At 41.1% G+C, this 72,089-nt stretch overlaps 1 protein-coding gene across 1 annotated transcript; it reads left to right on the top strand.

The window, feature by feature from the left end:
• The first annotated feature begins 30,534 nt into the window (after positions 1–30,534).
• Positions 30,535–59,143, top strand: LOC141141552 (T-box transcription factor T-like). Its single transcript, XM_073629146.1, has 8 exons — positions 30,535–30,740; positions 37,125–37,389; positions 38,006–38,140; positions 41,692–41,753; positions 41,966–42,031; positions 43,529–43,698; positions 44,590–44,722; positions 58,879–59,143. The coding sequence occupies exons 1-8, from the start codon at positions 30,535–30,537 to the stop codon at positions 59,141–59,143; spliced, it is 1,302 nt and encodes a 433-aa protein (XP_073485247.1).
• The last annotated feature ends 12,946 nt before the right edge of the window (positions 59,144–72,089 follow it).

Below are 72,089 nucleotides of genomic sequence, written 5' to 3'. Positions count from 1 at the left end.
AACATAAAAATCCATATATTGAAATGAAATAGCCAACTTTGGTAAAATAACAGTAAGTGCTTAGTCATAAAAAAACTCAAGCACCATCACAATTTTATACAATAATAAAGCCCCCCCCCCGGAAACCAGGGGTGACTTACCACAAACAAGTGCTCGCGATGGGGGGTGCATTATATAAAGGGCTGCTGCTTGACTCACAGACACCTGTAGCAGGTACATAGCCCTTTATATAATGCACCCCCTACTTTCCAGAATTTTACCCCACACCTGATTGGACACCTTTACCTGTGTATTCAGGTATGGGGAACATTCTTAATGGGCAAGTACATGAAAATTACTGTACTAGTTTAAACTACATTTTTTTTTTAAACTTATTCTAATGCTGTGTACACACGACTGGACTTTCGACGGACTGAATCACAACGGACTTTTCAACAGACTTTCGGCGGACTTTTCGACGGACGTCCGTCGAATCGGACTTGTCTACACACAATCACACCAAAGTCCGACGGATTCGACCATGATGACATACGACCGGACTAGAATAAGGAAGTTCATAGCCAGTAGCCAATAGCTGCCCTAGCGTCGGTTTTCGTTTGTCAGACTAGCATACAGACGAACGGATTTTTCAACCAGACTCGAGTCCGTCGGAAAGATTTGAAACATTTTCTAAATCTAAAGTCCGTCACATTTTCGACAGAAAAGGTCCGCTGCAGGTCCAATGAAGCCCACACATGGCCGAATTGTCCGATGGATTTGTTCCGTCTGACAAGTTTGTTCGAAAAGTTTGCCCGTGTGTACATGGCATTAGAGCAGGTGGCCACGTGCCCATGCAAGCACGACCAAATACTGGTCGCACTTACACAGTTGTTTATGACACTAAGCAAAGCTAATGCATAGGTTTTCATCTACATTGCCCCATGAATACTTATCACACATTGATCCAAAAATAGGTTAGCGCGTTAACTTCAATTCATTAATACATCAATATAACCACTGTGTAGCTGAAATAAAGTGCAAAGATGCAAAATTAATGTGCCACAACTTCAATTTCAAATAATGTCACTGTACTTAACTAAAATAAATGTACTATTCAGCAAATATTCCAAATATAGAGTGCAAAGTTGTCCATGTTGAAATTCATAAGAGACTCATTATTTATGTCTTGAAAGTTGTCAGTTAGTGATACTATTCCACCACTGTGTTGACATAAAAATCACAAAGTGCTAGACATGTGCATGATGAAAAAATGTGTTTTGTTTCATTTTGTTAGATTAGTTAATCTAGTTATTTAGTTTCCTTAAATTCGGTTGAATCAAATGGGATTCGTATACGGAATTGTTGTATGTCTTTTTTAGAATTTCCAGATTTTTTTCCATTCAAAACGTTCAAATCAATACATTTTGAATCGGCCGAATCGAAAAAAATAAATTTTTTGATCCGAATGTGGCAAAGTGAACAAACAAAAGAAAAATCTTCTTAAAATGATTACAATGACTGTTTAAATCACCTAAAACAGCATTATTTTGAAATGGTAATAACACACACAGCTTTTGATTTCAGAAACATGTTTACAGTTCTAATTTGACTGGAATTCAATGTGTGAATTTCAACTAGAATTTTGGAAATTTGGACAAATTCCGTTATTCTGAGCATTTGGTAAACTTTGTTTATACTGTAATTTGGGTATTCGGATATATCCGAATCTCTGAATAATGAAAAATCTGTTTGAATATTGATTCGGAACGAAACAAACTGCACATGTCTACAAAGTGTTAGTGCTATCCTCCAGCTGTGCACACTAGCCACTCACCTCACAGTTATGAACCCTTCATTACCTGTTCCCCCCAGGGGATGTCAAGAAATCAGTGTAGCGTACTATCCCTCCATGTCTCCTGTGTCTACTTATTGACTTCCCGAAGTCTCAGATGTGCATAGAGGATGATGGCATAGAGTATGGGAACAGAACACACAGAATCTAGTGTTCTCCGTTTCACACAATTTAATCAGTAAACTAAAAAGGTAACACACTCACATAAAAGGCACTTGAGCAGTGCTGGCTTATATACACATGATATACACATGTATTGGCTTTACCACCCTTAAATGAGATGGCCACGAGATGACGTCACGTTTCAGGCTCCACCCCCCTCCTATATGCGTTACGTCCCAGGGTGTGGACTTCCTCAGTAGGGGTGCAACATATATATGATATTATTCTTAGAAATATTAGTATAAATTCAAATTTTGTCCAATTTTTAAACACTCACCCAGCCCTCTTTTGCAGCAGTTTTATGAGTGTGGTGTAAAAATGTTGCGGTGTCAGCGGCAATTTGTGCATCTGATTTTTTATTATGGTTAGGTTGCGCTGATTGAGATACATTTTTTTGAGTGGTTACTTATCACACATGCCTTACAATATTGTAGCCTGTCAAATCAAATATTGTCTCACTCACACAATGAAAATCTTACAGCCTAAAGAGAATTCTTCAAAACATGTTCAGATGTACAAGGTTATGCTCTCACCTACTGTATTTAAAAGCACACTTGCATAGTTAGTCACAGCCAAGTGCAAGAGTGATTTTGCTCTATCTACCCACTGTAAATTACCCACCCACAAAGTGTCCTAACTATTTTATTGTAAGTTACAAGAATTAGAGAGTGCAAAGACAGGATGAATGAATGTGTTCCTCATAAACTGAGTGATTTGTTCACCTGTACTCTTAACAATTTTCAAACTAGAAGCCTGCCGAGAATGGCACCAAACTGCGATAAGACATTTCTACTTACAGTCAGCCTTTCATCTAGCCTAGTAACTTATGGAACTGTAGACCACATGTCTTGTGTTTGTTCTGCCTGTGTGAATGTAAATACAGTAAATATTAGTCTTTCCTTATGTAATTTGGGCCCTCTTCAGTGTGAACAGATTGCTCCCACTGATGTGAGAAAAAAAGGCAATACACAGTTAGCATGCAGTATATATTTATATATATATATATATATATATATATATATATATATATATATATATATATATATTATAATTGTTGGTTTCTGAATGAACTCTAGCCCATTCTTTAAGGCTGAACTCTAGGCAGCTTTTAAAAGACAGACACACATTACTGCAGCTTTGTTTTGATATATCAGTGGAATGAACAAACTTTACTGCGGCACTCTGCAATGTGACATGTATGTGAATTTCCGGTAATTATGAATAGCACCACAATACACGCACCCAATTCACTGCAGCTCATGATATGGGCTGTGGTATGCTGTTGTAGAAGAAAACTCTTATCAGTGTATCTACATTTTAGAACAGATGAGTAGGGGTCAGTCCCTTAAGAACTGCCTTGTATGTAATAATTCAGTGATTCAGTCAAAGCAGGTGGCAATTTTATTTTGGCAGCTAAATCTAAGGAACACAGAATACAAATTTTTCTTGCGCATGATCTTTTTGTCTGCTGAATTAACTCCAATGGTCCATTCATTTAAGATATAAAGGATTCAAAGCATAGAGACAGGAACATGAGCCCATAACTACTTTTCCTTTACTATCCAGTCACAGGTGAGATGGGTCCATGACATCCTAGGCTCTGAGGAAGAGGGTTGAATGATGCGGGTCATCATTCAACCTAGAAGGCCAAGAAAAATTCCTGGCAGAAAAGAATACTGTGGGAGTCAGCAGTGATTGTAGGTAAGTATTTCGGTAAAGACTGTTTTTTTTTAATTGATCTTTTAATGGACTTTTGCTGTTAATTTAGAGAAAGGTTAAAAAAAAAAAAACCCTTTTAAAGCATGTACCAATTGGCTCCAACAAGAACAGCATTCCTTCCTTATTCACAAAGAAGATATATGATATTATTTGTTAGATTCAAATGTTGTTCAATTTTTAAACACTCACCCAGCCCTCTTTTGTAGCAGTCTGCTGAATTGGACAATTACTATAAAAGACAATTCTAAAATTCCACAGCTCTTACATAAAAAACCTTTACCATTTGCAGAGGTTAAAGAGGAAGTAAACTTCTATCTTTAAGTTTTACCTATAAGTAAGCCTATTATAAGGCTTGCTTATAGGTAGTGTAAATAACTAGTAAACATGCACCATTTAGGAGATATTTACTGTACATGCAGCCAGTGAAACTTACCTCAAAATAAAGCCTTCCAGCGATGCGATGTCATAGCTGGAGACAGCGTCCATCTTCACTCAGCCTTCCTTCCAGGTTTGCAGACTCCGGCTCTGTAACTGGCAGGAGTGGCAATGACATCAGTTACACACATGCGTGCGGGAGCCGCCGGTCACGGCACAGGGCTCTGAAGAAACAGCACGGGTGGCCATTCCCTCAGAGCACATGCGCCAGTGATCTTGGTGTTTTGAATGCTTTCAAGGCATAGGAGAAATTTAAAGAGTACCTGTCATGTGCCTATTGCTGTCACAAAGGATGTTTACATTCCTTGTGACAGCAAAAAAAGTGATAAAATAAAAAAATGTAGAGCAACAATGTAAATAAAATAAATAAATAAATAAATAAATAAATAAAAATTAAGGTCCCCTGTTCCCCCATGCTAGCGCGCAAAAGCGAACATGTGCGTCATTAGTGCACACACGCAAACAAGCCATGAACGTCAGATCATGAGCAGTAATTCTAGCACCAGACCTCCTCTGTAAATCTAAACTGGCAACCTGTAAAGACTTTTAAAGCGTCGCCTATGGCACGGGTGTGCGCAATTTTAAAGCATGACATGCTTGGTATCTATTTACTCAGTGTAACATCATCTTTTATACTTTACAAAAAAATGGGTTATATATTGTGTTTTTTTGCATTAAAATTAAAAAAGTGTATTTTTCCCAAAATTTGCTGTTGAAAAACCGCTGTGCAAATACCGTGTGACATAAAAAATTGCAAAACCCACTAATTTATTCTCCAGGGGCCTCTCCTTTAAAAAATATCCAATGTTTGGAAGTTCTAAGTAATTTTCTAGCAAAAAGAAAAAAAACCTGATTGTTACATGTAAACAAAAAGAGGCAGACAAGGCCTGGTCTTCAAGTGGTTAAAACACTGCTATTTTATAAAGCAAGTTAAAAGAAGCATTTTAGGCATGTTTGTGAATTAATAGAACCTTTGGAACCTTTGGAAGAAGATAATGGCTGTGCAAGTACGCTGTAAGAAGCAGCTTTGTGAATTGAGTCTAATGCACTATTTTATGATACTCTCAAATGGCTCCTTTTTCTGCTCTTCTTAAAAGACACCTAGTGAAGCTGGATACACATTATACAATTTTTGCTGTTCAATTTCCTTTAGATTTCCCTTTAACTATGTAGTGCAGGGGCCTGCTTGACTGCATACAATTTGAAAGTGTTAACCTCATAGTATATGGTTTTGGTACATCTAAAGGAAAGTTGTACAATCCCCAGCCTGAAGCTAGCATTAATTTAAGAAGTGACAACCTATGTGATGATCTAGTATATGACTTTTACATTGATTTTATCAAAATGGTTATTTGAATATGAATGACAGTAGTATAAATAAGCAAGGCGAAACATGCCTGTAGCTAAAACAAAATGTATTGAACTTTACAGCATATTATATTTATTCATCAATCTAGTAGACTAATCAACTTTCAAACATATCAAGCAAAAATGTTATCTATTTTACTATAGAAATATAAAAACAAAAGATTATGGCCCACAGAAGAAAACACACTACTATTTTGTGTCCTGATTTCACTTATGTGGCTTTTCAAATTAGCAGTGCTTAGTTAAACATGATCCGCACAAGACTGTAATACAACTGCTGTGTGTATAGTTCATTTCTTTATATATGCACATCAGTAAGACCTGATGTCCGCTGTTGGCAAGACACACTTCCATTGACCCTCTAAGTAAGTTGAAGTAATCAGAAGATTGTTTGCTGTCTTCAGCTACAGACAATACAGCTGTATTTACACCGTAGTAAGAAATCATAGAGAAGGGATAATTCTCATGTCTGCAGTCCAAAAGTTGCACAACAACATGACAGATACGAGGTCTTTCGTCTAAGGTGGATCACCTGGATTATATATACTGTATACGGAAACAGATTATTTTGGGACACTTAATGTGAAGCTTTGTATCTGTGAAATTGATTAAGGTGGTAAAGTGAAATAAGTGAAATAAGCCCCCTATTTGGATATGCCTCTCTTATTATCCTTATTCTTATTTTTTTTTGTTTTGTTTTAAGGGAGTCCAATTGAGTTTTAGAAAAAAATAATGATGATATTAGTATTTATATAAGACGAGGAGCAAAGTTATATTGGCATGTAGAGAAATACATATTATAATTATTATTATTATACAGGATTTATATATCGCCAGCAGTTTGCGCAGCGCTTTACAACATGTCTATCAGTGAAATCCAGTGCCAGTGCCAGCCATCAGTGCCCATCAATGCCCATCAGTGCCGCCTTTCAGTGGCCATCAGTGCCGCCTATCAGTGCCCATCAGTGCCGTCTATCGGTGCCACCCATAAGTACCCATCAGTGCAGCCTCTCAGTGCCCATCAGTGTCGCCTATCAGTGCCCATCAGTGCCACCTATGAGTGCCCATCAGTGCCACCTATCAATGCTCATCAGTGCCGCATATCAGTGCCACCTATCAGTGCTGCCTATGAGTGCCCATCAGTGCCACCTATCAGTGCCCATCGTCAGTGCCCATCAGTGCCACCTCATCGGTGCCATCTCATTTGTGCCACCTTATCAGTGCCCATCAGTGCAGCTTATCAGTGCCCATCAGTGGAGGACTTATATACAAAATTTTATAACAAAAACAAAGAAAAACTTATTTTTTTTCAAAATTTTCTGTCTTTTTTAATTTTTTTAGCAAGAAAAAAAGAAAGCTCTATTTGTGGGAACAAAATGATAAAAATTTAATTTGGGTACAGTGTAGCATGACTGCGCAATTGTCATTTAAAAAGTGACAGCACTGAAAGTTGAAAATTGTCCCGAAGGTGCGAAAGTGCCCTATGTTGAAGTGGTTAATAATAATAATAAGCCCTCATGCAATGGACCTTAAAATAACGTTATAAAAACGCCAGTAGCTTTGCAGTGAGTTTTTCAACGTTTTTTTAAAGTTTTTGCAATAGCTTTTTTTGCGTTTATTAGCGTTTTTTAGCATTTTTTAATGTTCCACGTTATTTTTTTTCAATAGATCAAAAGCGTTAAAAAACACTGGTGAGCTGCGTTTTTGAGCATTTATCAGCGTTTTTGACGTTAGAGCGGTTTTACAGCTGAAAAACTCCTCTCAGAACGCTCTAGACAAAAACTGCTGATAACAGCTTATGTGTGCATGGACACATAGGATAACATGATGGGGAGTTTATTGAATGTAGAAAAAAATGTCTGAAGCCAAAAACAGCTGCTGTAAAAACATTCAAAAATGTCCAGTGTGCATGAGGCTTATGCCTCATACCTTGTTAAAGGGGGCTTCCAGATTCCGATAAGCCCCCGCCCACAGACCCCGACAACCACCAGGCAAGGGTTGTCGGGAAGAGGCCCTTGTCCTCATCAACATGGGGACAAGGTGTTTTGGGGTGGGGTCTAGTATCGTCTTGGGGGGGAACCTCACGCAAAAAAAATTTTTACATTTTGGTGGGGTTCCCCTTCAAGATTCTCAGCACACAAGTGGCACCGCAAGTCGGATCATTTTGATCTGACTTCTGGTGCAACTTCTATTCAAATCAATAGGCTCCCATAGGGAACCATTGATTTTGAATAGAGGCAGAGAAACGCCGGACGAGGCTTAATGCTGTGTATACAGCATTAAGCCTTGTTAAACCGCATTTAATACCTTTTACCTGCATCTGGCATTTTTACAGCTCTAGCGCGGGAGCCTCAGAACGCGCTGGTCCTGGGTTTTTTTTTGGAGCTTAAAACGCCAATGCCTGTTACAACTCAAAAATGCCATGGTGTGTATGAGGCCATTGAATAACATGGAGTGGCGTTTTAGGTGTTGCAGCTCAAAAGCGCATCTGTAAAAACGTCCGGGTGTATAATGCCTTAGTGTTATTTAAAAGATAACCTGTGTGGTAATCTTTGTAAACAGAATCACACTGACAGTGTCATTGTAGCCCTTGAAGTGGTAAAATACAATTACTTACAGAGCAGGCTAAATAAAGCGTGTTATGCATCTTTGTGAGTTAAAATGTAGGAGATATAAGGTATCGAGGAATTTATAACTTAACAAGAGAAAAAACATTGTGAATTAAGCCTTACTAGAATAATTACTTCATAATTAAAACCAGGTATACATTATTTATACTCACTGCAAAGGTCAATAGAGAGGGGGAAATTACTGGTCCTGTATGGAACACAAACATGCCAATATGGAAAACAAGTAAAACTTAAAAATAACCACTTTGATAAAAGACTGAGTCGAGTCTGGCTGTTATCAGAGAAAATAATAATGACAGCACAGACAACCGATTAAATTCAGTACTTCCTTATTGAGTGGCATGTTGTTTCTTATAAAATTACCAGTTATTTGTAGATTTGAAGAGCAAAATAATTTTATATGTGAGTGTCATCTTTCCCAAATTTTATAGATTTTCAAATTCAACATTTATGGGACTTTTGCAGGTACCATAATAAGTCCAATAATTGTTAAACCACATACTAAGGTTGGTCATTGAACTGTATATCCGCATTTATTTTTACATAGTATGTATTTTAAGTAGGAATGAGCCGAACTGCCCTGGGTTCTGTTCCAGCAGGATTTGGCGAACTTCAAAGAAGTTCTGATGCTGATCTCAAACCCCGCTGAAGTCAATGGAATATGAATCTGCCAAATCAAAATGCCCATTTTCCCTTCTGGGTTCTATTAAAACAAAAAACAGCACAAAGACCTCTCTAAATATTGTCTTTGCCATAGCACATCCTACAAGAAGAATGAATAAAACATTTGTGTAGAGTCGTGACATCACCATGCATGCCTGAACCAGGATACTTTCGGCTTTGAAACCAGGACCGGTATTTTTTATTCAAACGCTTGTTTATGTCATTAATCTTGTGAGTGGCTAGCTTCTTTTTTATTTCATAAATTTGTATACAGTTTTACACTATGCGGGTGATCCCAGTTTTGTTCTTTTATATGTCATGATGGAGCACCCTATGTTGTTGATTGGGAGACTGCAGTGACCATTGATAATGAAGAGGAGAGAAAGGTTCCCATCACAGATGACACATTAGTTGATACAGCTTTTTTGATTCTACTTAACCAAAGGGTCCACATGTTCTGGTCCAGAGTCCATTTTGTCTTAAGGCGGTGGTACACCTTGGTGAGCCACACTCTAAATTGGAATATTCTTGCCATCCTGGATAAAATTGGGATTCTGACACTCTTTTTATTTGATTTCCACACATCCGTCTTTATCTTCACATTATTGGACTTATTTTGGGACTTGTCACATAAGTTAATTTTGGTTCACTTTTCATTATTTTGAGAGAAAACGGACGTCGCCCCTGGGACTTTAAATGAGATATTCATGGTGATCAAAGGGTAAACAAGTATGAAAGTCAAAAAATGGTTTATTGAGAATAACAACATCATATAATGGCAGGCATGAGTATGGGTGGACAAATTCATAAAAACAGCAAACATTGCAATTGTAGTCCCAGAAAACATAGCCATAATAAAATAGTAATAGTAGTACATGTGATACAGATATGCCTGGTACATCTCTAACCCGACGCGTTTCACGAGCTTTCCTCGCTTCATCAGGGGCTGATGTGCATATCTGCTGTCTATAAAAAAACTTTTCATTATTTCCACCATGATTTATTGCATAATTTTTTAGCGTGGCAAAGATTTTATTGCTTTGTTTATAATCCATTTTGATTGTTTTTTGCCAGCTGCTTCTTTCGTGATCTTCCAGCGTGATATCTGTTTGTTTACAGTCTATGGACTGTGTGATCTTCTGTAAAATATCAGTCTGTAAAACATGGATGCTAAGTGTTGAGACCATGATTAACTTAAAGTATTCAGATTTTTAAATATTAAAATATATTCTTTCTAAAAATTGTGGATATGAATTGAATTACCAGGCCTAATGTGTTGGTTTAAGGATTAATGGTCTTATGTGATGGAAATAAAGTGAAAAGCTTATATGATATAGCCCTTGTATTTTATATGTTTCATGACTGAAAGGTACCTAAAAATGTCCCATTAATTTTGTATTTTGAGTATCTTTCCTTACGGGAAACATATATTCAGAGAGTACAGGGATTGCCATTGCTGACTTTGTTGTCTGAAGAATCTAGTTGCCTGGCTGTCATACTGATCCAATCACTACAGTGTGTTCTGAGGTACTGAACTGGAAGAGGTTTTGAGATCCAGAGTTCTGAATCAATTTTGGATTTCTAATTGCTTGCTAGCTCCAGATCAGTTACTCAGAAAGTACTAAAACGAGGCATTGTGTGGGTGTCTCCAGTGCAGACCCACAAAAAAAAACACGTGTCCCATGTCAATAAGGGCCCAAGCAGTGGAACAATATATCTCTTAATATCACACAATAATCAAATATCAGTAACCAAATGGATAATGTGCTTCCTATGCCAAACTCATCTTTCTCTACTTCCTCCTCCTTGCCTCTATTTATGTTCCTCACTGTCTAGCTCTAACACAACCCTTTCCACTGCCAATGCTTAGAAAACGGAAAATTGTCTCATACTTATCGTAATTTTCGATTTCTGGTGCATATTCATGGCAGCATACTAGTGATAGGCTCCGCCCTCAGGACAGTGAATATCATAAAAGAAAAGGTTAGTGACTCCCCCATCATTCTCCATAATATAGAATCCCGAGGGAGGGTGCGTATGCTGCCATGAATATGCACCAGAAAAGGAAAATTAGGGTAAGTATGAGACGATTTTCAGTTTTCCTGGTGCATCTATGGCAGCATACTAGTGATAAATAACTAGCTGAGATTGGTGGGTAATGCTTAGAAAAGAGATTTATTTGGACAAAACAAAAGCAGATTCAATTATCCTTTTGCCGAAATCTACAGAGGTTAGAATTCCTGGGTCTATCCTATAGAATGCCTCATGAATGTGTGCTGTGAAGACCACGTCGCTGCTTTGCAAATCGTATCCAGCCAGACATTCGCCCTTGCTGCCCAAGATGATGTGACCACCCTGGTTGAATGGGCCCTGACCAAGGAAGGAGGATCCAGTCCTTTGGTCCTGTACGCTTTTTGGATTAACGTCACTATCGATGATGTGATCATCCTGGCTGAGTCTTCCTTGCCCTTGTTCTTGCCTCCTGGGAGTACAAATAGGTTTAAAGATCTTCGAATGGAGCAAGTGAGGTTGAGATAACATTTGAGCACATGAGCCACATCTAATTCATGTAGTGGATTTGAGGCAGAATCTGGAAAAAACAGTAAAGCCCATGGGGCAGTACAGTGGTGTAGTGGTTAGCACTTTCACCTAGCAGCAAAAAGGGTTGCTGGTTCAAAACCCAACCACATCATCTGCCTGAAGTTTGCACATTCTTCCTGTGCCTGCGTGGTTTTCCACCGGGCACTCCAGTTTCCTCCCACACCCCAAAAGACATGCAGGTAGGTTAATCATATTCTGTCTAAATTTGCCCTAGCATATGCATAAATATGAGTTAGGGACCTTAGGTTGGGACTGATGTGAATGTACAATGTATATGTAAAGCGCTGCATAAATTCACAACGCTATATAAGTACCTAAAGTAAAATAGATGGAACCGCCGGGGAAGCCAGTAGAAACCCTTGATACAAAACCACATATGGTATGTAATTCCACTTTATCAGGGTGGAAGACGATATGTTCCTCTTCTGCCCCCTGGGCTTGTAGCCTCGAGACCCTTCGGCCTGACGTTATTACTATTACGAAGGCTAGTTTCAGAGTTGAATTCCACAAAGAGGCTTCAGATGGAGCAAAGAACTGTTCTGATAATACTTCCAACACAAGGGGCAGATCCCACTTGGGAAAAGATTGCTTGATTGGGGGGCGTATTTTCCTTACTGCTTTGAAGAATTGTACTATAAGAGGGTCTTCCGCCAATCTTTTGTGTGTGGTTGCCAGGACCGCTGCAACCTGGATTTTAAGAGTGCCCTGGATTTTAAGAGGTCCCTAGGCCTAAGTCGAGGCCTGCTTGGAGAAAGTCCAAAAGCAAAAAGGTAGATGGAAAAGAAGGGTCCGCCCCCCTGCCCACAGAAAAGGCTTTGAACTTGTCCCAAACCTTTGCGTACATGTTATTTGTTGATGGTTTTCTGGCTTTCGTGAGTGTGGAAATTACTCTTGATGAGCAACCTAATGCCTTGAACCTCCGCCTTTCAGTATCCAGACCTGCAGATTCAACCTGAGAGGATTGTTATGCGTGAGGTTCCCCTAAGTGAGTAAGTGACTCATGATCGGAATCTTAACTGGCCGTTGAATGGATAGATGCATGGCTAATGGGAACCACGGGCGCCTTGGCCAATATGGAAGGACTGTGACTACCATTATTGGTTCCACTAGTAATCTCATCAGGAATCTTGTAATGAGAGGGCGAGGCGGGAATGCATAGGCCAGGGTGCATCTCTATGGGCTCAGTAGTGCATCCACTGCTTCTGCTTGGGGATGAGGGAGACATGAGATGAACCTGGGTAATTTGGTGTTGGTGGCCGAGGCAAAGAGGTCTAGCTCTGGCAGTCCCCAGAGATCCTTCATCCAGTTGAAGACCAGGGGAAGGAGAGACCATTAGTTGGCATCCTGGAAGTTCCGCGAAAAGGTGATTGGCCTCTTGATTCAACCGACCAAGTAGATAAACCGCCCTCAGGTCCAACAAGTTTTTCTCTGCCCATAACATGATGGGTTCTGCTTCCCTCAATAAGGCCCAACTGTGTGTTCCCCCTTGGCGTTGGATGTACGATATTGCCGCCCGATTGTCCATACGTTATAGTACTGACTTGTTCTTGATCTGTGCTGTCATGACTATTAGTGCCAAGAATGCTGCTCGAATCTCCAGAATGTTTGATACAATCCCACTGGTGGGAAAAAACCATCTCGCTTGTACTGATGTCTGACTGCAATGTGCTCCCCAGCCCATCATACTGGCATCTGTTGTAATTATGATCTTTGAGGTGTAATCCAACTGGCATAGTTTTGATAACACATTCAGTTTGGACCACCACTGGAGACTTCTCTGCATATGGCCTGTGAGAAATATCATTTGCAACATAGACTGTTTCCTCCACTGAGACAGGAAGCCTAGCTGAAAGTGCCTCAGGTGCCAGTGCGCCCATGGCACCACTGGGATGCAGGCTGCCATAGTTCCTATCAAGCTCAGACATCTAGAAGCTGAAAGATTATGGGTTGACCTGAGTGATCTCATCTTCCGGGTAATTGATGTTATTTTGTGGCGGAGTAAGGCAACTGTTCTTTGCGCCATATTGGAAAGTGCTCCGAGATAGACCATCTTCTGAGTGGGCGTAAGCTAGCTCTTCTTGTTGTTCATTAACCATCCGAAGTCCGAGAAGGTCGATATGAGGATCTGCCTGTGAGACAACAGCTGGGCTGGGTTCTTTGCTAGTAGAACAAAGTCGTCTAAATAGTGGAAGACTCCGAGACCTTTTTCTCTTAAGGGGGCAATTATCGAGATAGTACCTTTGAAAACACTCTCGGGGAGGTGAAGAGCCTGAAAGGCAGGCTCCGGAACTGAAGGTGCAGTTGTCCCACTGCAAAAAACTTAGATATTTCTGAAAAGCTGGAAGAATTGGAATATGTAAGTATGTGTCCTTGAGATGTATGGATTTCATCCAATCTCCTGGTTGAATGGCCTGTATGATCGTCTGGAGTGATTCCATCTTGAAGGAATCCAGATGTATGTACCGGTTTAGTCTTTTCAGGTCTACTACTGGTCTCCAGCCCCCTACTTTTTTGGGGACGAGGAAGAGAGTGGAGTAAAAACAGGAAAACCTTTCTATCGGGGCAACTGGGATCACGGCCTTCTGAGCCTGCAGGGAGACCAGGAAATTGCGCAGAGCTTCTGCCTTTAGAAGAGAATTTGGTATTCTGGTTGCAGCGAAGAAGTCTTGAGGAGGCTGGTCTGTGAAGGTTCAGAAGTGGCTGAAGCACACTGTGGAGACCACCCAGGGGTCCATGCATCAGCGTTGCCAAATCTTGTAGAATATTTGGAGTCTGGCGCTGACCTGGAGCTCCTGGTATAGCTCAGAGTCAAAAGGACTTAGAGGCTTCCTGAGGGTTAGGAAGGACCTGTTTGACTTCAAAAAGGATGCTCCTCCAATTTTTCTTGGGATCCCTATCTTGTCTGACCTGTCTGAAACCTCTGTTTCTTGAAGGTTGGGCCCTAGACGTAAAGATTCTAGATCTCCTCATTCTTCTATCTTGTGGCAGAAGTCCCGTCTTTCCGCCTGTTACGCGTGTAATGGCCTTTTCAAGTTTCTCCCTTCGAATGGGATCCTACACCAATTCTGCTTGGATGCAGTGTCCGCTGCCCATGGTTTCAGCCACAGAGCTTGTTTAGCCACTACTGTATGAAGCATAGCTCTGGCTGCACATCTTATAATGTCGATGGAGGCTTCTCCGATGAAATCTGCGGAAAGTTTGAGCTCTTCTAAGGCGTTTACTATGTCCTCCTTGGGGACCTCTTGTTGGATTACCATTTCCGCATTGTCTGGCCTCACTTGGATTGCATTAGACACTGATGTCAAGGCAATTGCAGGTCTACATGCTTCTCCCCGCTGTCTGATAAGCCTTCTTTAGATAGGTGTCTATACGCCTATCTAATGGATCCTTAAAGGAGGTGGAATTGTCCATGGGTAAAGTTACATTTTTAGCCAGTCGTACCACAGCAGCATCCACAACCGGAAGGTGATCAATCAACCCTGCATCCTCTTTTGCCAAGGGTTATAATTTACTTAGCTGATTCACAGGAAACCTCTTCTTTGTCTTCTTCCACTCCTCCTGAATAAGATCTTTCACTTCTTCCATCAGAGGAAAGAAAGACAAGCATTTTCCTAAAAATGCAAAATAGCTTCTGGTTATTTTATGGGGTTCCTCAGGCTCCTCCCAACTGATTGCCTGTTTAACCACCTGTACGTAGGGTTGTACTAAGGAGAAACTGAAGCCGGTTGTGTCTGCTTCATCAGAAGAATCCCCTGAAGGATCTTGATCCACTGGGGTCTTTGTGTATGGATCTACTGCTGGTAAGGTAGCTTCGCTCGTAGATGGCCCTGGGAGTACATGCTCTCATTCATTTTCCTTATGTTGAGGAACTTGCTGTGATGGCAGAGAAGCCATTAGCTCAGGGAAAGAACCCTTAACCACCTTCTTTAGCAGATTGGACACTTGCTGGCCTTCTTATTCCCTGTGTGAGGCATAGTCTCTAAAACAATTTTGGCAGACTAGCTTGTCAGCTATTGGGGTTGCACCGCATACCCAGCACTTTCTGGACCCTTTGTGACCAGCTGAATGGGATGAGCGATGGCCTCCTGAGGACCTATGTCCGCCAGATGAATGGTGTCTGAACGAGTGGCCATGACGGTCTAGGCTGGTGCCTCTAGGATCATGCCTGGAAGTCTTTTTGGACGTTCCTGAGCGTACAGGACTATGGAAAAATAAAAAGTCCCAGTGTAAAAGCACTTTTTTTCTTTTCCTTTTTTTGGAAAAACGAAAGCCCTTACCTTAGGAGGGTCTTGGTCAGGTGGTGAACGACTCATGACTAGTGGCGCAGCGAGCAGCTGGATCGATAGGGGAGAGAGGAAGCAAGAGGAAACAAAAAAAGAAGATAAAGTTACATTTTTAGCACCCTATCCTGAAGCCCCCCCCACCCCCAACCCTCTTTATATATCTCCCCAGAGATTTTCCCTTTCTCCCTATCTTTTTTTTTTTTTCAAAATCTCAGTATCAGGACCTACCACAGAGAGGCAGGATCTAGTACTAACAGAAGCTTAATTTACAACCTTCTGGAAGATAGAAGGCTGCCCAATGATCCTGCTGCCGAAACTTTATTACAGGAGTGGGCAACCTGATTAGTTGAGTACTGCCCACTGTCAAGGCCAGGCTTTTGCCCCTTTCCAAGAGGGCTGCTGCGGCCTCTCTGCGCATCAGTCTGAGCTCTCCACTCGACACAACATGCTGCATTCCTGCAACTTCTGGGATGCCGGCGCATATCAGATTGCAAGGGGAAAAGCTACAAAAGCCGGCGTCATACACGGCTCCTAGAGAACGCAAAGTGCACCATGAATGCTGCTGCTGACAAGGAAAGAGTGGAGCAGGGGGAACTTCCAGAAAGGCACACAACGTGTACACCACAGATTAAAGTATAACAGAGCCTTTGGAAATCAGGAAGAGATTGTCAGGGCTGGGCTCTGCCCTTCCTTCTCTGAGCTGGCTGCTCAGCTGTTGGCTAATTGCCAGCTCCCATCTCTCTCCACAGTTACCCAGCTGTTGTTTATCCTGCTTGTCAGTCCTGCCTACTTAAGCTGTCCAGTCCAGAGGAGCTCTGCCTTCACCTTGGTCACATCACAAGAAACTATCTCCTGCGTTCCTGTTTAAAGACTGGTTTTGCTGACATCCCTTCAGGCTACAGATCCTGCTTGCTGTTCCACTACTTTGATCCCTGACTCCTGGCTTGGCTGACGATCCTTTCCGGTTACTGAACTTTGGCTATGTTTTGACTACGTTTGTTCTTTTTACTTTTATTATTAAACAAGTGTGATTTAACTGTACTTCTGTCCCGGTCTGTCTAGGCGAAGACAGTCAATCCACTTGTTGGTAATATTTTTTCCAGATTAAATGAGCAAGATCACCACATGGATCCAACTAACCATTCCACTTAAATAATTAATTCATTCATTTTTTCTAATTAATTATTTTTTCGATTTTACCTATCTTTTTTTTTTTTTTACACTTGTACCTGTGGAATACTTTGAGGCCTCCATTTGCATATATGGTATGCATGGAGATTGGTGCCTCTTAATTGGCTAATTGATCATCTATTTGAATAAATATTCTTTCATTCCTCCCATACATTATGGGCGTATTACTTAGTTTGTTTTGGGTTCTCACTGCGGGTGTGGCTTGCTCCCCAACTGATCGTCTGACTTGGCGGGGGGGTGACTTCTAGTGTGACTTCTCGTAAGTCACATCGTTGGATTACTGCCCCGTGTTTGGTTCCCGTGATGGTGTAGGTGCTTTGGGACCCCTTGGGGAAAGAGAAAAAGTAGCTTTTAAAGGGATCTCCATGTAGGAGGACTTTTTTCCTTGCTGGACATACATTGTTGGGTAACTATATCACATGTATGCACTGTATATTGATTTTATTGTGCGTAAGTAATTTTTTACATGTGTACCTATATCATAAATCTTTTAACAGACTGACCCTCTGAAGAAGACCCTTGGTATGTGGGTTGAAACGCGCCAGTTCACTTTCCTGTTGTCGACACTTTTTGTTTAATGTTGCTATGGAAATATGTCTGTATACTGTATGTTTGGCCCATTAAGTTTGAAAGTACTTCCTACTGGAGCTCATTTTTTAACTTTCATGTCATGCTATTTTTGTAAAAATAATTATATCTACTTTTTTTTACACATCATTGACTTAATCCTTTCACTTTGCTGCCTAAAAACCCCACCTTGGGGAAATTCCTCTCTTTTCGCCATAGCGTTACAAAAGTTCCTGAGTCGCACGGCTCACCTGGAATCTACCACTGTGGCTGCTCCGGTACAACCTGAGTTGCAGGCCATCCCTGCTGCTGCGCCAGTCTCTGTGCAGGCACCCGCCTCGAGTATTACCTCTATAAGAGGTATATCTGGTTCTGCTCTGTTCCCCAGCGATTTGGAGGCGATCCAGTTCAATGCAGGGGGTTTCTCAACCAGGTTGAGATATACTTTGAGATGCTGCCCCAGGCGTTTCCTATAGACAGAAGCAAAGTAGGTTTCGTGATATCTTTGCTTTCTGAGAGAGCCTTGGCCTGGGCAAACCCTCTATGGGAGATGGAAAATCCTGTTGTCTTGAGTTACACTGAGTTTGTGGCCTCCTTTAAAAAGTATTTGATGTTCCCGCATGCTCCACTTCTGCTGCCAAGTGACTCATGTTCATAAAACGGAGTACGAGAACTGTTGCCGACTACGCCATTGAATTCTGTACTCTGACAGCAGAGGTTGCTTGGAACTATGAGGCCCTTGTGCTTTTTCTCATGGTCTCTCAGATTCCATCAAAGATGAGATAGCAGCCTGAGATATAACCACTGAGCTGGAGAAGTTGATCACATTTGCTATCCTCATTGACTCCAGACTCAGAGAAAGACTCTCTTTTAAGGAGCGCTTGCGGAAGCCTCCTGTATGCTTGCCTCCGAGCTTTGCAGTCCCACCCGTGCCTCCCTCACCTCCCATGCCTCCTGGTACCGAGTCGGTCAGTGAAGTTGAACCCATGCACTTAGGCTTCACACGTCTCTCTGCGGATGAGAGAACCTTTAGGAGGAGGGAGAGATTGTACCTTTATTGTGGCCAGGCAGGTCACTTTTTAAAGTCTTGTCCTACCCATCCAGGGAACGGACAGACCTTAGGTGGCATTGTTTCGTCCCCAGTTATCCAGAAGGATAAGCCCCTGGTTTCGGTCACACTTTCTTGGGCTGAGTCGTCCATCAAGATACAGGCTCTAATCGACTCTGGGGCTGCAGGCCTGTTCATTGATGCTACCTTTGTATCAAAGCACTCGATTCCACTGCAGCTGCGTGACACTCCACTTGCAATTGAGGCTCTTGACGGGAGACCTCTACAGCCTGCCCATGTGACTCATAAGACGTTCCGTTGTCCATGGCCGTAGGGGCTCTTCACCATGAGATAATCCAATTCCAAGTTATTTCCTCACCTAAGTTTAGCTGGTTATTGGTTATCCTTGGTTACAGAGGCACAACCCTTCTTTTGATTGGCTCCATGCTGAGGTTCTCTCCTGGTCACCACTATGCAGTGAGACATGCTTCCAGAAGGTAGCCAAGGTCCTGTGCACCTCTTTACTCTCCTCCCTGCCGGGGGAGTACCGCGATTTTTGCGATGTCTTTGACAAAGGTCAAGCCGGTAGTTTGCCTCCGCACCGGCCGTATGATTGTGCAATTGACCTTCAACCTGGTGCCATACCCCCTCGTGGCCGTGTTTACTCTTTGTCGGTCTTGGAGGATAAGGCCATGGAGGAGTATGTTGCACACACACTTTCTCAAGGTTTCATATGCAAATCCTCGTCTCCTGCTGGTGCTGGTTTCTTTTTTGTGAAGAAGAAGAGCGGTGAACTGAGACCTTGTATTGATTATAGGGGTCTCAATCATTTCACGATTAAGAATACCTATTTGATTCCGTTGATTACGGAGTTGTTTGATCGCCTCACAAAGCTTGATTTGAGAGGGGCATACAATCTTGTGAGGATTAAGGAGGGCAATGAGTGGAAAACTACATTTAATACCAGAACAGGTCATAATGAGTACCTCATAATGCCTTTTGGCCTTTGTAACACCAGGAATTTATTAACGATGTCCTCCAAGATTTGCTGCAGTTATGTGTGGTGGTTTATCTCGATGATATCCTCATATTTTCCAAGTCCCTGGAGAGCCACCACACAGATGTCTGTTGTGTGCTTCAGAGACTAAAAGAGAACAATCTCTATTGTAAACTGGAGAAGTGCGAGTTCCATCATGAACAGGTTAAATTCCTAGGCTATGTAATTTCCACTGCTGGTTTTTCGATGGACCCAGAGAAACTTTCGGCAGTCCTACATTGGCCCCGACCCGTGGGTTTACGTCCTCTGCAGCGTTTCCTGGGCTTTGCCAACTATTATCGGAAGTTTATTCGTAACTTCTCATCTCTGGTCAACCCCCTGACTGATATGACCAGAAAGGACGGTAACACACAGCGTTGGTCTCAAGGCTGCCTTTGTTTCTGCTCCTGTGTTGGCACATTCTGATCCTACATTACCTTTTATTCTTGAGGTTGATGCTTCTGAGACTGGTATTGGCATTACCATTCTCCCAAGGCAGCTGGCCACCCTGGGAAAAATCAACTCGTTTGGGCCATTTCCCAACAATTCTGGTGGCCTAGTCTATGTGCTGATGTTACTGCCTTCATAGCTGACAGTTCCGTGTGTGCTCAGAGTAAGACTCCACGACACCTTCCAGTGGGCCTCCTACAACCCATACCCAATGGAGAGAGGCCCTGGACCCACCTGTTTATGGATTTCATTGTGGATTTACCCAACTCCCAAGGCAACACTGTTATCCTTATGGTGGTTGACCGGTTCTCAAAGATGTGTCATTGCATTCCACTTAAGAAGTTGCCCACTTCTAAGGAACTGGCTTCCATTTTTGCTCAGGAGATCTTTCGCTTACATGGGCTACCCAAGGTGATTGTCTCGGACAGGGTTAGTCAGTTTGTGTCCCGCTTCTGGCGAGCCTTTTGTGCACAGTTGGAAATTCAGCTTGCTTTCTCCTCTGCGTATCACCCACAGTCTAATGGGGCCGCAGAACAAGCCAATCAGTCCTTAGAGCAATTCCTACATTGCTATATTTCTGACCATCATAACAACTGATCAGACCTATTACCGTGGGCAGAGTTTGCTCACAACAGTGCCTTGAATTCTGCTTCCCGATTGTCCCCGGTTATGGTGAATTATGGTTTCCAACCTTCCATGTTGTCTGACTCGTTTGTTCTGCAGAGTATTCCTGCATTAGAGGAGCATCTCCGTGGTCTTCATTCCACTTGGGCACAAATCCAGGAGGCTTTGTGTCATGCTAATGATAGGTACAGACTCCATGCTGACCGCAGATGCCTGTTTTATTTATTTATTTGTTTCTTGTAAGGACATCTGTGTCCGGTTCAAGAAAACATAGGCAGGGACAGCAATTTAAATATGATAAAAAAAAACTTAAATGTATGTTTTGGAGTTTGCAGAGGATTGTGACCCCTATAATCTGTTCCATATCATAGCACTTGGGGTAAGCAAAGAGAATAGTGAACGTAAATCATATATGGTGAAGAACTGGTAAACAGCACCCTTTCTACAGTTCATGTTCTGGGTGGTTCCACATTAACATTTATATAATTTCTACCCACCATAACATTTTTTTTGTATTTTCGGTTTTGATTAAAAAAATTTATAGAAGTACTTATTTATATATATTTTGTATTCTCCCACTCTACAAGACTCTGGTCCGGCCGCATCTGGAGTAAGCCATCCTATTCTGGGCACCAATCTTCAGGAAGGATGTGCTGGAACTGGAAAGAGTTCAGAGAAGGGCAACAAAGCTAATAAAGGGACTGGAGGACCTTAGCTATGGGCAAAGACTACAAGCATTGAACGCATTCAATCTGGAGAACAGACACTTGAGAGAGGAGATGATAGCGATGTACAAATACCTTACTGGTGACCCTGGCATAGGAAAAAACTTTTCATTGGGAGGGAGTTTAAAAGACATGTGGCCATTCACTGAAATTGGAAGAGAACAGAACCTTAACCACTTAAGGACCAGCCTCGTTTTGGATTTTAGGTGTTTACCCCCAAACGTTATACATGTTTTTTTTCTAACACCCTAGAGAATAAAATGGTGGTCGTTGCAATACTTTTTTTTGCACCGTATTTGCGCAACGGTCTTATAAGCGCACTTTTTTTGGAAAAAATTCACTTTTTTGAATAAAAAAATAAGACAACAGTAAAGTTAGCCCAATTTTTTTTATATTGTGAAATATAATGTTACGCCAAGTAAATTGATAGCCAACATGTCACGCTTCAAAATTGCGCCCGCTCGTGGAATGGCGTCAAACTTTTACCCTCAAAAATCTCCATAGGCGACGTTTAAAAAATTCTACAAGTTGCATGTTTTGCATTACAGAGGGGATCTAGGACTAGAATTATTGCTCTCACTCTACCGGTCGCGGCGATACCTCACATGTGTGGTTTGACCACCGTTTTCATATGCGGGCGCTGCTCGTGTATGCGTTTGCTTCTGCGCGCGAGCTCGTCAAGACGGGGGGTTTTTACAAATTTTTAAAAATTGTTATTATTTATTTTACATTATTTTATTTATTTTTACACTGTTTAAAAAAAAAAATGTGTCACTTTTATTCCTATTACAAGGAATGTAAACATCCCTTGTAATAGAAAAAAGCATGACAGGACCTCTTAAATATGAGATCTGGGGTCAAAAAGACCTCAGATCTCATATTTACACTAAAATGAAATAAGAAAAAAAAAGTCATTGAAAAAAATGACATTGAAAAAAATATGCCTTTAAGAGGCGTGGGCAGAAGTGACGTTTTGACATCACTTCCTCCCAGCAGTGTCATGGAAAAGAGTGGGCGCCATCTTAGTCTCACTCGTCTCCGGGCACAGAAGGGAGAAGGACGCGATCGCCTCTGTCGCTACCGATGGCTCCGGTAAGCGGCGGAGGGTACCGGATCGCGGCGGGAGGGGGGCCCCTCTCCCGCCACCGATAAAAGTGATCTTGCAGCGAATCCGCTGCAGGGACCACTTTTATCAGAAAGCCGACTGCCAAACGAAAACGGGGATACCGGGGTTATGGCAGCTAGCTGCTGCCATAACAACGATATCCACCGGCAAAGTTTGGACGTACATCGGCGTGCGGCGGTCCGGAAGTGGTTAAACTGCGTAGAGGGTTCTTTACTGTCAGAGCAGTAAGGATCTGGAATTCTCTTTCACAAGTAGTGGTATCAGCAGAGAGCATCAATAGTTTCAAACAGCTATTGATGTGCCCAGATGGGCACCTTAACAATCACAACATACCGGGATATACAATTTACTTTTGATATGAACACACACACCACAGGTTGAACTGGATGGACTGGTGTCTTTTTTTAACCTTACCAACTATGTAACTATGTGTGTATTATTTTATTTCTCTCCCAAGGCTGTCACTATCCAAGTCAAGAAAACTTGGATAGGCACAGCAATGTATTCTGGATAAAAATATTGGTAGCTGAGAATGATACTGCAAGGGGGACCTAATTGGATTTTGTGGAGCTATCACATTTGATGGAACACTTATTTTAACCCCCCTTCAGTGTTAATTGGCCTTTTCTTTCTCTAGGGACAAGAGGTGAGGGGATGGCAGAAGCAATACAATCCTATGGTCATAGACTGCTTGCATTTTACCAGAGTGAAGCCTTGAAACTAAAAGATGTACTCATCACCCAACCCACTTTCTCCATTAGCAACTTTTCCATGCCAGGTTTCCCTTCCCCAAGTTATTGCAGCAGAATAAAAAAAAATATTCCCCAAACAGTCCCTCGCCCAGCACCAAAATGTAAGCTTGGCATTTCAACTGCTTCAATACTAGCTGGCATATTGCTGCTCATGGCCTGGGTGTTCCCTCATAAAACATCCCCTGCCAACAGAATTTTGTTTTCTCGTATTTCCATTACTTAGTCCAGTACTAAAGAAACTGAAACATTTACTACATTAATATCAACTATGTGACATCCAGTGCATCTAACATGCGTCCAATGAAGAATACACTTTTTTACCAGCCAGTACACAAAGTTTTTTCATGAATCAACCACTTCCTAGTGAAACATAAGGGCGTTTCTCAGTGACTTTGACATTCATTAACAAAATCATATTCTCCGACCACACCACTATCACAATCCAACTTTACAGCCTAATATCCCTTCCCAAAACACATAATAGCTATTTAATGAAAGCTTATTACAAGGAGATACAGTGATACAAGATCCAACTTCTACGCTGTGGTAGAATAGCACGGCTGGGCAAAACGTTACCTTATGCCGCTTCGCCCTTTGGCCACTAGGGGCCTGCGCCAGTAGCATGTGCCTGGAGCTGATCCGAGTGCCCAGCGGGCACAATGACCGCCGGGCACCTGCGATCGCTCGAGTGAGAACCAGGATCTGTGTGTGTGTAAACAGGGGAGTAGATACAGATTGTGTGTTCATACTAAGTATGAACACCGATCTCTCTCTCCTCCTAGACAGTCCCATCTCCCCTATAGTTAGAACACACCTAGGGAGCACAGTTAACCCTTTGATCGCCACCGAGTTTTAACCCCTTCCCTGCCAGTGACATTTATACAGTAATCAGTACATTTTTATAGCACTGATCACTGTATAATTGTCAGTGGTCCCAAAAATGTGTCAAAAGTGTCCAATTTGTCTGCCACAATATCGTAGTCCCGATAAAAATAGTAGATTGCCGCCATTATTATTTAAAAAAATAATAATAATAAAAACGCCATAAATCTATCCCTTATTTTGTAGACACTATAACTTTTGCGCAAACCAATCAATAAACGTTTAGTGTGATTTTTTTCACCAAAAATATGTAGAAGAATACATATCGGCCAAAATTGAGGAAAAACTTTTTTTTTTTTTTATAAAAAATGTGAGATATTTATTATAGTAAAAAGTAAAAGATGTGTTTTTTTTCAAAATTGTTGGTCTTCTTTTGATTATAGCGCAAAAAATAAAAACTGCAGAGGCAATCAAATACCACCAAAAGAAAGCTCTATTTGTGGGAAAAAAAGGACATCAATTTTGTTTGGGTACAACATTGCACAGCCGCACAATTGTCAGTTAAAGCGACGCAGTGCCATAACGCAAAAAATGGCCTGGTCATTGAGCAGCCAAATCTTCCGGGGCTGAAGTGGTTAAAACCAATGTCAACCCTGGGTCAAACCTCAGCTTGGTCTGGTCCACCCACAAACCTCTTGTCAGAGGGATCCTCATCAAACATGGTGCAAGACATAGGAAAGAGAGGACACTAGACAAGAACTGTAAATAAAATATAAATGAGACAGCGCTACATCAGTGAAAAACACAAAAGTATAACAGTAAATCAAAAATAATCTGCAATATAAGTGTTCAAAACAAAAGTCCAATAATAAAGTGATGATTTCTTCTGCTGACATGCGGAGAAAATGTGAAATAATTCTTTACTTCAGGCAACCTGAAGTAAAGAATTATTGGCCCCCGCCCCCCTCTGACGCTACAGGAAAGCCATAGGGATGTCCCTGTGCGTCAGAGGGGGGTGTGGTCACCCGGCGACATCATTGTTATAAAGTTATAAAAGAGTTGTCACCTGAGAGCTGCCGGTCATTACAGCGGGTGCCTCTCATGGAGGCAGATCGTAGGCGAAGTGTGACTTTTTTTTTTTCTTTTTCGGTCCGTCGGAGCGCAAGAAGAAGAAGACTCCGTGGAACAGTTTTATTTTTTATTTTTTTTAATAAAGGATTCGTCCCAAGGCGTGTATTGTTTTTTTTTTTTTACCATTTTCATACATTTTTTGTGAAATGGTAGGGGTACCCCATTTACCATTTAACATGGGGGGAGGATCTGGGCGTCCCCTTGTTAAAGGGGGCTTCCATTTTCCAATAAGCCCCCCGCCCGCAGACCCCCACAACCACCAAGGGTTGTGGGGATGAGGCCCTTTTCCCCATCAACATGGGGACAAGGTGCTTTGGGGGCTACCCCAAAGCATCCTCTCAATGTTGAGGGCATGTGGCCTGGTACGGTTCATGAGGGGGGGCGCTCTCTCGTCCCCCCCTCTTTTCCTGTGGCCTGCCAGGTTGTGTGCTCGGAGAAGGGTCTGGTATGGATTTTTGGGCGGACCCCACGACATTTTTTGTTTAAATTTTGGTGCGGGGTTTCCCTTAAAACCCATACCAGCCTTGAAGGGTCTGGTATGGATTTTGAGGGGGACCCCCACGCCATTTTCTTCTTAAATTTTGGCTCTGGGTTCCCCTTAATATCCATACCAGACCTGGTTCGGGGTTCCCCTGTGGGGGAATCGCATGTTGTTTTTATCAATGAATTTTTATGTGTATTGCCGGGACCAACAATTCATTATAGCCACGAGTACTATTCAATGACTTTTTTTACTTTAGAAATGTAATTTTGCTCTTGGACTGTTGTAAACACGGGAAACATGCGCCACTTTACAGGCATACTATAGACACCCCCAGGTACGAAATTTAAAAGAACCTTTTTAAAACTTTTTTTTGCATTGATACATGTCCCCTGGGGCAGGACCCGGGTCCCAAAACACTTTTTAAGACAACACCATGCATGTAAGCCTTTAAAATTAGCACTTTTGATTTATCATGTTCGTGTCCCATAGACTTTAACGGTGTTCGCGTGTTCAAACAAATTTCTTGCCTGTTCACATGTTCTGGTGCGAACCGAACCGTTGGGTGTTCAGCCCATCCCTAGTCCTAACCCTTTGGGGCTGAGGTGACACCCCACTGGTACTTGGCCTTTCTTGCCGAGGTACTGCCGTGCTGATGAATGGCACTGCGGTGCTGGTGGATGCCACTGTGGTGCTGGTGGATGCCACTGCCTCCTCACCAGAACGCCTTTGTTTGGCGGGCAGAATATCTTCCTCCTCTGAGACTGTCAGTGCTCCACTACTTAGGACTGGCTCATAATTTACGTCAGACTCAGAATCCGAATTTGAAAGGGAATCCGAAAAAGAAAGCTCCTCGTTGCTCTCGTCGGCTGTGGAAAGTATTTGGTATGCCTCCTCAGCGGAAAAGCATGTTTTGAACATGGTTGCTGGTGGTGATGAGACTGCACTGATGGGCACTGATGAGGCGGCACTGATGAGCACAGAAGTGCACTGATGTGCACTGATTGACGGCACAGATGTGCACTGATGAGGCGGCACAGATGGGCACTAATGAGGTGGCACAGATATTCACTGATGGGGTAGCACAGATGGGCACTGATGAGGCTGCACAGATGGGCACTGATGAAGCAGCACAGATGTGCACTGATTGATTGCACAGATGTGCACTAATGAGGCGGCACAGATATGCACTGATGAGGTGGCACTGAGGTGGCACAGATGGGCACTGATGAGGTGGCATAGATGGGCACTGATGATGTGGCACAGATGTGCACTGATGAGTCGGCACAGATGTGCACTGATTGATTGCACAGATGTGCACTGTTGAGTTGGCACAGATGGGCACTGTTGAGGTGCCTCAGGCAGGCACCGATGAGGCAGCACAGATGGGCATTGATGAAGCGGCATGGATGTGTACTAATTGATTGCACAGATGTGCACTGATGAGGTGGCACAGATGGGCACTGATTGGTACAGATGGGTACTGATTGGCACTGATGAGGTGGCACAGATGGGCACTCATGAGGTGTCACAGATTGGCACTGATGAGGTGGCACAGATGTGCACTGATTGCACAGATGTGCAGAGGCGGCACAGACGGGCACAGATGGGCACAGACGGGCACAGATGGGCACTGACAGGCACAGATGGGCACTGATGGCACAGGTGGGCACTGATGCGCACAGGTGGGCACAGAAGGCACTAGCTATAAATGCTAATTGTCATTGTGGTACTGATTGGGCACTGATTGGGCACTGTTTGGGCACTGTTTATTTTTACTGTCAAATCACTGGGAATCACTCACGATTCTTCACAGAAGCTCTCCCTCCTCACACTCAGTTTCTGTGTGAGGAGGGAGAGCCGGCAATGAGAGATGATCTCATATGTTTACATTTGAGATCATCTCTCATTGGCCCCGCCGATCGCGCTGTAAACGGCCATTGTGATTGGCCATTTACAGCGATCTGTCATTGGCTGTGTCTAAGGGAAATGGCCAACACAGGTTTTCCCCAATGCACTCACGAGAGCGCGTGGGGAACAGGGAAAGGGGACGACCTCAATAGACGTGCTCCCGGCAATGTAGATCCGCGCTGTAGCCGTCATTCGGCTATAGCGCAGATCTGAAGTAGTTAAAGTGGATAGCCTCAGATGATACACAGAGATGAAACAAATCTCCCTGTATAAGTTTCTATTGTCTTTGTTGAACATTGACCACTGTTCTCAAAGATATTGGCTTTGTATATCAATATGCATGCCTCCAACCACTCATACACAACAACCAGGTTGGCTTTGTTGAAGCAGAGAGCCCAGGGATAATATTACAAAAACCTTGGTATATAGGATTGGGAGATATTATGCTACCACAAGTCCTTGCAGTATATTCTAGTCTGTTCACAAGAGTACAGACTAACATAGTTTTATCATTATTAACAGCCAGTCTCCTCCTCCTACAAAAATGCATGAAGCAGAAAAACACATGCCTTTAAAAACAAGCAAAAATAGGCTACAAAAAACACATTGAAAAACATATGATTATGCAGCAGCATTAGTGGAAACCTAGGCTTACCCTCTGTATATTATATGATCTACTTATTTGTATAGATGTTACCCAAACCCTTCTATTACTACAGTATTGGACACAAGACTACCAAATAGATGTCTAGTTAGCAGGAGGAGAATCAAACATTTACTAACTTCCACGTATATCATGACCTTCCCTTCTCCCTGCTCCACCAAACCATTAATAATGGTATTAATACACTGTATCTTAAAATTTCTTTAATTGCTAGTCATAGATAGCCCCAGCTGTAATTAAATAAGAGAAATACAAATATACAGTATTTTGAATAATAAATGCATACATCATAGGGATTAAAAGGGGTTAAAAATAGTAAGTGGAGTAAACACATATATACATAAACATTTATTTACTGAATAATTATAGTAATATGTACTTTTAATATTTCTTGAAGGTTTCTTTTTTTTTAGGAGTATAAAATGATGCAAGGTTTGCATCCATTTCAGAGTACTATTTCATCTAATACTGAAGCTGGAAAAGCAAACATTTGCATCTTTTAGGTTAGAGAATGGAATTGGGGCTACTGTTTTATTGGTACTGGTCAGCCAGCTATGCTAATAGCTTGGATAAAGGTGTATATGTAGATATATAGCTGGTGGCGTAGTGTGACTGTTCAATAGAGAGAAGTGTACCTGGACAGAGCCTCCATTCATATGTTAAGTGTGGAAAACACATGCAATACACATTACATTCTGACATTTTAAGGGTGAATTTCAGCATTTACTATTGTTATATATTTTAATATGATATATTCCTTGCATTTACATGCCTATAAGATACATATACGTACACAGTTGCAGATGATGCACTGCTCTCCTTGCATATTGAATATTTTTTGGGTAGCACGTTGAGCTCTTGTGTAAACAGAATGCTATTGTGTATGGGGAAATTAAGTATTTCCTGCTGATCTTCACCTTCCTACTTCAGCCCTTTGTTCCCATGGGAAGGTAAAACTAAGCAACAGTCAGTAACAAGAGATCTCAGCTGTCAGGGGATAGTAAAGAAGTTATACATTGTAATAACCTGGACACCATTTAAGATCTCCTAAATTTTTGGGATCTTTAAAGTGGATAAGCCTTTGTGCTCTGTCAGAATTCAGGGAACATGTCTAAAGCGTCTCATACACCATGTAGAATTTTGTAGAAAAAATTAATTCAAGGAGCACTTGATTGATTTCCCAATGATTAATGGTGTCAAATTGAATTTTATTTTCTACCATAGTGATGAAAAAATTCAAAAGGGGCAGACTGAATTTTTTTTCTTGAACTAATGAAATTCTAACTTTGAATATGGCTTTCATTTTGGAAAAATTGTGCATTGAACCTGTTTAGGAGTACATGCACACCATTTTAAAAAGAAAAATGCATTTTTTATTTGAAAAATCCTGCATCTGAATCCTGCATATATGCTTGTGCATATATTCATAGATGCAAAAAGTGCATTCTAAGCTTAAAAACAGAGCAGGAGGATAAAGAACTAAAATGTTATGCTTTTAAATGCATAGGCATCTACATGTTTTTTTGCCAGAAAAAGTATGCCTATATGATCAGTAAAAATCTTTTTGGCTGTATGCATGTACCCTCATGCAGTTGGAATTTTATTCAATTACTGTAGCAGGTCTGGGCAAAATGTTAAGGGCTTTTGAATTAAATTAGTTGACTAAATGATAGCAAGAAAGAGCATTCTGACAAACGATTTTTCTATGAACATCCACATAAAAATCTAATTGTGTATGCCTAGCTTAGGGTATTTTATTTATAGAATTCTTTCACTTGGCTAACTAAAGTTTTTTCGTTTGATGAATTAAGGGAAAAGGAAGAACATGATTTCCTGTAGAGTTTTGTCTCCAAGACAGCACCCATAAGTGACAGGAAAACATGGAAGTCCATTTACCTAGACACCTCTTGTTTTTAAGCCTCAGATTTGAAATTTTAATTCTGCCAGGTGTTAATTCCTAATGAAGGCTATTACACTTAAAGCAGGTTATGGGGCTTTGGGACACACCTCTTCCTTATGGCACCTCTGCTTTTCCATGTAGGTGCAAACATTTAGATATTTACATACACTCTCACTTAATCTAAAGGGCAATTAACCAGAGAAGCTTCTGAAAACCTGGAGGAACATTCACTGACCAATCAGCAGCAACAGTAATGAAGATCAAAAGAAACTAACCACCAATCATGAAACTCTCAAGAGCATCTGATCTTCTGTGTGGCATCAGCTTTGATTTAGAAAGGCAGAAGTCTCGGGGGGTTGTGGATTGTTGGAAGACGGCATTCACTAGTGTTGTCACTTAAGTTGGCACTTAAACATGAGTATCAGTGGAACAGAAAGCTGTAGCAAGAACTCAGGGTGCAGGATGGATCATCTTCTCACTGCTGTAAAAAATGAGCTACAGGCTGGCAGTGACAAGGGAGACCCTACAGAGAGGGAACTTAAAGTTGCATTAGAGGAAACCGATTTATGGTTAAGATTTAAAGAACTCACAAATGAAATGATAGTCACCAAAAATGGCAGGTAAGTTTTTCATCAAATGTTTTCATATGTGTCTAGCAACTGAATTAATAATTACAATGTGTATGGGAGATAAGCATTTTTATTTAGAGTCCTTTAGGCTGGAGAATGCATCCAGGTTTTTTTTTTATAATTTGGAAATAATTTCTTTCATGTCTAAGTACTTTTTACATAAAATCTACATCTAGAATATAAAAGAGAATGGGACATAAATTAAGTTTATTTTCAATGATTTTGACAATATATGGTGCTTCAGTAGAGTGAGAATTTGGAATTCTTGGCAACCTTGTCGCAGTCTGCTTTTGTTTGCTGTTTTATAGCTAGTTTAAACTGTAACATATAGTAAAATATTTAATTTTCTTTATTATCTAGAATATTGTACTGATTTACCCTATTTTAACAGCCCTTTTTTTTACTTCTTTAAAAGCATAAATAAGGTATAATGAAGAATAAAACAGATTGAACTTTAAGATACAAATTTTTAATTAAATTATATAATTAAATGAATAACCATATTGACTTGATTTGAACGTTTGCCCCTCTGTGAATTCTAATGTACATATTTCTACTATAGTACTTACTGTAGGTGACATGCTATCCCTAGATGAACAAACAATATAGTACAAGTTTTCTGTTCTTTGAAAATCTTGTCAAGTGCTGGGTACTGCCATATCTAGTACATTCCATCTCATTGGTCACAAGTTAAGGCTTAGGCTCCATTCACACTAGCGCGTTTTTTGATGCATTTTGCATTTTTTAACATGGGTTCCTATGGAACATGTTCACATCAATGCCTTTTTTGTACCTCTGCATTTTTGGAAAGGGTCAGGGACTTTTTTACATGCAAAATGCAGCATTTTGCATATAATAGAAATCAATGGACCAGCATCAAAAACACAAGTGCAGCATTTTTGCAGCATTTTTACAGCGTTTTTGATGCGTTTTTGATGCGTTTTTGGCGGGGTTTTTTTTTTAAATTTTATTAAGTTAAAAAAACTGTAAAAAAAAAAAAACACGCAAAACGCGGCAAAAACGCTGCTCAAAAATGTGGCAAGCATCACAAAAAAAACTCCAAAAATGCTCAAAAGCAACATGCATAGATGTGAATCGAGCCTTATGGTTGCCATACATAGAACAATTTTATATATGATCATATTTTTTATAGATTTACTGTCAGATTGAAAAAAACGATAGGAAGATTGAAAAGTTTGTTTGATGGGTCATACACTTAATGATCATACTGTATTGTCTACTTTCCTATGATCAGATTTTCTGTTCAGACCATTCAGAATAATTTTTATTAAATAGTTTTATCTTTAAATTGATGGATGGCACAGTATGTGTATTCATAGATCCGATCATAATATCCCATTCTGTGAAGAATGGTTTGATCAGGTTGTTAAGTGTATTGCCACCATTACACTCAGTTGCCAAACTCTAGAATATATCAATGTGGTGTGCAGTAATTCAAACGTTACTGATAGTGATGTATCTTGTAAACAGTAGTATAAAATGTTAGGTTAAATGTTTTTTTTCTAATTAAAAGCCAAACCACAGCCAAAACCGTTTTTGTTTTGGGTAGAGTGGGGAAGGGTTGGAACCCCTGGTAGGTACTTTTTGCTGTCTGTGTCCACATTAGGAAGATTTCCTCTCGCTATGCTAGGGCCAGGTGGGAGGATGTCAGAGCTACAGTAACTAAAGGGAACATCCTCTAATGTGGATAGAGGCCACAACAAAACACTGTTTTTATAAATGGAGTGAGTATAGGCTAGTACCTCTGTGAGTTTTTTATTGCACTGTATCTTCCTGCCCTAGTGACTGCCCTCATTTCTTCTCCTGGTGTTACAGGGCTAAAAAGTGAAAGTCTCCCAATGGCGATACAGACATCAATAAAACCTGACAAAAGGCCTAACCCTTCCCCACTCTATTCAGAACTTAGAACAAAAGTTTTGGCTGGAGTTTGACTTTAAAGGTAACCCATCACCATAAAAAGTGTACTAATGTGCTTTATTGCACTCCAGTTGCCTACAAATACATGTCTTTCTTAAAAGAGTGCTTCTGTGTGTCCCAAGGATCCTGAAACTTATTGCAATAGGCTTAATAGACTAAAGTCTATTAAGAAATGCATTAAAAGTGTACAATTTCCCAGGCTGCTTCTTATTTTTCACATTATTCATACAAATTTCATCATGCAAAAGGTTACACCGCCATTCTGCATGGAAAAAAATACTAAACTTATTTTTTTGTACCAAAAATGCTGTATGTAAAAAATGAATTTCATGCCAAAGTGTCATTGTACAAAGTATGTACAATGACAACCAGCAAAGTGCATACCACTACCAGGGCACCAAACTATATCCACCAAAGTCTTTCCAGGGTCACCAAATTTTGAATGCAGGAATAAATCACAAAGAGCAGCCAGGTTAGTGGTATAAGTACTAAGGAGTCTAATCCTACAACTCTTTGTCCTTAATTAAAGCCTCGCACACACAATCAGGTTTTTGGGCGACCTTTCGTCCATTTTTGGTTGCATGCTAGTCTCATGTCGAAAGTGAAGAGGTTATTCACCATACGAAAATTCTTGTATGATAGAATACAACTTCAGAAGTGACGTAATGTGTTGAATAGTTTTGTATGTATTCTTTCGTTTCTGAGTATGCGTAGTCTCGCTCTTATGATTTTTTTCGTATGAACACCGTACTAATTATACGAAAATAAGATGTTGAGTTTACATCTGACAACATTTTTTTAATCTGCACATCCAGCTTTTGTCGGACAAAAAAACGGAATCGGCTGTCGAAAGCACTGTACTAACATTCCCAAAATCGGAAGATCGTTCGCTGGACAAAATTTTACTTCCAATTTTCGTATTGTGTGTATGGGCCTTTAGAGATATCTATTGAAAATATCCTTTTCCCTGACAAGAGACTGCTGTCCTGAGAGAAAAGGGTGTACCCTGTTTATATCTTCTCTGGGTAAGCATCATTTTAGCAGTGGATGCCATCTTCAGCTTAAAGTGTTATTAAACTGAAAACCAAAAATTTTATATATTGCGATTTACCAATCATTAGATGTGGTGGCTGAATTTGTTTTCTTTTTTAAAGGTTTTCTCTTTCTAGATTGAAGGAGAACAGGGGGCATGTAGAAACAGCAACATTATCAGTCTGGGGGGGGGGGGGGGGTGTTAGTTGTACTAGCAGATTTGGATACACTGATAAACTGAAGCCAAACTCTAGCTAACACTCACTTTATAAGCAGTTACAACAACAGATTTGTTACTTTTGGGATAATGGTTTTGCTTGCATAATTTAAAGCTGATCATTGTAAGTACCCCTGCCACTGGTAAATGGTTTGTCTCCTTCCAACTGCTACGTCTGCAGGACAGCTTGTTCTGTTGAAAAACAACAGACTTACTGGCCAAATCACCAGGTGAGAATAAAGAAGAAGAAAGACGGCTTAAAAAAGAAAACTATTGCAGCCATCATATCAAAGGATTAGTAAGCTGCAATATAATACATGTTTGCTTTTGGGTTTAATACTGATTTAAACCATAAACAGTCCTCGCTGCAAGTTTCCTTAAAAGCTTCTACTGCAGCCAGATCAATTTAAATATATTCCAATAAAAGGGATCCTTTGCAGTTCTCTAAATCAGGGGTCTTCAAACTATGGCCCTCCAGTTGTTCAGGAACTTCAATTCCCATCATGCCTTGTCATGTCTGTGAATGTCAGAGTTTTACTATGCCTCATGGGAAGTGTAGTTCTGCAACAGCTGGAGGTCCGCAGTTTGAGGATCCCTGCTCTAAATAGTGAGCACTTGCGGAGCACAGCAAATATGTCACTGCTCAAGATTTAGTTGCAATTATATTTTGCATACTAAGTAATGCTATGGGGATTTGTCCTCACTCTGGTGAGTACTGTGTCCAGTAAAGTGATGGGGAATCCAAAAATGTTAGAGTTGTCACAGGAACAGGAATTGAGAACAACCTTCAATTGACAACTGCCACCTACTCTATTTAAAATTAGAAACGAATGGGCTCTACATAATCTAGAATACATAGATCAGGAGTTCTGACTTTACTGACTACTAATCTAGGTCAGGGATACATAAGATATTGAAGCCTGTGGATCAATATGACAAGCAATGGCAGCCTATGTATTTGTCTAAGCACAGGTTCTCTTTAAAGGGGCAGCCAAACGTACGCTTCATGCTCTTTACAAAAATTATTATGCAATGTTAAATTGGACACAACATGAAGCTTTTCTGAAACCTTTTACATGTCATTCATAAATCAGTGATGTTTCACAGGTAGGGGTTAATTTACTAAAGGATTAAGGCTCATACACACAATACGAAAATCAGATGGAAAAATTTGTACGATGAGCTGTCTGCCGATTTTCAGATCGTTAGTACGGTGCTTTCGACAGCCGATTTCACTTTTTCTTCAGACAAAAGCTGGATTTGCAGAGTATAACATTTTTTGTCAGATGTGAACTCAACGTCCAATTTTCGTTTCATTAGCATGGTTTTCATACGAAAAAAATCGTAAGAGCAAGACTACGCATGCACAGAAACAAAAGAACACATACAAAACTATTCAACACATTATGTGACTTCTGACATTGTATTCTGTCGTACGAAAATTTTCGTATTGTGAGTAACCTCTTCACTTTCAACATGAGACTAGCATGCCACAAAAAACGGAGGTTCGGTCATCCGAAAATCTAAGCGTGTGTATGAGGTTTTAGAGGCTGTTCAATTAACAAGGTGAATAAGGTAAAGGTGTGTTCACCTTGAATACAAAATCGTGTCTGGGGACAATTTAAATAAACTGAATTATATGAATGAAGGGAACACTAAAATAAGTGAACATTCACTTTAAAAGGTAAATTGTCTCTACCCCTTTAGTGCATCACTGTCAACCATTTTAATGGATGCATTTGGATAGGGTGAAACCTCTGTCGGGCTTTCATTGCTGTCTCTGACTCCAGTGACAAGATTTCCTCCAATTTGTTACTGGAACAGGAAATTGAGGGAAGGGGATGCTAGCAACAATAAAACCCCGTTTTAGTAGAGTGAAGAATGAATAAAACCTCATTCAGGCACTTAGTGCTGTCTGTGATACAAACAGGCTGTTATCAAGACAGGAAGTTGGAAGAAATCTTTGAATGGGGACATAGGCAGCAAAAATACCCGACAAAGGTTTTCTTTTCTACACTTACTGAAAACATGAATCTCGACCCTAAGATTCTGCTTATCAAGTCTTTACAACATATCTCTCATTTTCAAATAGAGGGATTATTCTGAAATGTATGCTGCTAACAAAAATGTTTTACTATGCTTACTTGCAGAGCACCATATGTGACCAATTCACAATCGTTTTATAGCATGCTTTAGAATAAAAAATGAAATGGGAATTTACTTTTCACACGTTGGCTAAGCGAATAAATGATTTTTACGATTTAATTTGTGAAGAATCTTAACTCCTTTAGGAAATCATTATTCCATTAATCATTACTCCTTTAATAAAGTGACTAATCAAATATTGATTCAATGCAAGATATTTCTAATTTCACACCTACGTTTGTGAGTTAAACAAATTTGTATGGAAATTAACATGATATACAATAACTCATACTTTTTGAGTAAAACAAAGTTTTAAAAATATACATAACAGATTGTTATAATATTTTAAAATAATAATAATTGACTTTATAAAATAAAAGATCTATAGCACCTGAATTAAGATTGATTATTGTTTAATAAGATCATGCATTAAGGGCAATACTGTAGCAGCAGCCTAAAGCAGCCAACCAAAGAGCAGCTTTATGCAGTTTGGTTGGATTACTGAAAAATTATTTCTAATTTGTTGCTTTGTTTATACAAAATTATGCTTTATTTTTTATTTTAAATGTTCGGTTTATTACAGTGAATGAAATATCACTGCAAACCCAAGGAAGCATTCAATACACTGCTCCTATACGATTAACATAATATAATATGTCATAAAATAATATACAATATTTCATTTTTTTAATGAGAGGAAACAATCATTTTTTTACCCCAAGTGTATTAGTATGTATATAGATATCAGTTATAATTTACTATCATTACATGGAATAAAACATGGAATGCCTGCAATTGACTTTAATTTAACAAATACATATGTAATGTTGTCCAGCTATGACTATATGACTTGTATACTTTTTTACCTGTTCATATATTTCTCCTGCATAACTATGAAGCAGATATATGGATTTCCAATACCCAGCTACTTTTCAATTTGAGGCAATTGTTCTATTATTTTTGTAATTTGTATTTTATTTATGATGTTATCGAGCTGCTTTTATTTTACATGTAATAACCAAACCTGTTTTTCTTTATTTTAGGAGAATGTTTCCAGTTATAAAAGTAAATATTACTGGCCTTGACCCAAATGCTATGTATTCATTTTTGATGGACTTCGTAACTGCAGATAATAATCGATGGAAGTATGTAAATGGAGAATGGGTGCCAGGGGGCAAACCTGAACCACAGGTTCCTAGCTGTGTCTATATTCACCCAGACTCTCCTAATTTTGGAGCACACTGGATGAAAGCCCCGGTTTCCTTCAGCAAGGTCAAGCTTACCAATAAAATGAATGGGGAAGGACAGGTAATATTTTATATGTATTTATGTGTTTGTATGTTCCTGTTATTTTTAATGCCCAGTCCATCTAATCCTGTATAGTCAAAAAATCAAGTCTAAATAATTTAAATGAAATGTGTGGGTAGGGTGATGATATCACAGATTTTACAAAAACATATGTATAACAATCTGTAGGATTTGGTGTTTGGTATGTCTTCCATAACATAGGTTAATGGTCAAGGACAATAAAAAAGTATATTCATTTTATCATTATTATTATACAAGGAAATTTCAACATATACCCTAAATACTAACAGAATGTAATAATATAATTATTATTCAGATGACAATATTTTTTCAGGACCTTTGGGGAAAAAAAAAGATTCCCTTTAGTATACTGTCTTCTAAAAATCTAGACTTAAACTGTAACAAATCATCTGTGTAACATATAAACATAACAGAATATAAGAAGTTAAGACTTGTTGGTAAGATGCATGGGACAAGCTAACATGCACTAATCCTGTCCTTCAACAAATTAAAGCTTCAAACGGTTAACCATCAATATTATGAGGGCAATTCAGGGCTAATTTTGTTTTATTTAAATATTCTGTAAGTTATAAATGTAACCATTTTTATTTTTTAGATCATGTTAAACTCTTTACATAAATATGAACCTAGGATTCATATAGTACGTGTTGGTGGCCCACAGAAAATGATCACGAGTCATTCGTTCCCTGAAACACAGTTTATAGCTGTTACAGCTTATCAGAATGAAGAGGTATGGGTCACATTGTCCTATATTTTAGTAATGTGTATTTATAAAAAGCTTTAAGGGTATTCAATAATCTACTGTATATTGTTTAATAATCAAAGTATATTATTATGCTGATATTGCTTTCTAAATTGATTCCAAAGGCCTATCAAAAGTGTAATTGTACATAAAAAAATAAAATAAAAATGTTTGCCTGTTAATAAAAAAGGTTTTCATCATTCAGGGATGGGATGCTGGTGGTCATCAGTGGGGTGATGGTTGGTTATGAAGTAGAGTAGAGAGTGGATAGTCATCATTTTGGGAGGGAGTCGAAGATGATAGTCTAGTGTGGGTGTATGTTGGTGTTTAAGTACCAGGGTGAATAAAGGTGTACCAATCCTAGTGGTGTAAGTGGACATCTTGTTAAGCCAACCTTACATAATGAGAAGAGACTGGCCGAATTTTGGTCCATTGATGGGCAACCTGGTTGTACACAGGTCGATCTATTGATTGACTTGTGTACAACCAGCCTGTCAGGTTTTTCCCAAATAATTAGGGTCATTGGCTATAAGCCAGAAACACTAATCATGTTTTGCCTGGTTGGGAAAACTGCCCGACAAAACACAATAGCTCTGCGAAGGGATTCCCCCATCAACACTGGCTGTGTTGATGGGGGAATCAAGCAATTTTCTTTCCTTCCGCCCGTGGTGGAAAATTGCATAATGTATGGCCTGCCTTAGTCATAGGGGAATCAAACTTACTATAAATTGAGTGGGAAAAGCAGTTACTAATGTTCTGCAATTGTTTTCATGTTTAATGCAGCCCATTGCTGCCCACATGCCTGTTGATAGAATATTGTCTGCTGCAGAACGTCACATGCTCATTGTCATATATAGACTGCACAAACAGAACCGCACAATGCAGGATGTTATGCATAACAAAGACAGCATGGAGCTTTGGACTGGTAGCAAATTGGCTAAAAGTGTCAGCAGCCCTGTCATGCTCCAGCTAATGTCACAAGTCAAAGCACCTGGTCATGGCATACCTGTGTTCCCTGACCAGAAATGACATCAACAAAGTTGATATTTTCCAAGTCAACCTCTGGCTTATATCTAAGAAAAAGAATGCAGAAAAGGGCATGGGGACAACAACATAACAAAGAGCAAACACATTAGGAATATAAAATCAGATGAAGGACAAAGAAGAGAGTTCTAGGAATAGGGAATAAAGAACAGGGTGCTGCTTCCTCACCTTCAGCATGGAATGAATCACCTTGTATATATCTTTAGTGGGATTAAGATTTTTAGAAACCTTACTCCTTTCCATTCTTTTTTTATAAAGAAGTAACTATCATAAATGGCCCACTTGATATTTTATAAACACTTTTGTAATTTTATGTTTTCACTTTTGGGAAACTGTTGGGTATGCCATTACTCAGCCAGTTTTCATTTTGACGTAATAGTTTATGAGAAGCTATGCTTCCAATCCTCACCTACCCATGAAAATTCACATGCAAGTGCTGGCCACTTGGTACACAAGGCAAAACAGAAATATCTCCATAACAATATTTTCCAGACAGGAGAAACATTTATTATAGCTCTTTCTCATTCCTAGCTTTCTTTCTAAACCCTAGGGTTGTAAGTAAATGATTGTTTTATGAAGTGTACAGCAGTACTGAAAAATACCATAAACAATTAAAAATGTAATGTTTTGATGAATAAACAAAAGCAATGTGAACTGCTTAGGCACAGTAGCAGAATTATAAATGCTTAGAATCCTTTCTTGTCATTGTTGTGTTTTTCATTTTCAAATGTTCTAAGATATACTATACCAAAAATAGAACAAAGTTGCGCTTCCAGGGAAGAATATTGACTAAATGAATACGTAAATAAAATATATGTGAATATATCAAAATGTGTACATAAACAAAAAAGAGAAGGGATCTCATAAAGACATATCATAGTCACATATACAAACAGAAAATATTAATATCCATCCAGTGACCACACCTAAAATATTGGTCTAATTGAGAAAAGTCTCCTCAATAAGTCAACCTGTCATGAAACTCTTATATTGTTCATACAAGAAACGACAATAAAATCAGTGCAGTCTCTGTACAGGAAACAGAATGTTGTAATCTTCCTTCAAGGCTCAGATGGTAAACAAAACTTCACACATAATAATGACAAATGTGCATAATTAAGAAAAGAAAGGTAACGGGTACTCTTACCCCAGGGTGTGGACCCATACACCAGCGGTGGTGAGTCAATCAAGCATGGAACGATACTCCACAATGGATCTTCTAATCAGGATTCCTATAGACCAGGTAAGGCGTGACGGCATCCACATCCAGGGAGTTCCATATGAAATAGAGATCATCCGAATCCACCTGGCAGAGTATATCATAGGAAAAAAAAATTAAAAAGGGCTCCACATAGAGCAGATAACTCCGGTATAAAAGGTTTATTTGGGTAAAATGCTTTAAAAATGTACAACAGCATCGCTCATGAGGTGTACAAACCGTGATCACAAACAAAGATAAAAGAATTAAAAAAGCTCGGTATATTGAGCCTGGCAGGCTATGTACCCGACATGTTTCGTACTAAACATACTTCAACTGGGACATGCCTTCCAGGCTCGATATACCACGCTTTTTTAAATCTTTTATCTTTGTTTGTGATCACGGATTGTACACCTCATGAGCGATGCTGTTGTACATTTTTTAAGCATTTTTACTCCAATAAACCTTTTATACCGGAGTTATCTGCTCTATGTGGAGGCCTTTTTCCTTTTTTTTCCTATGATATACTCTGTTGGGTGGATTCGGATGATCACTATTCCATATGGAACTCCCTGGATGTGGATGCCGTCACGCCTTACCTGGTCTATAGGAATCCTGGTTAGAAGATCCATCGTGGAGTATTGTTCCATGCTTGATTGACTCACCACCGCTGGTGTGTGGGTCCACATCCTGGGGTAATTGTACCCATTACCTTTCTTTATTATCGGATGCACATTTGTCATTATTATGTGTGAAGTTTTGTTTACCATCTGAGCCTTGAAGGAAGATTACAACATGCTGTCTCCTGTACAGAGACTGCACTGATTTTATTGTCATTTCTTATATAAACTATATAATAGTTTCATGACAGGTCGACTTATTGAGGAGATTTTTCTCAATTAGACCAATATTTTAGGTGTGGTCACTGGATGGATATTAATATATTCTGTTTGTATATGTGACTATGATATGTCTCTATGAGATCCCTTCTCTTTTTTGTTTATGTACACATTTTGATATATTCACATATATTTTATTCACGTATTCATTTTGTGAATATTGTTCCCTGGAAGGTTTTTTAGGGTAGAATTATTCTCTTAGCGCCGTAAGATATACTATGTATGGTTTGTGAATAACTTATATACAGTGTGCTCTATATATAATGGTCTAAGATATGTAAAAATATTGACTTTGGGTATTTTGCTAAAATGCAAAGCTGGAATTCATGGAGTAAAATGCAAAGCTGCAATTTAAAATCCTTTGGAAATTTGCAATGTTTTTCTTCTACATTTTTCAGATCACCGCTCTCAAAATTAAGCACAATCCTTTTGCCAAAGCCTTCCTTGATGCAAAAGAAAGGTAAAATATAAAAACATTTTTATTTTTAAGTCTAAGTACAAGTGTGTTTTACTTACCGTACTTAAATTAAAAAAAAAAATCTAGAAATCCCTAATTCAAAAATAAAGAGAAAGAAAAATGAGCATGAAAACCGGTGCTCATTTTTATTTCACTTTATTCTGTTTTGCATAGTTTCAGCTCCATGCTACAACAATATCTTTTCTGTTTGACAGGAGTGACCATAAGGACTTTATGGACGAAGTAGAAAATCATCAGCAAACTGGTTTCTCACAGTGTAAGTGGTTACAATGTGGAAAAAAAATATTTTTGAATTTCTTAATTTCATTCATAGGTAATCGTACATTAAAAAAAAAAAAAAAATCGCATCTAATAATTTGTGTGGAGTAGTGGGATTGATATAGGTGATATACAGGAAAAGCAATCCATATTCAAATGAAGATCATTGGTATTGTTGAGTGCTATTACCATCTGTGTGGTGCATCTTGTTTCCTTTAGACAATTTTAGTGTACATTATTGGTGGTAGAAACACAAATCTTTCTAGCTGTCACTTCTGGGTCCAAATTATACTAACACCACCCTGTAAAAAATGCAGTTTACTTACCTGCCTGTTTCCTGAGTATGTCAAATACCTTTTCCCCCCGCCTCAAGCTGTGATATCTCCTTTCGGCTTCTACGTCATTACAAGGTATATATTCCAGCCACAGAAACTATATCCTGCAGCGGGGGAGGAGGACACACCTGTAAGTGTGAAACCTACAGAGGCTTAGGGATCTGCTATGTGTTGGATTTTTAAGACACAGGTCACTGTAAATGTAGGTATACAGCGTCTCCATTTATGGGATACCTTTACAAAATGTGGACCCTGTAGTGAAAGAGTCACTTTAAACCTGATTGGGATTGATTTACTAAAGATTTTCATTTTACAAAATGAAAGTTCAATAAATGTATTAAATGCAATGAAGCTGTGTTCACTTTGATTACCAAATGGTATATAGTTGTAAAGGGTACAGAACAGTGTGAGGGGATCTCCCCATATACACCTTTCTGCTATAGTATTAGATATTTAAATTAAATATATCAGAAATTTAATTTTTTTTTAAAGAAAACTTCACTTTTGTTTAAAAAAAAAAAAAAAGACTAAAACTGCCCAATCATTCAAATGCTCCTTACTTAAAACCATGGCAACGGACCCCAGTAGTTATTTTTGTAGCACAACACTAGTGCTAGTCATGTGATTATAGCACACAGACAGCCCTCACAGAGCAGGAAATTATAAAAATGCATGTTTGAGTTTCAACAGAACAATGGGAGGTACAAATCTGCAACACATTTTCTAAGATCCTTGCAATGCATACAATGGAGAGTACAGTATTTCTCAACAAAAGTAGAGTTGCACTTTTAAAGAAAGTGTCCTGAAAGTAATTGGGTATGAAAGGTTTTTTGCTATTACCGTTGTTAGCCAGAAATCCCCTCCTCTCTGGTTTAATTTGGCTATTTGTAGGGGCCTAAGTTCTACCTACCTGCCTACACATTAGTATACTATCCAGTTAGATCCCTAGGCTATAACTAGCCACCAAACTGCTAGTCTCGTAAGGCTTGCTGCCTCACATAAGGAGGGGTATCTGGCAAACAAAGGCAATACCTGATACTTTTTAGAATCAGAGCTTAGACAAGATTTTTAAAATTATTGAAGATATTCTTTGAAGAAAATCTGTCAAAGCCAACACGCATGTTAATTATTATTATTATTATTTTTTTTTTTTTTAGTAAGTAGCTGGCTGATTCCCGGGTCCAGTTCATTGTGTTCTCCTGCTACTCACCATCCTTCATTTGGGACACCTATATCACTTCCTTCTTCTCATGGCTATGAAAAATTTACAACATTAAAAAATCACAGAGCTTCACCCTATCCAAACCCATATGCCCACAGAAACCATTCTCCACGTAAGTAATCCAAAAAATAAAACACTGTAATCAGAAAATTAAGTCTTAGAACTAAATGATGAACATACCGATTACAAAACCAGTCTCAGAGGTTGAAAAAAGTGCTGCTTTGGGTGAACTGTAGATTGATGTCATTACTTTCCCTTGTGTAAATTTTAAAAAGACTTATCCTAGAAAAGTTAGGGTATTTGATCAGTCTCTCTTCTATTTTATGTACTTTTTTGGAAGAGAAAGGAAAGCATAGGCAGAATGAGAAGGATTTATATTAAATAACACTTTTTTTCTATGCAATTTTGAACTCCTTATCCTCGCAGCTGCAAGGAAAATTATTTTGTGAGAGATAAAAATAGCACTGTGACTCTGAATCACAGTTTGTTTTTTTATAAAGAAAGACAAAACTTTTTTTTTTTTTTTGAGTAGGGAACAGAAAGCCTCACCAAAAAAGCATCCTCATAGGAGGATTTTTTCTTTACTTCTGTTGCTGTGCTAACCCTAAAATTGTAGGTTTCCTTTTACTTTCCGTGCCACTGGCAATGGTCATCAGGACACATAGAAGGGTACATTTTCCCAGCAGGAAAACAGCAATTGAACTTTACAGGGGTATCAATCTCCTCACTCTATATACACTTGAAAAAAAGGTTTTGTTTTATAAAATCTTTTAATACCAATACCGATAGTTTACCTATCCTGTTCACTAGTTTGGCTTGTTTTTAACAAAGACTCTACCACTTTGAGACTCTGTGGAGAAGCCATGGAGAGAATGTGTCCAAATGTTTTCACAACAGTTTTTACAAATATCCTACCTAAATATTCCCTTTCTAAAAAAACACTTCAGAGAAGCTCCTTTCTAATCATATGTCAATTTATAATTTTCTTATAATTTTCTTACAGCAAGTTACACAGAGAATTCCTCTGCATGCCTTCCCGTATTCCAGTCAAATGAACCCTGGCCTGGTTTACAAATGCAAACACACAGTGGAATGTCATCAATAAATCACGCAAGTGCTATTCCATCCAGTTCTTGGTATGTATTTTTACTTATGACATATCATTTATAAAAATAAATTTAAGAATTGTGTATGATTCATAGGGGGTTAATTTACTAAAACTGAAGAGTGCAAAATCTGGTGCAACTGTGCATGGTATCAGCTTCTAACCTCAGCTTGTTCAATTAAGCTTTAACAAAAAAATCTGGAAGTTGATTGGTTTCCAGTTTTAGTAAATCAACCCTACAGTATGCATATGCACTGTAATATTGATAATGGAAGTCTGATTTGAACAACTTAATGTGATTTGCGGTTATATCTCTGAGCAATGGCAAAATTTACCAGAATGGATGTCTTGGGCCAATATTTAGGGCAGGGATAGGCAACCTCAGCACTTCAGCTGTGGTGAAACTACAAATCCCATCATGCCTCTGGCTTTATGAGTCATGCCTGTGATTGTCAGGGTCTTGCAATATCTCATGGGAATTATAGCTTCACCACAGCTGGAGGGCCGAGGTTGCCTAGCTCTGATTTAGGGCATCGGGGATAGAATGGGCAGCACCAAGGCTCAGAAATTTACAGTTTAACCACTTAACAACCGGCCCATAGCCAAATGAAGGCTACAGGGCGGTTGCTTAACTCTGGGAGGCCGTACAGTGACGTCCTCACAGAATTCCGCTCTTGCGCGCCCCCTGGGCGCGCACCCGAGAACATTCGTGACCGCCGGGTCCAGAGGACCCGGCGCATCACAGATCCCGGTAAATGGCCACTAATCGTGGCCATTTACCATGTGATCGCTCCGTCAAATGACAGAGCGATCACATGTAAACAAACCAGCGTCATGTTTCTCTCCTCCCCTCTCTGTACCGATCGGTACACTGTGAGCGGAGAGGGGGAGGGATCGGATGGCAGCAGCGCTGTGGGCTGCATCTGTAGTGCACACAGCGCTGCTCTGTGACAACTGCCATCCATCCATCCATGCTCAGCCATCCGTCAATGCTCTGCAATACCCTGCACTACTCTGCAATGCCCTGCAGTACTGTGCAATACTCTGCAATACCCCATAATACTGTACAATACTCTGCAATACCCCGCAATACTCTGCAATACCCCACAATACAGTGCAATACCCCACAATACTGTGCAATACTCTGCAATACTCTGCAATACCCCACAATACTGTGCAATACTCTGCAATACCCCGAAATACACTGCAATACCCCGAAATACTCTGCAATACCCCGCAATACCCCACAATACTGTGCAATACTCCAAAATACTCTGCAATACCCTGCAGTACCCCGCAATACTCTGCAATACCCCATAATACTGTACAATACTCTGCAATACCCCACAATACTCTGCAATACCCCACAATACAGTGCAATACCCCACAATACTGTGCAATACTCTGCAATACTCTGCAATACCCCACAATACTGTGCAATACTCTGCAATACCCCGAAATACACTGCAATACCCCAAAATACTCTGCAATACCCCACAATAGCCCACAATACTGTGCAATACTCCGAAATACTCTGCAATACCCTGCAATACCCTGCAATACCCCGCAATACTCTGCAATACTCTGCAACACCCCACAATACTCTGCAATACCCCACAATACTCTGCAATACCCGCAATACTCTGCAATACTCTGCAATACCCTGCAAAACCGTGCAATACTCTGCAATACCCTGCAATACCACACCAATACTCTGCAATACCCCACAATACTCTGCAATACCCTGCAATACCCTGCAATACTCTGCAATACCCTGCAATACCCTGCAATACTCTGCAATACCCCGCAATACCCTGCAATACCCCGCAATACTCTGCCATACCCTGCCATACCCAGCCATACTCTGCAATACTCGGTGATACCCAGCCATACTCTGCCATACCAAGCCATAACCAGCCATGCTCAGCCATACTCTGCAATACCCAGCCATGCTCTGCAATACTCAGTGATACCCAGCCATACTCTGTCATACCCAGTCATACTCTGTCATACCCAGTCATACTCAGCCATACCCTGCCATACTCAGCCATACCCTGCCATACTCAGCCATAACCTGCCATACTCAGCCATACCCTGCCATACTCAGCCATACCCAGCCATACCCAGCCATGTCCAGCCATGCTCAGCCATACCCAGCCATACTCGGCCATACTCGGCTGTACTCGGCCTCTGTATGTGGCCAGGCTGTGGAAGTCTCACACATGTGGTATTGCCGTACTCAGGAGGAGTAGGAGAATCTATTTTGGGGGGTCATTTTTGGTATGTACATGCTATGTGTTAGAAATATTGTATAAATGGACAACTTTGTGTTAAAAAAAAAATGCGTTTTAACCACTTCCCGCCCGCCAGCCGTCATACGACGTCCTTGACTTTGTGCGGGGATATCTGAATGATGGGTGCAGCTACAGGCATCATTCAGATTTCAGCATTTTCAGCCAGTGATTCCCTAGACCATAAGAACAATCATAGCGGCTGTTCCACTGCTTGAACATTCTTACGGGAGGTGAGAGGGGATGTCCCCCCCTCCCGCCGCCCTCCGGTGCTTCTACTGACTCACCGCTACGATCGAAGCCAGTCTTTTTTTTTTTAATTTCAGGCTTCCCAGCCTAGAGGTGAGATGTGGGGTCTTATTGACCCCATATCTCACTGTAAAGAGGACCTGTCATGCCATAGTCCTATTACAAGGGATGTTTACATTCCTTGTAATAGGAATTAAAGTGATCAAAATTTTTTTTTTTTTGGGAAAAAAGCTTCAAACTAAAATAAATAAAATAAAATGAACAATAAAATTTTTTTTTTTTTAAAAGTGCCCCTGTCCCCGTGTGCTCGCATGCAGAAGCGAACGAATACATAAGTCCCACCCACATATGAAAACGGTGTTCAAACCACACATGTGAGGTATCGCTGCGATCGGTAGAGTGAGAGCAATAATTTTGGCCCTAAACCTCCTCTGTAACTCAAAACATGTAACCAGTAAAAAATGTTAAAGCATCGCCTATGGGGATTTTTAAGTAGCGAAGTTTGGCGCCATTCCACAAGCGTGTGCAAATTGAAAGGTGACATGTTGGGTATCTATTTACTCGGCGTAGCTTCAGCTTTCACATTATGCAAAAACATTGGGCTAACTTTACTGTTTTGTTTTTTTTAAAGCACAAAACTGTTTTTTTCCAAAAAATAAGATAGAATGGGCAGCACCAAGGCTCAGAAATTTACAGTTTAACCACTTAACAACCGGCCCATAGCCAAATGAAGGCTACAGGGCGGTTGCTTAACTCTGGGAGGCCGTACAGTGACGTCCTCACAGAATTCCGCTCTTGCGCGCCCCCTGGGCGCGCACCCGAGAACATTCGTGACCGCCGGGTCCAGAGGACCCGGCGCATCACAGATCCCGGTAAATGGCCACTAATCGTGGCCATTTACCATGTGATCGCTCCGTCAAATGACAGAGCGATCACATGTAAACAAACCGGCGTCATGTTTCTCTCCTCCCCTCTCTGTACCGATCGGTACACTGTGAGCGGAGAGGGGGAGGGATCGGATGGCAGCAGCGCTGTGGGCTGCATCTGTAGTGCACACAGCGCTGCTCTGTGACAACTGCCATCCATCCATCCATGCTCAGCCATCCGTCAATGCTCTGCAATACCCTGCACTACTCTGCAATGCCCTGCAGTACTGTGCAATACTCTGCAATACCCCATAATACTGTACAATACTCTGCAATACCCCGCAATACTCTGCAATACCCCACAATACAGTGCAATACCCCACAATACTGTGCAATACTCTGCAATACTCTGCAATACCCCACAATACTGTGCAATACTCTGCAATACCCCGAAATACACTGCAATACCCCGAAATACTCTGCAATACCCCGCAATACCCCACAATACTGTGCAATACTCCAAAATACTCTGCAATACCCTGCAGTACCCCGCAATACTCTGCAATACCCCATAATACTGTACAATACTCTGCAATACCCCACAATACTCTGCAATACCCCACAATACAGTGCAATACCCCACAATACTGTGCAATACTCTGCAATACTCTGCAATACCCCACAATACTGTGCAATACTCTGCAATACCCCGAAATACACTGCAATACCCCGAAATACTCTGCAATACCCCACAATAGCCCACAATACTGTGCAATACTCCGAAATACTCTGCAATACCCTGCAATACCCTGCAATACCCCGCAATACTCTGCAATACTCTGCAACACCCCACAATACTCTGCAATACCCCACAATACTCTGCAATACCCGCAATACTCTGCAATACTCTGCAATACCCTGCAAAACCGTGCAATACTCTGCAATACCCTGCAATACCACACCAATACTCTGCAATACCCCACAATACTCTGCAATACCCTGCAATACCCTGCAATACTCTGCAATACCCTGCAATACTCTGCAATACCCCGCAATACCCTGCAATACCCCGCAATACTCTGCCATACCCTGCCATACCCAGCCATACTCTGCAATACTCGGTGATACCCAGCCATACTCTGCCATACCAAGCCATAACCAGCCATGCTCAGCCATACTCTGCAATACCCAGCCATGCTCTGCAATACTCAGTGATACCCAGCCATACTCTGTCATACCCAGTCATACTCTGTCATACCCAGTCATACTCAGCCATACCCTGCCATACTCAGCCATACCCTGCCATACTCAGCCATAACCTGCCATACTCAGCCATACCCTGCCATACTCAGCCATACCCAGCCATACCCAGCCATGTCCAGCCATGCTCAGCCATACCCAGCCATACTCGGCCATACTCGGCTGTACTCGGCCTCTGTATGTGGCCAGGCTGTGGAAGTCTCACACATGTGGTATTGCCGTACTCAGGAGGAGTAGGAGAATCTATTTTGGGGGGTCATTTTTGGTATGTACATGCTATGTGTTAGAAATATTGTATAAATGGACAACTTTGTGTTAAAAAAAAAAATGCGTTTTAACCACTTCCCGCCCGCCAGCCGTCATACGACGTCCTTGACTTTGTGCGGGGATATCTGAATGATGGGTGCAGCTACAGGCATCATTCAGATTTCAGCATTTTCAGCCAGTGATTCCCTAGACCATAAGAACAATCATAGCGGCTGTTCCACTGCTTGAACATTCTTACGGGAGGTGAGAGGGGATGTCCCCCCCTCCCGCCGCCCTCCGGTGCTTCTACTGACTCACCGCTACGATCGAAGCCAGTCTTTTTTTTTTTAATTTCAGGCTTCCCAGCCTAGAGGTGAGATGTGGGGTCTTATTGACCCCATATCTCACTGTAAAGAGGACCTGTCATGCCATAGTCCTATTACAAGGGATGTTTACATTCCTTGTAATAGGAATTAAAGTGATCAAAATTTTTTTTTTTTTGGGAAAAAAGCTTCAAACTAAAATAAATAAAATAAAATGAACAATAAAATTTTTTTTTTTTAAAAGTGCCCCTGTCCCCGTGTGCTCGCATGCAGAAGCGAACGAATACATAAGTCCCACCCACATATGAAAACGGTGTTCAAACCACACATGTGAGGTATCGCTGCGATCGGTAGAGTGAGAGCAATAATTTTGGCCCTAAACCTCCTCTGTAACTCAAAACATGTAACCAGTAAAAAATGTTAAAGCATCGCCTATGGGGATTTTTAAGTAGCGAAGTTTGGCGCCATTCCACAAGCGTGTGCAAATTGAAAGGTGACATGTTGGGTATCTATTTACTCGGCGTAGCTTCAGCTTTCACATTATGCAAAAACATTGGGCTAACTTTACTGTTTTGTTTTTTTTAAAGCACAAAACTGTTTTTTTCCAAAAAAAGCGTTCGAAAAATTGCTGCGCAAATACCGTGCGAGATAAAAAGTTGCAATTACCGCCATTGTATTCTCTAGGGTCTTTGCTAAAAAAACATATATAATGTTTTGGGGTTCTATGTAATTGTCTAGCAAATAAATGATGATTTTTACATGTAGGAGAGAAATGTCAGAATTGGCCTGGGTGCTCCAGAATGCCTGAAGGTGCTCCCTGCATGTTGGGTCTCTGTATGTGGCCACGCTGTGTAAAAGTCTCACACATGTGGTATCGCCATACTCAGGAGTAATAGCAGAATGTGTTTTGGGGTGTAATTTGTGGTATGCATATGCTGTATGTGAGAAATAACCTGCTAATATGACAATTTTGTGAAAAAAAAAAAAACGAAAAAAAAAACAACTTGATTTTGCAAAGAATTGTGGGAAAAAATGACAACTTCAAAAAACTCACCATGCATCTTTCTAAATACCTTGGAATGTCTTCTTTCCAAAAAGGGGTCATTTGGGTGGTATTTGTACTTTTCTGACATGTTAGGGTCTCAAGAAATTAGATAGGCCAGCAGTACTTCAGGTGTGATCAATTTTCAGATATTGGTACCATAGCTTTTGGACTCTATAACTTTCACAAAGACCAAATAATATCCACCGATTTGGGTTATTTTTACCAAAGATATGTAGCGGTATAAATTTTGGCCAAAATATATGAAGAAAAATTACTAATTTGCAAAATTTTATAACAGAAACCAAGAAAAATGCATTTTTTTTACAGATTTTGCGGTCTCTTTTATTTTATAGCACAAAAAATAAAGAACCCAGCAGTGATTAAATATCACCAAAAGAAAGCTCTATTTGTGTGAAAAAAAGGCCAAAAATTTCATATAGATACGGTGTTGCATGACTGAGTAATTGTCATTCAAAATGTGAGTGCACCAAAAGCTGAAAATTGGTCTGGTTATTAAGGGGGTTTAACTGCCCAGTGGTCAAGTTGTTAAACTTTCTTTTTATTTCCTTTTCCTTTTTTGGCAACCTCTGGACCTTTGAAGTTTTTGAGAAAAATCCTGGACAGTCGCACTCAAAATTATTTTCGCCTTTATTGAATAAAATCAACAAAAATACATGCCACAGCAGAATGTGCAGGAAAGCTGATGCGTTTCACACTACAAACAGTGCTTAATCAAGTTATGATTAAGCACTGTTTGTAATGTGAAATGTGTCAGATTTCCTGCATGTTCTGCTGTGGCATGTATTTTTGTTTATTTTATTCAATAAAGGCGAAAATAATTTTGAGTGCGGCTGTCCAGGATTTTTCTCAAAAACTTAATTGCTATAAGCATTGCTGGAACCTGTATCTTCCAGCCTGGAGGAGAAGTCTGTTCCTGATTGACCTTTCTAGAGCAGTGATATTTCTTTTTCAACCTCTGGACTTTTGAAGCTAAATTCAGCAAAACTGGCTGCAGGGGAAGGGGTGCAGAGGATGTTTAGGGAAATCAGAAAGATCTTTAATTTCAGGAATGATGTGCCCATATTTTCATCTCTTGTTTGGTGGACTGTACAGCTGAAAAAAGCTTTACATATATTTTTTTTTTTAATTGGAAAACCAACTTTATTGAAAAAATATATGCTTGGTACATAAAATAATGTAAGCCAACATGGCCAGTAGTACTTACATGAGCACATCAAGTTATCTGCGTGATAAAGGGTGAAATATCCACCGGACATGAAACCAGTACACAATAAATAAGAAGCGAAGAAAGGGGGAGAGGAGGGAGGGAAATGAGAGATGAACATATCAAAATTTCAAGTACATGTTTCCCCATCCTAAAACCATCTATTCCAGACCTGCTCATATTTAAGCAGACATCCTCTATGTACATAAATCAGCTTCTTATATGGGAGAGTGTCATTAATTTCTTTTTTTCCAGCACTGGATTGTGGGGGGTAGGGCCTGCATCCAATTACGGGCTATCGCTTTTCTCGCCAAGAATAGCATTTCATGTGGAAAGGTACAAAGGGGTTTGTCAGCGTCTAAGTCTGGCAGCAGACCGAGTAGACACATCTTTGGGTCTAGGGTAGCAGGAGAGCCCATCTGTTCGTGCAAGAAGCGTATCACTTGTATCCAGTATGCTCGGATGGTTGGGCAGGACCATATAAGGTGATAGAAGGAGCCTGGGGTGTGGTCGCATAGACGGCATCCTGGATTATGCATGGGTTTGAAATGTGCTATCCTCTGATATGTCCTATGTATAATATACAACTGCGTGATGCGGTCCGACAGTTTGGGGGAGACTTTTTTCACGTCTTCCAAGATCTCATCCCAATCCTCATCCTCAATTATTCCAACATCCACCTCTCATCTAGTCTTAGCAGTATAGGCCAAGGCTATGGTGTTGGGAAGACGGATGGCGGAGTAGAGGGTGAAGATTAGTTTGGCTGGTTCAGTACCTGTGATCGTGTCAACTATAGAGGGGACTGTCAGGGATGGGTTGGAGCCAGCAAACTGAGTTTGTATAGCATGGCGGAGTTGTAAGTACCTGAAAAGGAGGTGATTGGGAAGTGAGAATTCATCTTTTAGCGTTTGGAATGTTTTAAGTCCCGTAGTGGTCATGATCTGGTGTACGTAAAAAAAACCCATTACATATCCAAACCGCGGGGTCTGGGATGGACAATAGTTCAGGCAGGTGTGTGTTGAACCAGAGAGGGATGTGAGAATGAACCTGTGGAGTCCCGAGTTTTTGTAGTGCCATCCGCCATGTGTCAACATGTCTGCTTTGTGTTGGGGGGTACGTCCTGTCAATGGGGCCCTTAGGACTGACTGAAGTGGGGTATGGGCTGGGTTATCAGGGTGTTCACAGAGTAGTAGCTGGTATCTTGGTAGCTCGTTTTTGTCAAAATGATAGGAGTGGGACAGTTGGGAGGCAAGATAATAGTCCTGAAAGTCTGGAAGAGCAGCTCCTCCCAGTGTCACTGGGTTCTTCAGTATTCTCCAAGATAATTTGTGTCTGCTGTGTCCCCATATAAATGAATTAAGAATAGATTCAATTGTTTTAAAATTTTTTGTGATATATACAGGGGGGCATAAATAGAGTATTTTTGGGAGGAGTATCATTTTGATTAGAATGACACGTCCCAAAACACCCAGGGGTAGTCTAGCCCAATTTTGTGCCTTAGTCTTGATCAGGGTATACAGGGGTTCAATATTCAAGAGTGTGTAGTCTGTGAGCGATCTAGTAACTTGCACTCCAAGGTACTTGATTAAAGAGACCCTAGGGAGAGTCAGAGGGGGGATGTGGGTGATGGGGGGAAATGGTCAATCGGAAGGATCTGGGATTTAGACCAATTTATGCACAGGCCCGAGTGGCTACCAATACGTTCTATGGAGTGGAGGGCTGCAACGAGGGAGGGACACGTGTCGACCAAGTAGAGGAGCGTATCGTCTGCATACATCCCAACCTTTTCTTCCAGATTCCCTATCTTAAAGCCTCGAATATTGGTGTCTGCATGAACCATGATGGCAAATGGCTCCACAGCCAATTCGTACAGCATGGGGGAAAGGGGGAAGCCTTGTCGGGTCCCTCTCTCCAGCGGGAATGGGTCAGAGAGCCAACCGATTACAAACACCTTGGTCTTCGGGGATTGATACAGGAGCTGAACCCAGCGAATAAGGTTGGGGCCAAGTCCAAATCTCGAGAGGCACTCCCATAGGTAGTTCCACTCCATGGAATAGAAGGCCTTGGCAGCATCTAGAGCCACCACGACCCTCGAGCCGACTTCATCATGGGACCCCTGAATGTTCATAAATAGGCAGCGAATATTCATAGCAGTGTTCTTCCCTGGCATAAAGCCTGTCTGATCAGGGTGGATCAGGGAAAGAATGACCTGTTTAAGGCAGAAGGCTAGAATCTTAGCCAGTATTTTAATGTTGACCTGTAGTAAGGAACTGTTTCTATATGATTCCGGGTATTTAGGGTCCTTACCAGGCTTAGGGATTACTACAATTTGGGCTTCTCTCATAGAGGGGGGGCAGGATTTCCTTGTCAAATATGGATTTGTATAGGTCATGGAGTTTAGGGATTACAATTTCAGAGTAGGTGGCATAAAATTCAAGTGGTAAACCATCTGATCCTGGGGCCTTAGATGGAGCCAGACAGGAGATAGCCTCAGAAATATCTTCCTCAGTAATGGGAGCCTCTAAGAGTTCACGTTGGGCTTCAGTCAATCTAGGGAATTTAATTCTCGCTAAATAATCTCTGGTATCTTGGGGAGTGTGAGTGACCCGGGAGGTGTAGAGTACACGATAGAATCTTGCAAATTGCTCCGCTACTTGTTGCGGATCAGTGACGTTGTTCCCCTGGGGGTCAGTCAACGACACCACCACCGGGGGACGTGAATCTAAGTGAGCAAGATATGCAAGGAATTTGCCCAATCTTTCTCCATACTCAAATACCCTTTGCCTACAGAAAAAGATGCGTTGCTTGGCCTTCTCAATATGTAACTGGGAGACCTGTCGCGTTTAAATCTTGAGATTGTTGGCGGTGCTGGGCGAGGGGTCCCGGTGGAATGCCTCCTCCAGCATCTGTAGGTGTTCTGTAGCCTGTTGGACAATGAGTTTCGATGATCTCTTAAGTCTGTTGATACGTGTAGAGAACAGGGAGTGGGCGTGGAGCTTAAACTTCTCCCACACTATGTCGTATGTGACTGAGTCCCTGTTGGCTGTAAAATAGTATTGCAATTCTGTGGGGATGTCATCCTGGTCCTGCAGAGCAGTCAGTCAAAATGGGTTCAGCCTCCAAGGAGCAGCAGGGGAGGCCTTCAGGAGCTGAATCGTAATCCAGTAAGGGGCGTGATCCGAGAGTATTCTCGGAGCAAAGCCCGCGTCTCCCAGTTTAGGTGCCAGGGTCTTTGAAATTATAATGAAATCAATTCGTAACATTGTGTTATGGCTGCCTGAGAAACATGAGAAGACTTTAGAGTGTAGATGTTTGTGGGGCCAAGTGTCTACAAGAGCAAAGTCAGTCAGTATTCGGTGTAGTCTAGTATGGGCCGGCGGATCAAGGGGGAGGTTCAGTGCGCCCATTCCGTCTAGAGCGGGAATGAGGGTCATATTAAAGTCCCCCATCCACACCGCCGGTACAGAGGTGTATTGTGCCATAAAGGCAAGAACCTCCTTAATTACAATTACGAGTTGTATGGGGGGGACATAGCAGGCTAGTATCAGGATAGGGAATCCATTAATAGTGGGGTGTATAAACACATATCTGCCCTGCCGGTCCATCTGTAGCAGGACTAGGTCAAACGGAACCCTTTTAGCGATCAGGACCGATACTCCTCTGGAATAAGAGGTGTGGGTGGCGTGGTATGCCCAACCTATCCAAGGCTATTTGAGAGAGGATTGTAAGTGGCCCGTGACGTGGGTCTCAATTAGTGTGATGATGTCAGCATGCTGGGACTTAAGGAATGTCAGGGCGGCTGTGCTTTTAATCTTATTGCGCAAGCCTCTAACATTCCACGTGAGGAACTTTAGAGAACTCATGGGTATAGGGTGTATATGATAAATCGCAGCTGGACCAGGACATAGCATAGCAAAGCAGACATAGCCACATCAGATAAAACACAGTGGTAACCAATAACGACAGTGCATGAATGATAGTAACATAGTACCCTTAGCATAAGTAAGTAGTTGCAAACATGGTGATGTGAGAAAAATAATAACCACAACATTTCCCCTTCCTCCCAGTCCAATGCCACCCCAACTTGACACAGACATAGTACCCCATAACCAGGTATCAACGGGGGACATCCAACGTTTAGGACCCGTTGGAGGCAAGGAACTTAATTTCAGAGGGGCATAGATACACATGATGAAAAGAAAAAAACAAAGGGGAAAAGAAAACAGTCAAACAAACGGGGGATGGAAAAATTTACATAGATACTATGGCTCCGCTTGGCATCAGGGTGGTAGATAAAGTAAGGTAACAGAGTTTTTAGTAACGTTTGATCTACTGTCCTCTACAGGCATCTCTCAGGTGTAGGGGAAATGGGGATCATGAATTGGTGAGGTCACCCGGAGACAGTAGGTATGCTGCGAGGTCCAGTGTAGGGCAGAAAGGGATTTCCAAGTCTGTCCCCCAGTTCCGGCAGAGGATATGCACATGCAATGTGCCCACTGAGGGACTCATCAGTACAGTAGTGGGTAGTATTGCGGGTACAGGGGGGAACAGGGAGGAGAAAAGCAAAGTACTCACAGCTTATAAGCAGAGTGGTATGCTCAATCTCGGCGATCCCTCTGATCAATCCAAGTGGATGCTAGTTCAGGGTCTTCAAAAAGGTGGGTTCGGCCCTCACACTCCACATGAAGCTTTGCAGGGTACAGCATAGCGTATTTGAGGTGTAGTACTCGGAGGCGTCGCTTAACATCCTGGAACCTGGATCTTTGTCATTGTACCTCATTGGAGAAGTCCGGGAACACGGCCACATGCATGTTGGTGTGGGGGATATTTCCCTTCTCTCTGGTCAGGCGAAGGATCTTGTTGCGGTCCCTGAAGTTATGGAATTTCGCTATCAGTCTACGCGGTGGAGCCCCTGGAGGAGGAGGATGGGCAGGGAGTCGATGAGCTCTTTCCACTGCGAACGTTACAGAGAATGCATCTCTGCCAAAAGGGGGATGTCAGGAGGTTTTCAAGGAAACTTACCGTGTCGTTGCCCTCAGCAGTCTCAGGGAAGCTGATAAATTGGAGATTACATCTCCGGAGGCGATTTTGCAGGGGGTGCAGGATGTCTTCCGCTCTGCTAATAGGGGTCTCCGTCTCTGCCACGCGGTCCCGCAGGGTAGAGAGATCTTGTTGCATAAGGGACACATCGATTTTGACCTCCTCAGTTTTCATGGTGAGCGTGCTCTGGCACAGGGCAATAGCATTGAGTACTTTGTTTGTGGCCGCCGCAGAGTGTTTTGTGTCCGATGAGGAACCGGCGCCATCTTTGGCCTGTTGGTCTTCCTCAAAGCGGCGGTACTTGGCAAGCTTGTCAAGAGCCTCGGAAGCCTTTTTCGGTGGAGACATATTCCAGAGGTGGTCAGGGGGGGTCACGGGGTGCACTAATATGGCCGCTGCTTACTAGGCCGAGTCTTCGATAACCCCCTCTCGCCGCAGTTTTAGGGTTGGACAGGGGCTACAAGTTGTGGCTGGATAGCTGTGAGAGTGGGTGGTTGTAGCAGGGAGAAACCGGGCTCAAGGGGATCAGGGAGTCTTGTAGTACCTGCACAGGCCCACTATGGGTGAAGCAAAATGGCCGCTGTTCCGGGGACCAGGCCGAAGCTGCGGACCGTCCCACTGGCTGCTACAGGATGAGGAGGTGCTGCACCAACTGTTGCAGGACATCTGGTGGCCGTGGCAGGGAAAGATCAGTCTCTGGGGAGTCAGGCAGGCCAGGGAGACCTGTAAAGGCCGCCACTGGGTGTAGCAAGATGGCTGCCGCTCCAGGGACCAGGCCGGATCCGTGGACCATCCCACTGGCTGCTGCTGGGTGCAGAGGCGCTGTGCTAGTGGCTGCAGGCGATACGGAGACTATGGCAGGCAGAGATCAGTCTCGGGGGAGTCAGGTAGGCCAGGGAGACCTGCAGGAGCTGCCGCCGGGTGGAGCAAAATGGCCGCCGCTCTGGGATCCATGCTGAAACCACGGTCTGTCCTACGGGCAGCCCCAGGGCTGGAAAGTCCTATGATCTTAGCCTCGGGCGGCGCTCTAGACGGCCAAATAGCTCCAAAGACCGTGCAGAGAACAAGGCAGGCTTGCTGGGATGCAGATGCTGGGTAGGATCAGCAGAATTGAGGCAGGATGGTTGTTGCAAGAGTATAGGCAAGCGGAGCACTCACTACATGAGTCCTACTCCATTGCTCTCCAGGACACGCCCCGCTTTACATATAATTTAGACAACGTGCTAATATAATAGCACATTCTGGGAATCATTTTTACTAAAATAATTACTTGGCATAAAGGGTGGAGATTTACCTAAATGCATCAGCATTCTCTAGGAAGGCCTGAATGCATAATCATTCATGTGTGTCTAGTGCAGCATGCCTAAATACAGCCCTGCCCTGAGCATACTACTAATTTTGATTTTGTATATCTTTTTTACAAAGTGGTGAAACATGCAGTTTTCAATGGTAGCCAACCAGGTGCTGTAGTTAATTTTTGATATCTCTGTACCTTAAAACTGATGTGTGGCTATTGGCTATATCTCCACTTCCATCTTCCAAAACCCTCATATATGGAATGTTAAATTGATTTATAGATAACTGATTATTTTAGCAAATTCCTAAAATTAATAAAATAATATGTTTACATTATATTTTGCAGTCAATACCCAAGTTTATGGTCTGTGAGTAACAGTACCATTGCACCAATATCACAAGCAGGAGGAATTGCTGGAGGCCCCGGATCTCAGTACCTGAGAAGTTCTACTGTCCATTATACCCCATACAATCAGATTGTTCCCTCGCCTTCTTTGGGATCTCCTTTATATGAAGGCGGAAACACAGACATTGAAGACAACCCATTTGATGTCACGGGACATGACAGGCTAGCACCATCATGGGCATCTGTGACCCCTCCCTCACTATGAAGAATGAAAAAAAGCAAGGACTGTTTTTCAAAGACACTTCTAAATGTTGTGGCATACACATACAATTAGAAATTGCTTTCCAGACTGAGCAGTTATTAATTTTATTAAAGATTTAATGCAATGCTAATAACCAAAATGAACTTGACTGCAGAATCCATATCTTGCAATAGGTCCACCCAATGATGGAGTGAAAAACTTTTACCTTACTATTCCCCAGGACTTACCAATAATTTGACCTCATAACTATTTAAAATAGTATATAGATATTTATTATATCTTTGTCTTTACTTTCAAATTCATTTACCATTGCAGAGTAAACAGCACTGAAAAAACAGCCATTGTGGCATATTTTTTGAATGTCTACTCACAGAAAGCTGTGAGTTCTCAACATTGCTCTGTGCCTGAACACTGCAAATTATTATTCTAGATGGATGCACACAGAGCTTATGTTGTATTATATTGGAGCATGAATCTGACAGATTTTTTAGTAATCTACTATTTAACTAGTGAATTGCTCCATGTTCTCCTTTTACATGTTCTTTTTTGTTTCTATTTTTTTGTTTACTGTAAATAAAGTCAAGATACATCATGATAGCCAATAGAAGATAATAGATACCGTAATTTATTTATACCGCAACTGTACATGCATAAAGCACAAACCAAGTATTTCTTTTATTTACATTTTTTTTTTTTTTTTTTTAGGAGTGCAGAATATTCACTTAGCAAAATAAAAAAATGTTCATTTGAATTATCCAATCACATGCAAGTCAATATTCAGTTTTTCAAAATTCCTTTGCATATGAGTGGGGATTTAAAGTGAACATAGCTTTACTTTGCTAAGTGAGGATTTGCTGCTCCTTTAGTGTGTCCTCCCATGATATACATTTTTCATCTAGCCAAGTGAATCTATGTTTCCTATATACCCTCAATAAAACGTAGAAGAATAGGAAATGATTGGATTGCATCTAACTCTATGATTCATATAACTGCAGTTTAATTGAGCAATGTAATAAATGTGCTTTTTACTTGGCTTGCAACTGTGTTTTTAATGATACTTATATAATATATAGCTTATACATATTACATAAAGTAATAAATAAGTTAAATGCTCTCATTATATTTAATATTAATGTAAATTGAGTATGATATGACTACGTGTCAGCATTAAATGTGTTTTTGTATCTGTGTTTTATGGCTCCCACTATTTAACAGAGTTCAGAAATTTGACCTCCGGAAGATTTATCCCCTCCCTTCATGACCAGGTTATTTTTTGAGACACGGCACTGCGTTACTTTAACTGACAATTGCGCAGTCGTGCGACACTGTACCCAAATACAATTTTGCCTTTTTTACCACAAATAGAGCTTTCTTTTGGTGGTATTCACCTATGTGGTTTTAATTGTTTGTGCTATAAACAAAAAAAGACCAACAATTTTGAAAAAAAAGCAATATTTATTACTTTCTGCTATATAACATATCCAATAAAAACATGTAAAAATCACACTCCCACTGTGTGTGCGCCCCAGACTTGCGGTCTGCAAGTGGTTATTTAGAAAAATACAATATTCAGAAGCAATATCAGGTAAGATTAACAGTCTTAAGTTCATGTACATATAAGCAGGGCTTTTTTTCAGCTGGAATATGATGGAACTACCTCCACCACCTCTGGCTCAGGTCCTCTGCTCCCTGCTCACCACTGTCACTTGTAAACACAGCTTTTGTGTTTACAAGTAATAGCTTGTCTCCCAATGGCTCCCATAGATCTGATCTCCTGAGTGGCTCCTACTGAACGCAGGATGGGGACAAGGGAGATGCAAATGCCCGGGGTGCAGTGTAGATGCCGACAGCTTCACTGGATGCACTTCTGGTATTTAATGCCCTTTAAGACCCTCCCACTGTTGACCACACCCACTATTTGATGCGGTTTGGAGGGTGTGTGTGTGTGTGTGTGGGGGGGGGGGGTTTGAGGGGTCGTGGTTGAGTTTTTGCAACTATTTTCTGAGAAAAAAAGCCCTGCATATAAGATATAATTTATTAATAAGGACAACATATATAAAATATTAAAACAATACAGTAAAATATACATCTCAAGAGACAAATGTATAGAGTAAAGAGTAAAGATGGGTACACACTGATTTAAAGTTGAACAGAAAAAAGCTGGCAGATTGCCGTACCAACTCAAGCAATGTTGTTGCGGCAATCTCCGCTGCTGTTCTACTGAATTCTGACAGCAGGGAGCCCCCCCCCACGCACCACTTGCAGCCATTTGATGCAAACGCTGATCAGATGCTGGTTTTCCAGCATGTCCCTACGTCAAAAGCACGTCGTTAGACACACCAATAAAGTCAGTCTGTTCCCACTGAATTAGCTGGTTTTTGGCCTGTGTGTACCTAACTTAACCACTTGCCGCCCGCCCACCGTCAAATGACAGAGGGACGGTACGGCTCTCATTCTGGGTGGATGTCATATGACTGCGCACCAAAACATCCGCTTCTGCGCGCCCGCGGGGGCTGATGCGGCTCCTTTAACCATGTGATTGGCTGTATTCAATCACAGCCGGTTACATATAAATACAGGAAGTGCCGTTGATCGGCTCTCCTCGCCTCACACTGACAGAGTGTGCGGCGAAGAGAGCCGATCAGCGGCATCTCCTTGCAAGGGAGAACAGGGCATGTAACCAGGGCGCTGATCATCAGTGCCCTGATTAAAGTAAAGCCCCAGAAGTGCCACCAATCAGTGCCCATGAGTGCCACCAATCAATGCCCATGAGTGCCCATCAGTGACACAAATCAGTGCCCATTACTGGTGCCAGTCATTGCTGCCTTTTACAGCCCATCAGTGCCTGCTCATCAGTGCTTATTAAGTGTTCTTGCATAGCAAGACCACTTACTGTTATCTCACATATATATTATTCTTATTATTATAGCCAAATTTACCACCCTAACTCCTCCCACAGTTTTTACACTACATAGACAAGTAATATACCGAAACGTGCGGATTGTTCCCGAATGGTGTGCTATTACTTTGTGGAACGTTTCGCCGAATGGTTCACGAAATATCGTCGTTTTTGCGGCGAAATTGGTCCCATAGGAATGAATGGGGAAACTAGAGTGGGAGATGACAAAAGCTGGAAAATCAGAACATGATTTCTAAACTGCCGCCACTCCCTCATTTTCAAGCCCACCTACACAAATCTTATATCAAAACGTTCAGCTATCCCTGCTGCCACTAAACATGTCCACGGCTAAGCCATAGTCCTGATAGTTTTCACAATATGACCATTTGTTTGCAACTCACGCCGTCCATTGACATTCATTGAAACTACACTCTAGCCCCCTCCAAATTTGAAGGGCAATTTCTAAACTGCGACCGTGCCTTCATTTTTAATATTTCAGAGACATACTATACATCAAAATCTAGGTCTGGGTCTTGTGATTCTCACAATATAAAGATCTTCGCTGTAGGATGTATAGTTTTTAAAATACGGCCATTTGTTTAGAGGTAATTTCAGGAAATTTTAGCCATTAATCAGAGTGTACTGTTAGTGTTTGTTTTGTTGCCATGGTTACCAAAGCTTCTGTTATACACAGGGGGGGAGGTGGCTGGAGCATCTCAGCTGATTACAGAGCCCGGGGGAGGGGACAGACACACCATGTACTGATTTATAATAGAGGAATATGATGGGGCAGTTTTGATGGGGTAATTCTGATGGGGCAGTTTTGATGAAGCAGTATTTGAGAAGCATAAACAGGGCATGAGCGTTGCTAGGAAACAGTGGTTGTAAACACAAGATGCTGAGACACTCCAAATGCATGTGACTTCATCTGCTAGACTTGATAATGCTTGTAGACTCCTCCCACAGTTTTCACACTACAGAGACAAATAATATACCGAAACGAGCGGATTGTTCCCGATTGGTGTGTTATTACTTTGTGGAATGTTTTGCCGAATGGTCCACGAAATGACGTTTTTGCGGCGAAATTGGTCCCATAAGAATGAATGGCGAAATGTTCAAAACTAGAGTGGGAAGTGACAAAAGCTGACAACCCCATGATCAGCCAAAACATTATGACCACCCCATGATCAGCCAAAACATTATGACCGCCCCATTAAAAAAAAAAATATATTTTTGAAAAAAAAAAATAATTTTTGAAAAAAATAAAAAAATAGTTTTTGAAAAAAAAAAAATCATTTTTGAAAAAAAAAAAATATTTTTGAAAAAAAAAAAATATTTTTGAAAAAAAAAAAAATTATTTTTGAAAAAAAAAATTATTTTTGAAAAAAAAAAAATATTTTTGAAAAAAAAATTACTTTTAAAAAAAAAATTATTTTTGAAAAAAAAAAATATTTGAAAAAAAAAATATTTTTGAAAAAAAAAATTATTTTTGAAAAAAAAATTACTTTAAAAAAAAATAATTTCGAAAAAAAAATTATTTTTGAAATAAAAAAATTCATTTTTGAAAAAAAAAATTACCTTTGAAAAAAAAAATTACTTTTGAAAAAAAAAATTCATTTTTGAAGAAAAAAAAATTCATTTTTGAAGAAAAAAAATCATTTTTGAATAAAAAAAATTCATTTTTGAAAAAAAAAATTACTTTTGAAAAAAATGTTCAGCTCTTTCAGCGAATGATGGAACTTTTTTACTACTATTTATACTTTTTAAAATATTAAGCTTTTTAACACTTTTCACAGTTACTCAAGCCACTCCACCCCACCCAGTTACTCCGCCCACTCCAGTTGTAGAGGCAAGAACACTTTCACAATTTCCCCAGAAATTGTACCTTTTCTAGTTATTATATTATATTATAAATTATTTTCGGTCCTTTTTCTTTTTTTTTTTTGTAAAAAATAAAAAACCCAGCAGTGATTAAATACAACCAAAAGAAAGCTCTGTTTGTGTGAAGAAAATGATTAAAAATGAATTTGGGTACAGTGTAGCATGACCGCGCAATTGTCATTCAAAGAGTGACAGCGCTGAAAGCTGAAAAATGACCTGGGCAGGAAGGGGGTGAAAGTGCCCTGTATTGAGGTGGTTAACGAGGAACTACAATCTGCTCACATAATTTGTAATTAAAACATCTTTGCCATTCTGAAGCTTCCCTCCAACCACTTTGCATATTTTCTTTATACTGTGATTCTGTACTTGCCAAATATGCTGTAAAAATCTTCCTTCACTAAGACCTCATACACACCATACAAATTTTGTTGTCTGATTTCCTTTAGATTTACCAAAACCGTGTAGTGCAAGGGCCTGCCTGATTGCATACAAATTGAAGCTCTTAAGGTTTGACCTCATATTATATGGTTTTGGTAAATCTGTATCCAGCTTAAAGCCCCATACACACTATTAGATTTTCTGCAGATTTTTGTCTTCATATTTACCAAAACCATATAATATGAGGTCAAACCTTAAGAGTTTCAGTTTGTATGCAATCAGGCAGGCCCCTCTACTACATGTTTTTGGTAAATCTGAAGATAAAAATCTGCAGAAAATCTAATATTGTGTATGGGGTCTAAGTCTGGCTGCAGCCATTTTAACTGTGGGCAGCTGAAGCTGCTGCCTGTTCACTTCCTGGATTTACACAGACACATAGACATCTCAAGTCTCCCACGACTCGCGGGATACTCCTGCATTTGAAGGTGGGCTCACGGACACCCGTGAGTGCGGCAGGATCTTCCAGCTGAGCCTGAACTGCTGCTCAGTCTGGAGTAATCACAAACAGCGGGTGTCTCCCTCTGTGTCATGCAGCTGCAGTCCTAACTGTTCAGCGGCCGTCCACTGTAACAAAGCCCCGCCTCCTCATCCATGTTAGACGGAACACTGATTCAATTTCCCAGCATTGTATCAGTGTTCAGTTGATCGCCTATCATGGATGGGGAGGCGGGGCTTTGTTACAGTGGACGGCCGCCGAACAGTTAAGACTGCAGCTGCATGACACAGTGGGAGACACCCGTTGTATGTAATCAAGGTACTGGCGAGGCTGCAGATGGGCACCGATGAGGATACAGATGGGCACAATGAGGCTGTATTGTTGGTACAGTGAGGCTGCAGATGGGCACAGTGAGGCTGCAGATGGGCATTGATGAGGATACAGATGGGCACAGTGAGGCTGCATTGTTGGCACAGTGAGGTTGCAGATGGGCACAGTGAGGCTGCAGATGGGCACCGATGAGGATACAGATGGGCACAATGAGGCTGTATTGTTGGTACAGTGAGGCTGCAGATGGGCACAGTGAGGCTGCAGATGGGCATTGATGAGGATACAGATGGGCACAGTGAGGCTGCATTGTTGGCACAGTGAGGTTGCAGATGGGCACAGTGAGGCTGCAGATGGGCACAGTGAGGCTGCAGATGGGCATTGATGAGGATACAGATGGGCACAGTGAGGTTGCATTGTTGGCACAGTGAGGCAGCAGATGGGCACAGTGAGACTGCAGATAGGCACTGATGAGGATAAAGATGGGTACAGTGAGGCTGCAGATGGGCACTGAGGAGGATACAGGTGGGCACAGTGAGGCTGCATTGTTGGCACAGTGAGGCTGGATTGTTGGCACGGTGAGGCTGCATTGTTGACACTAATGAGGCTGCATTGATGGCTCAGTGAGGCTGGATTGATGGGCACTGACGGGGGTGCATTGTTGGCACAGTAAGGCTACAGATGGGCGCAGTGAGGCTGCAGTGTTGGCACTGATGAGGCTACAAATGGGCACAGTGAGGGTACATTGTTGGCACTGATGAGGCTGCAGATGGGCACAGTGAGGCTGCATTTATGGCTCAGTGAGGCTGCATTGATGGGCACAGTGAGGCTGCATTAATGGGCACTGACGAGGCTGCAGATTGGCACAGTGAGGCTGCAGATTGGCACAGTAGGGCTGCAGATGGGCACAGTGAGGCTGTTGTTGACACAACATTATCTTTTAAAGTATTATTTTATTATGGCATTATATTATTAATTATCTTTAAAGTATTATTTAATGATAGTATTTTATTATGAATCGGGGGGGGGGGGGGGGGTGTCGGCACGGAGCGTGACCTCCCTGAAATGAGCTTGCCACCTCCCTGAAATTAGTTTTTGCAGGTTGGGATCTCTGGACACATATACAGACAGACAAATACACAGACATATCCACACACATCACTGCTTGCCTGCACACTTCTCCTCTTCCCTATTTGATGAATACACATGGATCTCTGCAGTCTCCTTCTAACTCCTTCTATCTCCTCCCTCATCCAGCCCCCTCCAGCCCTGCAGCTTTCCCGTGACTCATCCCTCCTCCACACTCCTGCCCCCACCCCCCCCCCACCCCCCCTTGCTGGCAAACTCTCACCAGTGAGAGTTGAACAGGAAGCCATTAGCCTAGACAAATGACCAGACAAGAAAGAGGAAGTGAGCTGTATCCTTATACAGCTCACTTCCTCTTTCTTGTCTGGTCATTTTCCTGAAAAAAAAATGGCAGAAAAAATGTTTTACTATCCAAAGTTAAAACAACAAGGGCAGAAGATTTAATAGATGGAAAGATGAAAAAATGACTGAAGGTCCACTTTAAGAGCTGCACATGAAGTTGACCTGCCTTTCTGTAAAAAAAAAAAAAAAATCAATTAACAATAAAATATAAAAGATAAAGAAAAAACAAAAACAGTTTTCAAAGCAACATAAAAATTTAGGATTTTAAGGTACTTTTTTTTCAAACAGATTTCAGTTTAGGAAAAATATGGTGAAATTATTTTTTATTAAAGGCAACATTGATACTTTGTGGCTGAATCAGTTTTTCTAAAAACCCTCCACCCATCTCTAGTGTCCAGAGGAGATTTATAGCTGCTTAAAGATTGCATGGATTTCAATCAATCAAACCCATCTTGTAAACTTATGCCCCGTACACACGGTCGGACATTGATCGGACATTCCGACAACAAAATCCATGGATTTTTTCTGACGGATGTTGGCTCAAACTTGTCTTGCATACACACGGTCACACAAAGTTGTCAGAAAATCCGATCGTTCTGAACGCGGTGACGTAAAACGCGTATGCCGGGACTCTAAACGGGGCAGTAGCCAATAGCTTTCATCTCTTTATTTATTCTGAGCATGCGTGGCATTTTGTGCGTCGGATTTGTGTACACACGATCGGAAATTCCGACAACGGATTTTGTTGTCGGAAAATTTTATATCCTGCTCTCCAACTTTGTGTGTCGGAAAATCCGATGGAAAATGTGTGATGGAGCCCACACACGGTCGGAATTTCCTACAACAAGGTCCTATCACACATATTCCGTCGGAAAATCCGACCCTATGTACAGGGCATAACACTGAGAGAGAAACAGATTGGTAGAGCCTGTATCTGTAAGAAACAAATATTGCTGCCCAATGTACATACTGTATAGAAGTAAGAATTGTATATATACGTAAGCTGATCACTTTCATTTCTTTTGCTGATTCCATGTAAATTCTACATGTAAATTCTAAAATGGATTCTACTTTATTTTTAAATCTGTGTTAGAAATATAGAAGAGTGACAGCAGAAAAATGTTTAGAGACATATGTTTACCCAAATATATCCTTGTTGAAGAACTTTAAAAGGTATAAACAGAGTGCATGCTACAGAGACAAAGTGCATCTTTTGATGAATGAATGTGGAAAAATCTGAAACACCCTGAAGTCAATAAGGGCCATTTTATTGATTACTTATGACTCTTTGGAGAGCTGCAAGACAAGCTATTGTCACTCAAATGTGTTTGGAAAGCCCATGTAGCTGTAGAAAACGTTTTCTACAGAATAAGTAGGGGGGGGGGGGGGAGTCTCCATTTATATGCCTTTGAGGGTAGAACAGGAAATACATAAACATTTAAAAAACAGATTTGGGGTGTCTTAAAGCTGTGTGTGGTGTTACACTACAGCACAGGTCAGCAATGTATGACTGTGGAAATGAATTCTTTTCTCAATAATTAGCTTTGCTCACATGCAGCACCTCAAAAAACTTATTCTTGTAGTCACTTTGTCTTTAGAGCATTTTTTTCTGCACACATGTAAAAATCTGCATATTGAGCTATAAAATTTCTTAAACTCAAAGAATATAATTTATTTTCTGAAAGCAGAGGACCTATAGGATAAAAAGATAGTTGTTGCAATGTTTTATTATGCACAATATTTGAGCAACTGTTAATTAAATGCATATTTTCAGAAAAAATATAATGTATACAGTGTCTTGAAAAAGTATTCACACCCCTTGAAATTTTCCACATTTTGTCATGTTACAACTAAAAACTTAAATGTATTTTATTGGGATTTTATGGGATAGACCAACACAAAGTGGCACGGAATTTTGAAGTGGAAGGAAAATGATAAATGGTTTTCCAAATTTTTTACAAATAAAATGTCTGAAAAGTGTAGAACCACCTTTCAATGCAATTACATGTGTGACATATGGTATACTGGCGAGAAGATTGTGGGACGACAATCAAATAAAAACTAAACCTTAGCCCATATGGATCCGTAGACGTGACAGACCCTGGATGTGAGCACTAGCTAATAGAAATGCTTCAACAGGCATGCCACGAAACAAAAGGCTATGACAGAAAACGGAGACAGGTAGCAAACTGAAACCCTCAGGGCTAGTGTACCCACAGACCGTGGTGGGTAGCCGTACAGTTGTAATGAAATGAACGTGTTTCGTATGACGTATGTTATATGGGCGAGAAGATTGTGGTCAAACATTTAAAACGAAACCTCAACCTGTATGGATCCGTAGACGTGACAGACCCTGGATGCGAGAAATGCTGACAGGAATGTTATGAACTAAATGCTACGACAGGACAATGCTACAAAAGAAAGCTACACAGGAAAAAACGCTACAACAGGAAAACACGCTACGGCAGGAAAGCTACACAGGAAAATCGCTACGACAGGAAAATCGATACGAATGAAAGCTACACGAAAAACGCTATGACAGGAAACGCTACGAACGAAATGCTACTACAGGAAATGTTACGAATGAAAACTACACAGGAAAAAGCGATACGACAGGAAAATCCCTATGGATGAAAACTACACAGGAAAATGCTACGACAGGAAAATCGATACGACAGGAAAATCCCTACGAATGAAAACTACACAGGAAAATGCTACGACAGGAAAATCGCTATGAATGAAAGCTACACAGGAAAAAACGCTACGACAGGAAAAATCGCTACAACAGGAAAGCTACACAGGAAAATCGCTATGACAGGAAAATCGCTACGAATGAAAGCTACACAGAAAAACGCTATGACAAGAAACGCTACGAACGAAATGCTATAACTGGAAATGTTACGAATGAAAACTACACGGGAAAAAGCTACGACAGGAAAATGCAACGAAATGAAAGCTACATGGGAAAATGCAGTGACAGGAAAATGCTGCGACAGGAGAACGCAACAAATGAAAGCTACATGGGAAAACGCTGCGCCAGGAAATCGTTATGACAGAAATGCTACGACGGAAATGCTACGAATGAAAGCTATGAATGAAATGCTGCGATCGAAATGCCATGACAGAAATGCTACGCTCAAAGCTGCGACAGGAATGCTGCGAACAACGACTGATGTTACTAGATTGTAGAAACCCAGCTATGACAGAAGAAACGCTGTGACAGAAGAAACGCTATGCCAGGAAACCGCTGTGACAGAAAAGCTATGATGAACCCACTGTGACAGAACTGCTGTGACCGATCTGCTATGACAGGAAAATGCCATGACCGAACCACTTGACTGACCCACTGTGTCTAGAACCCGCTGCGACTGGAACCCGATTACGACAGCACCGTTTATGACTGAACATGCCGTGACAGGAACACTATGACTGAACGCCTGCAGCCAGCACCTAAGACAATAGTACCTGCTGTGACTGTGACACGCTGACAGCCCCCCCTCAGGCCAGAACCCGCTGGACAGGAACGCTATGACTGGACATGTTATGACCAAGACGTTGAGGCTGGACGCGCTGACTGACCATGCTAGGACGCACCCGCTAGACTGAACCGCCAAAGGGGGTGAAAACCTTTGCCAGGCACTATATACACAGTACATCGCAAAAGCCTTGCGGGGTGATCAGTTTGCACAGTAATTCTGTTAATCCTCTGTCAGTCATGTTCACCTGGCCGTATGTCTGGTGCAAACATGCTTAAATCCCACTCCCAGCTGCCCGCATGAGGTACAATGTGTTGTGTGCACTGCATGCTTTAAGTGTGTTAAACATGTGTTGCATTGAACTCTGTAATATATGTATTATGCTGAAAATTACTTAAAAGCAGGACTTCCAATAACCACAGCCACAATCACCCAAAACATCAAAATGTAAGTGGATATATCAGCATGACTATGGATATAGAAAATGATATGTTCCACCTGTATATTGAACCGTTTATAATGTACAATGGTAAACAAACTTTGGAAAAATTATTTCAGAAACTCGAAAGTTTGACTAGGGAGAACGGAAGCCACCCCCTCCCCTCGGCGTGAGCACCGGGGAAAGCAGTCGGGCGCTCCCATAAAGATGCTGGATAGGGCATGTGAACGTGGGCAGGCTGTCCTCCATGGCACCGGGAGAAGCGGGCGTGCGGCTGGTCATCCCTCCCTCCCCCAGCGAGAGAAGCAGGCGGACAGGCGGACGGTCATCCCCCCCGGTGTGAGAAGCGGGCGGACAGTCCCCTCGTGAAGCCGGCTGTACGCTGAGGTGATAAGAAGGTGGGTGAGCGGGCGGTCTCCCCGGTGGTGCTCTTTTAAAATTATTTCATAAAGCTGTTTAGGTTGAATACATTTAACTAGGCATGTTATCATAAATTTATTTATTTTTTTAACTGGAAAACCAACTTTATTAAGAAAATATATGCTTGGTACATAAAAAATAATATAAGCCAACATGGCCAGAGCAGCAGTACATACATGAGCACATTAAGTTATCTACATGATATAGGGTGAGATATCCACCGGACATGAAGCCAGTACACAGTAAAGAAGAAGGGGGAGGAGGAGAGAAGAAAAAGAGAGAGGAACATATCAACATTTCAAGTACATGTTTCACCATCCTCCAGCCATCTGTTCCAGACCTGCTCGTATTTAAGCGGGCATGCTCTATGTACATAAATCAGCTTCTTATATGGGAGAGTGTCATTAATTTCTTTTTTCCAACACTGGATTGTAGGGGGTAGAGCCTGCATCCAATTACGGGCTATCACTTTTCTCGCCAAGAATAGCGTTTCATGTAGAAAAGTACGGAGGGGTTTGTCAGCGTCTAAGTCAGGTAGCAGACCGAGCAGACACATCTTTGGGTCTAGGGTAGCAGGAGAGCCCATCTGATCGTGGAGGAAGCGTATCACTTGTATCCAGTATGCTTGGATAAATGGACAGGACCATATAAGGTGATAGAAAGAGCCTGGGGTGTGGTCGCATAGACGGCATCCTGGATTATACATGGGTTTAAAACGCACTATCCTCTGAGGAGTCAGATATGTTCTATGTATGATATACAACTGTGTTAGGCGGTCCAACAGTTTGGGGGAAACTTTTTTCACGCCTTCCAAGATCTCATCCCAATCCTCATCCTCATCCTCAATCATTCCAACCTCCACCTCCCATCTAGTCTTAGCACTATAAGCCAAACTATGGAGTTGGGAAGACAGATGGCGGAATAAAGAGTGGAGATTAGTTTCGCTGGCTCAGCACCTGTGATCGTGTCAATTATGGAGGGGACTGTCAGGGATGGGTTGGAGCCAGCAAACTGAGTTTGTATAGCATGGCGAAGTTGTAAGTACCTGAAAAGGAGGTGATTGGGAAGTGAGAATTCGTCTTTTAATGTTTGAAATGTTTTAAGTCCCGTAGCCATCATGATCTGATGTATATACAAGATCCCGCAACGTATCCAAACTGCGGGGTCCGGGATAGACAACAGCTCAGGTAGGCGTGTGTTGAACC

The sequence above is a fragment of the Aquarana catesbeiana genome, linkage group LG04, assembly GCF_042186555.1.
Source record: "Aquarana catesbeiana isolate 2022-GZ linkage group LG04, ASM4218655v1, whole genome shotgun sequence".
Classification (NCBI taxonomy): Eukaryota; Metazoa; Chordata; class Amphibia; order Anura; family Ranidae; genus Aquarana; species Aquarana catesbeiana.
This window is presented reverse-complemented; position numbering and strand designations above follow the sequence as displayed.

Coding starts and splice junctions, on each gene's coding strand:
- LOC141141552 (XM_073629146.1), top strand. CDS start 30,535: ATGAGTATCAGTGGAACAGAAAGCTGTAGCAAGAACTCAGGGTGCAGG. Junction 37,390..38,005: donor AAATGAATGGGGAAGGACAG/GTAATATTTTAT, acceptor TTTATTTTTTAG/ATCATGTTAAACTCTTTACA. Junction 44,723..58,878: donor GCTATTCCATCCAGTTCTTG/GTATGTATTTTT, acceptor TATATTTTGCAG/TCAATACCCAAGTTTATGGT.